At 38.9% G+C, this 72089-nt stretch overlaps 3 protein-coding genes across 3 annotated transcripts; 2 read left to right on the top strand and 1 right to left on the bottom strand.

The window, feature by feature from the left end:
- Positions 1–2118: 2118 nt before the first annotated feature.
- On the bottom strand, positions 2119–2712 carry LOC104106910 (uncharacterized). Its single transcript, XM_009615568.1, has one exon. It carries the CDS (start codon positions 2710–2712, stop codon positions 2119–2121), a length of 594 nt encoding a protein of 197 aa, XP_009613863.1.
- A 30637-nt stretch (positions 2713–33349) lies between these two features.
- Positions 33350–33883, top strand: LOC138906114 (uncharacterized). Its single transcript, XM_070194635.1, has one exon. It carries the CDS (start codon positions 33350–33352, stop codon positions 33881–33883), a length of 534 nt encoding a protein of 177 aa, XP_070050736.1.
- Positions 33884–42304: 8421 nt separating this feature from the next.
- Positions 42305–44928, top strand: LOC104106907 (elongation factor 1-alpha-like). The gene is made up of 3 exons (XM_009615566.4): positions 42305–42452; positions 43316–43790; positions 43870–44928. The coding sequence occupies exons 2-3, from the start codon at positions 43329–43331 to the stop codon at positions 44749–44751; spliced, it is 1344 nt and encodes a 447-aa protein (XP_009613861.1). The 5' UTR covers positions 42305–42452; positions 43316–43328; the 3' UTR covers positions 44752–44928.
- Positions 44929–72089: the final 27161 nt, after the last annotated feature.

Raw genomic sequence — 72089 nt, 5'->3', positions numbered from 1 at the left:
GACATATGTCTACAAGCCTCTAAGAGTACATAATTATCATAAAGGTCGGGACAGAGCTCCGCCATACTAAACCATACACATCTAAATCATATTGACCAAACAAGCAACTCCGGAGCAAATGGAGTGCACTAATATCTTCTATTGAGTTGATCGCCTACTTGGAGGACTCTCGACCTGTCTATCGAGACCTGCGGGCATGAAACGCAGCGTCCCCAGGCAAAAGGGACGTCAATACAAATAATGTACCGAGTATTTAAGGAATGATAATCAGTAAATAATAGACATGAAAAAAATATGGAGTAAAAGACTCGACATGTACGCTTGCATAACTCTGTGAATCATTTTATTTTTTTATAATGTCATGCATGTGCGTATAAATGTCATACCATGCATAGGTATATGTGTTCATAACATCATCAAACTTCTGAGGACATCCCATCATATCATCTCGGTCACTGTGGGCAAATCATCAACGTATACCAACTGATCAGGTGGTGATGCGTATATAACGTCGTAACCTTTTTCCATATTTCATATACATATAATATACATATATACACGTATATAACACCATCTGGTCATGGGTCAATGTATATGTATAAATGCATGAAATGCATAAGAAATACGTTAATAATATTTTCTCGGAATATCATAAAAATAATATGCCTTAAGAAATACGTTAATAAGATTTTCTCGGAATGTCATTAAAATAATATACTTGTCGGATAAATTTTATCAAATACGTATTTGTCTGAGACCCATGAACAGAAGATATAATAATAATTCACATGGGAAATCAAGAATATAGACACCCCTAATATTTTTATGAATAGAGTCATTTATGGAAATTGTGCATTTGCTCATTTCGTATAGATCATGCCAAAAGGAAAGAAGGGATAGCCTTAACATACCTGGAGTAAGGAAAATTCCGTATGATATTCTTGAAAAAGGTTACACCGTACTCCCTAGAATCGCAAAATCCCATTGCTATTATGCTAAGAAGTTTCGTATGAATCTCTTGCTGAAGCTCGTTACGTTACTATGAAGATAAATATCTCTCTTTTGTGAATTTTATCCAAATCTCACGATTTTTGTTGAATCAGAGAGGTATTTCATGGATTTTGTTGAAGTACTCATGTTGCCTTCTCCATATTTTTGTGAATTGAGTCTTTTATGGCTTTAACCAAGATTCCCTCTAAAGTGCCACCTAGCCTCACAAATAGTTAGTCACCTTAGGCTTTAATTAAAGCTTCCCACATGCTGCCACCTAGCCTCCCAAATAGTTAGCCACCTTAGGCTTAATTAAAGCTTCCCACGTTATTGGCTTTACTCAAAAGCCTTAATTAATTACCCACCAATCCTTAATTAACTAGTTAATCTCCTATTAATCAATAATTAACCAATTACCCACATAATTAAGAATTATCTTAAATTACTTAAAATACTACTCCTTTTTAATACACTTTATATATCATACTATCATGGCCATATGATATCTTATATGACACTAGTCTATAAATACTGGGTATTATATCTCGGATCGTATTTTATCCCAAATTATCAAACTTCGAGGAATTTTATTTTTTTCGATTTGCTTACCCTCTCTCCTTCATGAATATTCTCATCACTTGTTTGGAATAGAATAATACTTATAATCCCAAAATAATCTCGTTCTCGAGCTTACGTCGATTAACTTACGACGAAATATTGGCGTACAAAAAAAATACGGGATGTAATATCTTATTTTCGAACTCTCATCAATTTATTTATGGCGTGATTTCATATACGAAAATATGGGGTGTAATAAATATAAAATTGTATGATCAACAAGTTTACGTCGTGATATTCCAGAGTTAGCATATGGCTCATCAAAATTGGATATCAGAATATCATGCTTGATACAAAATGTAGATACCTTATCTTTAAGTGGATCCCATCCACTAGCTCTTAACTTTTGAAGCTTTTTTTTTGCTACTTCAACAAGTATCATGGCATTAGCAATATCCTGCTTCTTTTTCTGGAGCGATATGTTAAGATCATATGTGATTCTTAAAATATCTTCCATAAAATGCAATATGAAAGCAACCTTAAACTTCTGGAATCTTCTAAGATACCCTGCTACTTAGCTCTTCCATCTAAAGTATTTGCATTTTCAACAAAAGTATTAAGTACATCAATAATAGAGTCAAACAAAAGTATACAATTTTCAAACGGCTTATAGTAAGCTCCCCAACGAGTATCACCGGCTCTAATAAGACCAAGCTCTTGATTCGAGCCTCTGCCTGTTTCTAGCTCACCCATATCTAATGTCTCTTGGATTTTTTCTTGTTGAGATTCTAGAAGTTCATCCATACATTTAAAAGAAGCTTCCAATACATTCAAAATATTTGAAACTAATAACACAAGTTCTTCCACTTGAACACATATTTTTGAAACCACCACAAGAGTTAATTGAAGTTGGTGGGCAAAACAATGAATAGAATGAGCCAATTCACTTTCTTGTTTAATCAATATTTTAAGACCATTGATATCACCTTGCATATTTCTTGCCTCATCATAGCATTGTCCGCGTACAGAAGATAAACTTAATGAATAATGAGCAAGTATGTAAAAATTTGCTTTCTTCAGAGATAAAGCACTAGTATCAGGAACATGAACAAGTTCAATAAATACTTTTCCTTTTCTATCAACATATCTTAAAACAATAGCCATTTGATTTTTTCGTGACACGTTAGAAGATTCATAGACTAATAGAGAAAAGTAATCATCATTTAGATCCTCTATTATAGCCTTAATTATTTCTATTTTACATACGGTCACAATTTCTTTTTGAATGTATGGAGAAGTCATCTTATTATTTTGGAGCATTTTGCAACACAAAAGTCTTAATCTTTTCACATCTATCTCGGTATCATGAAAGAACTTCAAGAAAGTTACCCTGTTCAATGACGATTCACTTTCATCGTGACCACGGAGGGTCATTCCTTGATTCAAGAGAAGTCTTACCGCATCAATTGAAGCATTTAAGGGAAACCAATATTCAAGTTTTATTTTATCAGATTGCTTGTCAAATGCAGCATGACTGGACTATTATTGTTGCATTAGATCTTCATAATTTTTTTTGCTTGATTATGAACACTACTCGGCCCACCAATATGCTTTGAGAAACTGTCTTTGATCTTATGCCAATTTCTAAAATCCTTTACTTCAAAATATATCACATCCACCTTGATGAATATTATCACCTTTAAATAAATAACAAGGTAAATAATATGTTGCATCTGTACTCACACTATACTCCAACCAGTCACCATAATCATCAAACCATTTAGAAACAAAACAATGCTTTGATCATGAAAAGTCAAATTGAGGGAAGCCATGATTTCAAGGTTGAAAAGGATCAATTTCAAGGTATTCCGTCCTTATTTCATCACGATGGTTTGGATGATAATTCAAAATTGGAGTTCTTTCAGCTAGAGCACGATTTAGAGTATTTAAATTAAGTTTTTATCTCTTAGCAGAATGCAACGGTATTTATGATTTGTCTATAGTTTCTTCTCGATTAGGTTGATTTTGAGATGTCAAACTTGTTTTTGGTACTTTGCTAAAACAAAATTCTCAAGTCCATTGAAACTTCAAATTAAACTGAAATAATAGTCAAGTATGTCACACTTATTAGAAATAGGAAGAACATCTATTAAAAAGTACTTTAAGTACATACTGTAACACTATACAAGTCAAAAAAACTAAACTTGAAAATCAAAATCTGAAAATTCAAACTATGTCCCAAATTTGTATACACATCCACCTATTTATTTTTCCTTATTTTCTTATTTAAAGAATAAATATGTGTTCAGGAATTATGAATCGGGTTATCTAAGTATCAATTATTTTATTCTAGTTATAAATCATTTCAAAGATTTAGAAATATTTAGCAAATTTTTAATCTCTAAAGACTCAAACAATAAAATTCAGTTCACAAATTGAGCCAAAATAAAGAAAAAAAAGAGAGAAAGGCAGAAGAGATATAACCTGAAATTGAAGCAGATTCAGAGGTTAGAGTGCAAGTTTTCACGGTTTCACTGGCATCCGACAATGGTAACGCAACATGCTAGCATGGAGAGAAGAAAACGAGGATCTTTTGTTTCTACTCATTGTTTCCCCTTTTTCTATGTTGACAAAGTTAGGTTTAGGTCTTGTAGAGAGCTTTTAGGATTTTTTATTAAATAGATTTTAATTAAATAATGACTTTAGTATTTGTTTATTGAAAAATTAGAAAAGAAAAATAAAGTCAAAAGTTGGTTGGGATTTGGGTACAAAACACACTTCTACTCTACTTTTGAAAAAGAACGATGGATCTGAAAGTTATATAATGTTTCTTGAAAAATGATATTATATAATAAATGTGTTGTAACCATGCTTGCATTGAGATTCGAACATAGGATCAATAGTACATTTTGTACACCCTTCACCACTAGGCTACTTCACCTAGTTGTATCAAGGGTACATTTTGCACACCCTTCTATTTTACATACGGTCACAATATTTTTGCGAAAGGTGTTCGCCTGACCACCCTTGGAGCACTGTAGCTCCACCACTGATTGTAGTATATTGTATACCATTATAGTATACTATTGCAGAATATTGCACATTATTACAATATACCTTTGCAAAATATTGTACACTATCATAGTATATTGTTGTAGTATAGCTATATACTATTATAGTATATTGTATATCGTAGACATATATTGTTGGATTACTTGATTCTTCTTTGATTTTCATCTAAAATATTCGATCTCAATCACCTCAAATCATCTCCAAATGCGACTAAATTTAAGTATGAACTTATCAAAGGTACTATAAGCAATATTTTATAATACCCACCTTAAATCAAATAATAGATCTTTAAAATGAAATTTCAGATTCAAGAGCTTCAAGCTCAATAATGGTGGGTCTTCAAATACGCAAAAAAAAAAAAAAAAAACAGATTTGGGAAGCTTTCTTTAAGGTACTTTAAGTAGTTTGGGCTTAATAGGTAAATTATTTAGTTTTCTTATAATTGTTTGCCCATATGAACAAGAATCCTTCTCTAATTTCATTATAGACCGCGATATCGTGTTGTTTTGTCACGACCCAAATTCCATAATAGGTCACAATGGCGGCCAATGATGTGGTTCCAATTTAATTATCCCATTTAGCTTTTAAACTTAAAATTTTCATTAATTAAATAGGAACTAAACATGAAACTCATGGAAACATATGCACTACTTTACCAAAAATAACGGGTATGAATAGTACATAAAGTAATATGATAGTAACAACAAGTACAACTGTGAAAGTCCACTAGAAGCCCCCAAAACCCGATGTCACAAGTGCATGAGTAATCTAGGGAATATACAAAATTACTACAACTACTGTCTAAAATAAAATAGATAGAAATAATAAATAAGGTAGAGGAAGAATTCGTATGCTGCAGATCGAAGCAAGGCAAGCAGCTCACCACTAAGTTTTCGTGGAAATGCGGGCGCGACCACTGGAAGTACCTGTCTCCGTACATGCACAATCAGTACAGATGTGTAGCGTGAGTATGTAAATCAACGCGTATCTAGTAAGTATCTAGTCTAACCTCGAAGAAGCAGTAACGAGGGATCGACTTGACACTTACTAGTGGTCAAATAATAAAATACATAAAGTAGACATGTATGAAGTACAATAAGTAGCAACGAAACAGATAAACTTTAATAGTAAATTTCCAAACATGGATCAATATGAAATCACTAAAATGTCATAACCGGCCTAGGCACGAACTCAACTGATATCAATACCAAATCAAACCTCAAGTATTAAGCACGAGTCTGCCGAGGCGAACAACCTAATCCCATAGGAATAGCGATACACAGTATTGCCGAGGAGAACGACCTGATCCAATAAGAGTAGTGTTACCATATTGCCGAGGCGAACGACCCGATCCCATAAGAGTAATTTACAACACTGTCGAGGCGAACAGTCTGATCCTATTAGAATAATTTACAACACTGTTGCGACGAACGACCCAATCCCATTAGAATAAACAAACTATCTCACTCACGAAAATACATGTGAATTGGGAAGACACAGATCTACTGTTCATCAAATATTCCACAATTTCCAACGTAAGAGAATCAGTTAATATTTTATTCTAGCCTCAGTCTGAGTCATAAATTAAGGAAATCAAATATACATGGTCAATATTTTATTTTAGCCCCAGTCCCAGTCATAACTGCTAGGCTGGCCCCTCATGAACTGAACCCTGCCCCCAGACAGGGTGCCACAAAATCCGCCAAAATGCCGAGGACTCTTATCCCTCGGTACAAACTCTCTGATGTGGTTACGGATACGCTCGATCCTCCGAGCTATATCCAAAACCTTTAGGAATAAAGTTCCCATCTCGGCCTCGCGGGCCATAGAAACCTAAATCTCAGGGTGCAGACCTAAAATAAACCTCTGCACCCTCTTTGCATCCGTGGGGAGTATACTAGCCACATGACGAGACATGTCAGTGAATATCGCCTCATAGACAGCCACAGACATATGACCCTGTCGGAGCCGCTCGAACTGACCCTAAAGCTCTTCTCTCTCTGAAGGTGGAATATATTTCTCCAAGAAAAGATGTGTGAACTGGTCCCAAGTCAAGGAAGATGAACCTGTTGTCCTTCTTAGGAGGTATGCCTGCCACCATCTGCGGGCCTTGCTCTCTAGATGAAAGGTGGTGAAGTCCACCTCGTTGGACTTCAATACTCCCATATTACGCAGCCTCTCCTTGCAACAGTCAATGAAATTTTGTGGGTCTTGTGACCACTCACCACCAAAGACTGGAGGATGAATCCTAGTCCACCTGTCCAACCGCTTCTGCTCCTTAACGGTTGCAATCGGTCCGGTCTCTGGTCTAACTGTAGTAACTAGTTGAGCCCCACCCGCAGATAGTGCACCTGAGGTCTGATAAATGGCAGCAGCGTGCCCTAGAGCAAGAGTGGTAGGGGTCTCTGCTTGATCGCGTCCAATTGCATACCTCAAAAGAAGTATGAAACGATCGTTAGCAATTATAGAAACCCAACTAAGAGTCGGGATCAAATCAACAAGGAGCTAAGATGGGAGTTAGGGGGTATATATTTCAATGTGCGTGATTGAATTATCGAGGCTGCACTTCCACAAAAAGATTGGTTTTCTATTTCTAATTTTTACTCTATTGATTGCAAAATATCGAAAGAAAACTAGAGATAACTATTTTTGGGGTTTTTTCAAATTGATAAAAAGTCTAGGGTTGTGATCATTACCTAGGTGTTTGCCTAATGGGAAAAAGACTTTAATGTTTGTTCTGTTGACTGGGGTGTATTATAGCTATCAACTCTAAATTATCCACTCAATACCTCTCGGTCAAAAAGTAATTTTGCACAATTTGGCTTTCTCAAGACGAAATGGGTATCACACAAAACATTTGATAAAAGCTCAAGTCGGGTTATTACTATCTCTAGGTTGAATCCTTTAATTGGGTAAATCAATCTCTCAATTGACCTAATTCCTTATTAGCCAAATTATCCTAGATTATGTCTCTCTTTCTCAAGAGAAGACTAAGTCAAATAGGCATGAACTAATGTTTGCAACCATTAATTTCTCAAATTAAAGCATGAACTAAGCTAAATAATAAACACCCAATCATAAAAAAGTACTAAATTAAATACCCATAAGGTTGACATACTAGGGTTGGGCCACAACCCTAGTAAATATCTAGCTATTCATACTTTGATTTAAAAAAAATGAAGAAGAATGACTAATTAAACTCATAATGATAGCTTAAAATAATTTAATCTATTGTAAAATACACCAAAGCTAAGTAAACTTCCAAAAATGGTAAAGAAAAATGACTACAGTAATTGTTGATGTTCAAACTTGACCTAATTTCGTGAAACTCTTCTATTTATACAAGTCTGAAAATTTCGAATAAAAATACCCCAGGAGAGGTTCTGCGACCGCACAATTCCACGTGCGGTTCGCATATTTCTTCATCTTGATAGGAAGTGGAGTTCTGCGGCCGCACATTTTTAAACTGCGGCCACGAGGCAATCTTCTGCAGTCCACACAATTAGGTTTGCGGTCACAAGCCAATCTTCTGCGGTCCGTATAATTAGGTCTGCGACTGCACAATTCTTGTGCGGTCCGCAATTCACAGAGACTCAGGACTTGGAAATTTGCATACTCTCTAATCTTGAATCCTAGCCCAGCTTTTGCGACCACACAATTCATGTGCGGTCCGCAATTTGCACAAATGTCTGCTAAGTTTTCCTTCTTTGTTTGCGGTCGCAGGTGGAATTCTGTGGTCCGCAATTTCTTCTGCGGCAGCAGAATTCCTTCTGTGGACTGCACATTGTGTGCTTCTGTGCCCTTTGTTGCCTTGTGCTTGGACTACTCCTCTTTGAGTCAAATTTCATCTCGGGAGCCCAACTTCCAGCATTTCTGCAATTTTTGTACAATTTTATTAGTTCTGAGAGCATAATTCAATGCTTTTAGACCAAAACAAAAGTTAAAAAATGCTAATAAGTAGTCAAAATCTCCACTTATCAACTCCCCCAAACTTAAGTCTTTGCTTGTCCTCAAGCAAGTAAATTAATTTCCACCTCCAAAAGTTAAGGGTCATTTAAGCAAGTTGAAGGTGAGCCATCCACACATCAGTTGGGACCAACAATTACCCACACTACTTATGTATTATCAACAAGGCGACGAGTTAAACATTTATGCACATATAGTTCTAAAGGGACATTTGAGAATCAAAAGTTGATTTTACTCATCAAGGACTCTTTATCTATCATGTAGGTCATTGTGAATTCTAAACTCTTCCTCCTCTACTCTCCGTTTGCCTGGCTCACTTAAGAAATTTAGCAATCAATCCAAATATTTATGAAAGGTTCACTCATCTCTCTCAAGAAAATGTCGCAAGTAAGACTTCAAGTACTATAGGCTTGCCCCTCATGTAGATCTCCACTAATGTAAGCTCACTCGGCTCAAAATCAAGTAGGACTTCTTTCGGGATGTAATGAAGGCTTTTGTATTAGGGTTTGATACAATATGGGTAAGTGGTTACACCTTCCTTAAGCACTCCATCATTCATTTCTTGGCTCATACTTTGCCAATTCCTTGAGGCACTTTCTTTTCCTTGGGGGGCTAGAGAGACTTAACATCACTCTTTCTTGATCATTACATTCATATTTCTCCATGTTTGGGATCATTGCCTTTCTTTGAATCCCTTCAACTCTTCTACTTATTCATTTTGTTGCATTTTTTCTTTTTGTTCTCTTTTTCTTTGCCTTTTCTTCTCATCATTTCTTTTTCTCTTTTTGTGCCTTGATACCTTTTTCAATTTCCTCATCTCTCCCCCAAACTTACATTTTTAGCCATTTGATTCACATGAGTGTTTAGGAAAGCTCGGGTGCCAAGAAAGGGTCACAATAGAACGAGTAAAGGCTTGTAACATGGTTTTCAAATGAGAAAGGCTAAAGGCTTGAAGAGGTTGATTAGGGATGACATCATTGGTAGGCAATAGAAAACTCACACGGGTCAAGAAAAGCCTATAATCACTTCTCAACCCAAGCAAAACTTAGAATTTCGCCTTGAAACACATTTGGGGCAAGTTCTAGACCTTTCGCACGGGTACTTAGACTAACAATAAAGCAACTCACCTCTCACGCAACTGGATTGTTAAAGAGGACAGAGTTGAGGGCCTACAACGACCACATTCAAGTTTGAAAATCACTATGGTTCAATTAAACCGCTCGATGGTTTTTAAAGTCAACACAAGAGTCACAAAGTCACTAACTAGAGCTATTTCTTTCAAAAACCTTATTTTTAACCATAAGCACGTAGTTAAGTGTGTTGGTACCAAATGAAGCACGATTGACTCTTCGAGCATGACTCAATTAGGTCTTTTTATTCATTACTACTACTATTATTACCTAAATACAAAACAGACTCATTCCCTTAAGAAGGTTGTCACGCCATCCATCGTTGGGACGAGTCACCCGGTTCACACTATAACTACCTTTGGAAAGAACTGTGGCATTAAGAAAACCAAAGGCTTATTATCTACTGAAACATAAAAAGAAGCTACTAAATCAAAAAGAAGCTACTAATTCAAAAAGAAGCTACTAAATTAAACACTACCTAATAAGAAAACAATCATAAAAACTACAAAGCAAAAATTATCGAAAGCATAACTAATATACATAATGAGGGAGAAAGAGAAGATATATACATAATGAGAGAAGAACAAAAAGAAGAAAATAGTATCAAGTTATTACAAGCCAAATGTCTTAGAATCATCAAATAAGATCCACCCCCTAAATAAAAATAGGCATTGTCCCCAATGCTTAACAAAATAAGAGTTAAGGAAGGGAAAGAGTGAAGAAAACTACCTATGGCTCCTTGGACATCTCTGTGTCCCCAGCAATGTCACCGCCCTCAGTATCATCTAACTGGATCTTATCATCCTCAGCTCTAGGTATGACTAGGTTGGTGAACATTTGGCGTACTGTCTCAGCAGCAGAGTCTGGCTTCTCAGACTGGCCAGCTGGTGCCACCGGTGCTGATGGCGCTGCAGGATCTGGGTCTGAAGGGTGTGGGTCAATCAACATGTCAAACGGAATATCTTCGGCTGCAACAAGCTTTGTAACCTGTCTCCCGAGCTTGTCCACTGATTTCTTTCTAGCCTGGGACTTTATCATTTTCTTTACTTCTTTTCCCAGCTCTTCGATCACTGACCCGTGCTATACCAGGGTAGCCATGATAGTGTTCTAGTTCTCTAGGAGCTTCTTCAGTGTCTCCTCAATGGTCGGGGGAATCTGAGGTGCCTGAACTAAAGACTGTGCTGCAACAGTACTGGATATGTCAGACAGATTTACAATGGTTGTCTCATCCAGTTGTTGAGGGTCGCTAATATCTGGGAGACTTGCAGCGCAGAAAGTGGAGCAGTAGGCATGAGCACCGGCTTCAAAGCCGAAGTGGAGACTGTGTCAGGAGATGAAGAAGGTACCATGGATAATAGTGGAGGCATAACTGCGGCACTAGAGAAAGGCTCGACCAAAGTAGCTGGGACATCAACTCCCTCTGTAACTACCACAACTGGATCATCAGACTGGCATGTGGTGATAGATGGTCGACCCTTTTTCTTCGGGTTGCTAGAATCCATAAGTGAGTACCAGGAGAAAGGCTTCTTCGGCCTCACCTTTGTATAAAAGCCCTCGGCTACACCCATACATCCGTGAGATACTCTGTGATGGTGTTGGGATACGGGTAGGAAGAATCATCCTGTCGGGCGATCACAGAGATGTTGGCCGACATCACGACACCCACATTGATGGGGTACCCGACCATGATAGAAGCAACTAGAACCGCCCTAGGAATCAGGAGATAGGTCTTATTCTGGATCGGGTCCCGTCTACTGTAGACAAAGGTTTGCCACCCCTTTGCCTCAAAGCTCAAAGTGCTCATGTGAATAGGAACCCCTGCTGTGATCCATGGCAGCGGTGGCCCAGGTCCCCAGGAGCTGCTAGAATCTCTGCTAACCATGGCCGGGCCTCATCTCCCATTGCATACTTCTCTAAATATTCTGTCGGCTCAACATCTTCGAAACCCAAATACGTGTTGAGAGTAGCTTGATCAAATCTCACTTTAAGGTTACGCACTTTGGTTACCTTTGTCCCCTTCTTAATATACTTCACATTGGCGTAGAATTCCTGGACAAGATGTTCCTTGGCATCCACCACGCTCTGGGTGAACCACATCCACCCCTTGCATTCCTTGAACTGTCTTAGCACTGCTGGGTTGTATTTCTCCAAATCCTTCAACTAAAATTGCCGCTCAAGAGTAAGCTACCTCACTGTCCTTTCAAGGTCGGTAACTGTAGCATCTCACCCTCTATCACCATCGGGGTTGTCCTAAATTGATGTCTTCGGTACCTCAGGGACAAGTGTAGTGGAAGGCTCAGAATCCTGACTAGCACTTTTCGAACCCTCGGAAGTGCTCTGTGATGATGACGGCTCATCCCTCAGTTGAAATCTCCCTAACGGCCTGGACTATACTACCGGTTGTTCCTGAACAGAGGCTGAGTTGCCCTTTGATATGTCCCTAGACGGGGCGTATGAACTTGTCTCAGAGAGATCTGCACCTCTCTCTCTCCCAGCTGCTGTCTTTTTTCTGATTTCTTGTTGTTGGGCACTAGGTAAGGGTCTCTTGCCTCGTCCTAATTTCTGTACCAAGCAAAGGCGATTGTTAGTTGCAATTTAAGTTCAAACATACAATGAGATATTTAAGGACACACCAGAAGACACAGTGAGGAACACAGTTGAAACCTGCTTGTAGGATAGGAATCTGCGGTCCGCACATTTTTCCTTGCTGCCGCAGATTGGGCCTTGCGGACAGCATAATTCTCTCTTGCGGCCGCAGATGTGAAGTATGGTCCCCACATTTTTCATTGCAGCCGCAACTCATAAACCAAAAATATGCCAACTCTCTGATGACAGAGAATTGACTGATGAGCGGCCGCAACCTCTTTTCTGCGGATCACACATTTTGTCTTGCGATCGCACATTGGATCACAAATATGCATACTTCTCTGAAGACAATGAAATAGTTGTTTTGCGGTCACAATGGAATTTTTGCGGTCTGCACAATTTTCCTTGCGGCCGCCGACCCATTCATTCCTAGAGTTACCCTAGACTCAACTTCTGCGGACCGCACAATGTCTTGTGCAGCCGCAGATTTCAAACAATTACGAACATGTCAGTACTTTCTTCTAGTGCTTGCAATTTTTATTTTTATTTTTGCACAAATTGTGACATAGAAACAACGTACAAGCATGAAAACACGTTTTCCCATCCCCAATAAGCAAGTATTAGATAACCCACTACATATTTACCCCCACACGGTTGTACAGTTAAATTCTATAGACAAATGACCTAAAATTTGACTAAAAATCTAAAAGTTAAAAGAAAAAGATTAACAAGATTGTGAAGCATACCAAATGAGTGTGTGTGATGAGTGATTGATCAAAGATGTTGTATGAATGCACAGGTAGACTCAGCAAGAAACTTCAAAAGAGTATGTGATTTTTTTTTTGCTCAGAGAGGGAAAAGGGTAACAGTAACCCTATCCCCTATTTATACGTATCGATTCTCTAAGGGAAAGAAGAGTGAGTGCGGCCGCAAAATTTCAATTGCGGACCGCACTCTATTACCTGGTAAGCTTAAACATCATTTTGTCTATGGTCCGCAGATTTTTGTGTGCGATCACAGATCCCTTATTGCGAACTGCAGATTTTCTATTGCGGCCGCAGATCGACCATTTTTCTGACATACCAACTTCAGAGAGTTATCATTTTCCATCTTCCAGTTGTGCGATCCGCAAGTTAATTATGCGACCGCAGGGCACTTTTGCTGTAGCAACCATAATTATGTGGTCCGCATAATGCAACTATGGTTCGCAATTCTTTCAACACTTAACCAGATTTCTATCCACAATTCCTATAAAGTATACTCATCCCTGCAGCACACTTCAAATCAAGTTAGCACAGAAATAACACCTAACTACAAAAGAAGAAAAGAAACGAAAAAAAAACATGGGTTGCCTCCCAAGAAGTGCCTGATTTAACGTCGCGGCACGACGCAAAATACCATTAGTTGAAATGAATCACTGCCACGACGTGGCCATCTCCAACTTTTCCCAAATAGTGCTTCACCCGGTGACCATTAACTCGGAATACCTCATTATTTTTGTTCTTTAAGTCCAATGCACAAAAGGTGTCACACCCACAATTTCAAAAGGACCACTCCATTTAGACTTTATCTTTCCGAGAAACATCATCAACCTCGAGTTGAACAACAATACGAGATCGCCCACCTTGAACTCTTTGTTCCATATGTATTTGTCATGAAGATATTTCATCTTTTCTTTTTACAAGGACAAACTTGCATAAGCATAATACCAGAACTCATACAATTCATTCAAATGTGCAACCCTCAAGTTAGCGGCTACATCCCAATCAAGATTCAAATTCTTTAGAGCCCACATGGCTTTGTGCTCAAGTTCCACCGGAAGATGACAAGCTTTGTCGAACACCAACTGGAATGGAGACATTCTGATAGGAGTTTTGTAAGTCATTCGATAAGCCCATAATGCATCATTAAGCTTCTTGGACCAATCCGCCCGGTTAGCATTCACTGTTTTAGACAAAATACTCTTTCTCTCCTAGTTGGAGACTTCGACTTGACCGCTTGCTTGTGGATGATAAGGAGACGTAACTTTATGAGTAACACCATACTTGCTAAGTAAAGTGTCGAAAGCCTTGTTGCAAAAATGCGACCCCCATCGCTTATGATAGCCTGCGGAGTATTAAACCTTGTGAAAATATTCTTCAAAATCGCCACCACACTTCTCGCCTCATCGCTGGGTAGAGCAATGGCCTCAACCCATTTAGACACATAATCAACCGCAACAAGATGTAGGTGTTTCCACAAGAACTCACAAAAGGACCCATGAAGTCAATACCCCACACATCAAAGATATCAATCTCCAAAATGGTAGTGAGAGGCATTTCATTTTTCTTCGAGATTCCACCGGCCCGTTGACATTCATCACATCTTTTGACTTTATCACTTGCATCCTTGTAAAGAGTGTGCCAATAAAAACTGCAACTTAGCACTTTGGCCATCGTTCTTGCTCCACCATGGTGACCACCATCTGGCGAAGAATGACAAGCCCCAAGAATTTCACCTTGTTCTTCTTCCGGTACACATCTTCTAATCACCCCATCTTTGCAAATCCAGAAAAGGTATGGTTCATCCCAATAATAATCTTGACAATCCCGTTTAAGGTTCTTCCTTTGGTTTGAAGAGAACTCATCCGGGATGATTCCATATACAAGGAAATTTGCTAGATCCACAAAACATGGCACCTCCTTCATTGAAATAGCCAAGAGTTGATCATCAGGGAAGGAGTTATTGATTTCAAGGCCATCATGCGGCCTCCCCTCCTCCTCCAAACGAGACAAGTGGTCTGCCACTTGATTTTCACTCCCTTTTCTATCTTGGATGTCAATATCAAACTCTTGCAACAAAAGCACCCATCTCATCAACCGAGCTTTGAAATATTTCTTGCTCATAAGATAATAAAGTGTCGCATGATCCGTGTGAACAATAACTTTCGCACCCATCAAGTACGGGCTGAACTTCTCAATTGCAAACACAATGGCAAGAAGCTCTTTCTCCGTAATGGTATAGTTGACTTGTATACCATTCATGATCTTACTAGCATAGTAGACCGGATGAAAAATCTTGTTGATATGTTGCCCCAAAACAGCCACAACCACTACGCCACTAGCATCACACATGAGTTTAAAGGGGACACTCAAATTTAGAGCGGTGATAATGGGAGTGGTTGTCAACTTGAACTTTAACAATTCAAAGGCTCTCATGCAATCATCATTGAAGTTAAACTTAGCATCTTTCTCAAGAAGATTGCACAACATGTTCACCACCTTAGAGAAATCTTTGATGAAACGCCGGTAAAACCCCGCGTGGCCTAAGAAACTCTGTACACCTTTCACCGAAGTTAGCGGTGGAAGTTTAGAAATCACTTCAATCTTTGCTTTGTAAACTTCAATTTCATTCTTTGAGATGTTGTGGCCAAGGACAATGCCTTCCTCGACCATAAAATGACACTTCTCCCAATTGAGCACCAAATTGCCAACACTTTATCTAAATTAGCAAGACAATCATCAAAGGAATACCCAACCACCGAGAAGTTTTCCATGAAAACTTCAAGGTAGTCCTCCACCATGTTTGTGAAGATAGACATCATACACCTTTGAAAAGTCGTCGGTGTGTTGCACAAACCAAATGGCATCCGCTTGAAGGTGAAAGTAGCATAGGGACATATAAATGTTATTTTCTATTGATCCTTTGGAGCAATAAGGATTTGATTGTAGCCCGAATACCCATCAAGAAAGCAACAGAAAGCACGACCGGCCAACTTATCAAGCATTTGGTCTAGGAAGGGAAGTGAAAAATGATCCTTCCTTGTGACTTTGTTGAGCTTGCGATAGTTCATACACACTCTCCAACCGGTCACTGTTCTTGTAGAAATCAACTCATTCTTATCATTGGTGACCACCGTCATACCCCCCTTCTTTGGGACACATTGAATCGGAGAAGTTCACGAACTATCGAAAATGGGGTAGACAACCCCGGCATCCAACCACTTGATAATCTTCTTTTTGACAACTTTTTGCATAGCCTCATTGAGTCTCCTTTGATGTTCAATAGATGGTTTGGCACCTTCCTCCAAGTTGATCTTATGCATGTAAAATGCGGGGCTTATCTCTCCAATATCCACCAATGTCCACCCAATAACCTTCTTCCTCTTTTGTAGCACCGCCAATGTCGAATCACCTGCACGTTAGTCAAACAAGAGGAAAGAATAACCGGTAAAGTAGAACAAGGGCCAAAAAATTCATACCGAAGATGTGAAGGCAATGGCTTCAACTCCAAGGTAGGAAGCTCTTCAATGGAAGGCTTTGTAGGAGGAGTTTTTCTATTTTCAAGATCCAAAGATAGTTTATGGGGTGCGTAATTGTACGACCCCATTCCTTGCAAAGAGTTCACACATTCCATGAAGCCATCCATCCCGTCATCATCAAAGTTGAGCAAGACGGCCTCCAACATATCACCAACATTGATTGCGGCACTTGTATCATCAACAATAACATTGGTCACTGAGTCAACAAAAGAACACACCTCATTGCTATTTGGTTGTCGTATGGATTTACACACATGGAAAATCACTTTTTCATCACCCACTCGGAAGGTGAGTTCACCACCTTCAACATAACAAAGAGCCTTCCCCATAGCAAGGAAAGGTATTCCAAGAATAATCTACACCTTATAATCAACTTCACAATCTAGAATGACAAAATCCGCCAGAAGAATGAATTTATCAACATAAACCAAGACATCTTCAATCACTCCCAAAGGTCGCTTCATGGTATGATCGGCCATATGCAATATCATAGAGGTGGGTCTTGGTTGCCCAATTCCCAGGGTCTTGAAAATCGAATATATCATCAAATTGATACTTTCACCAAGATCACAAAGAGCTTTAGCAAACTCGGCACTTCCAATTATACAAGAAATTGTGAAAGCACCGGGATCTTCCAATTTAAGAGCCATTGAGTGCATAATTGCACTCACTTGATGAGTGACCTTGATAGTTTCAAAATTCATTGACCGCTTCTTTGTCACAAGATCCTTCATAAACTTTGCATAACCGGGCATTTGTTCCAAAGCTTCAACTAATGGCACATTAATTGAGAGACTCTTCATCATTTGAATGAGCTTTTTAAATTGATTCTCACCATTTTGTTTGGCAAGTCTTTGAGGATATGGAGGTAGAGGCTTAGGCAATGATGCCTTAGCCTTTTGCATTACCGGTTCTGGTATGTCAATAGCGTGATTCCTAGACGGGTCCACCTCCTATTGAGTCTCTTCCACACTATCATCAATATTAATCCGAACTTCATCATTTGTTTGCACCACATTATTCGGGACCTCTTCTCCTTGTACCACTTGCTCATCATCCACAAGTTGCTTTTGACTTGAGGTGGGTGCATTCTCACCTTTTCCACTTCTTGTAGTAATGACCATGGAATGCCCCGTGTTGTTCCCACCCTTTGGGTTCACCACCATGTCACTTGGTAGTGCCCCATTAGGACGAGAATTTAGAGCTTGAAAGATTTACCCCATTTGAACTTCTAAGTTGCGGATCGATGTATTGTGTGAGGCAAGTTGGGCATCCGAATCGGCATTCTTTTCCATCATTTGCTTGAACATGTTCTCAATACGCCCCATCTCATTGGTTGAATAACTAGGACCATGGGAAGGATAAGGAGGCGAGTTGTTCAGTTGTTGATGCATCGGGGGCCTTTGAAAACCCGACCCCCGATTGCCTTGATTATTGTTCCATCCACCTTGATTGTTACCCCCCCCCCAATTTTCTTGATTATTGTTATTCCAATTCCCTTGATTGTTTCCACCATTCCAATTTCCTTGGTTGTTAGAATTCTAATTTCCTTGATTGTTTTGAGGTCGCCATTGTTGTTGGTTTGGGCCTTGGAAATTATTTTGTTGCCCTTGAAAGTTGTTCACATATTGTACCTCCTCTTCTTGGTCATTGTAAGAGTCATCTTGATCAAAACTACTATCCTCTTACACAAAATTAACGACCCGATGTTTCACTTGTGGACCCTTTGTTCTTCTTTTGTTCATCATCATGTTCACTCCCTTTATGGCATTGACTTGCTTAGGATTTTTTACTTGTTGAAGTTGAGCCTTTGCTAGTTAATTCATGGTGGTGGTTAATTCGGCAATGGCTTGCCCATGGTCATGCAACTCTTTGTGAAGGCGGATCATATTGGGATCACCTTATGGAACATTAGCCCGGGATTGCCATGTCGATGATGTTTCCACCATTTCATCTAAAATCTCACACGCCTCCGCATAAGGCGTAGTCATGAAATTCCCACCGGGAAGTTGATTCACTACACATTGGTTAGTTGTGTTGATCCCACGATAGAAAGTTTGTTGAATCATGTTCTCCGTCATCTCGTTGTTAGGACATTCCTTAACCATTGTATGATAGCATTTCCATATCTCGTGTAGTGGTTCATTTGGCTCTTGCTTAAATGTAAAAATCTCATCCCGAAGTGTAGCCATGCACCCCGGAGAGAAGAATTTAGAAATAAACTTTTCCGACGACTTATCGCAAGTGTGAACGGAATGGTTCGGCAAACGTTCAAACCAATCTAAAGCTTTCCCCCATAGAGAGAAGGGAAAAAGCCTTAGCCTAAATGCATCCTCGGAGACATTTGTTTGTTTGCTCCCCCAACAAGTTTCCACAAACCCCTTCAAATGTTTGTATGTATTTTGACTTGGAGCACCGGTGAAGAAGCCTCGTTGCTCTAGCAAAGCGATCATCACATTGGTGATTTGAAAGTTGTCCGCCCTAATACGGGGAGAGACTATTGCACTTGCATATCCTTCATTGGATAACACCCGGTGTGGAGATGCTCGTGGTAGAGGTGGGGGTGGAACGAGCACATTGTCATGAGGCACTCGGCCTCTTCTATTGGCTTGAGGTTCAAGAGAAACCTCATCCACTTTGTCATCCTCAATGTCCACATCACCAAAGCAATATTTTCGAGCTCATTGTTTGCCATGGTTGTACCTGCGATTTCTTAAACAAGTTAGTAACACCGAAGGAAAAGAAGATATTCTAAAAACACACCCAAATATATAGCTAACACCGTTTTTAACTCCCTGGTAACGGCGCCAAAAATTGATCTCGTCCAATTGCACACCTCAAAAGAAGTATGAAACGGTCGTTTGCAATTATAGAAACTCAACTAACTAAGAGTCGGGGTCGAATCCACAGGGAGCTAAGATGGGAGTTAGGGGGTATATATTTCAATGTGCATGATTGAATTATCCAGATTGCACTTCCACAAAAAGATTGGCTTTTTATTTCTAATTTTTACTCTATTGATTGCAAAATATCTAAAGAAAACTAGAGATAACTATTTTTGGGGTTTTTCTAAATTGATAAAAAACCTAGGGATGTGACCATTACCTAGGTGTTTGCCTAATAGGAAAAAGACTTTAATGCTTGTTCTGTTGACTGGGGTGTATTATAGCTATCAACTCTAAATTACCTACTCAATACCTATCGGTCAGAGGGTGGTTTTGCCCAATTTGGATTTCTCAAGACCAAATGTGTATCACACAAAACAGTTGATAAAAGCGTAATTCTAGCTACTCAATTGACCCAATTGACCCAATTCCTTGTTAGCCAAGTTATCATAGACTAGGTAAATCAATCTCTCAATTGACCCAATCATTGTTAGCCAAGTTATCCAAGATTAGGTCTCTCTTTCTCAAGAAGAGACTAAGTCAAATAGGCATGAATTAATATTTGAAATCATTAATTCCTCAAATTAAAGCATGAACTAAGCTAAATAATAAGCACCCAATCATAAACAAACACTAAATTAAATACCCATAAGGTTGACACACTAGGGTTGGGTTACAACCCTAGTAAATATCTAGCTACTCATACTTTGATTTGAAGAAAATGAAGAATAATGACTAATTAAATTCATAATGATAGCTTAAAATGATTTAATCTATTGTAAAATACACCAAAGCTAAGTAAACTTCCAAAAATGGCAAAGAAAAATGACTACAGTAATTGTTGATGTTCAAACTTGACCTAATTTCGTGAAACTCTTCTATTTATATAAGTCTGAAAATTTCGGACTAAAATGCCCCTCGGAAGGTTCTGCGACCGCACAATTCCACGTGCGGTCCGCAGATTTCTTTATCTTGATAGGAAGTGAAGTTTTGCAGCCGCACATTTTTGAACTGCGGCCGCGAGACAATCTTTTGCAGTACACACAATTAGGTATGCGGTCACAAGCCAATCTTATGCGGTCCGCAAAATTAGGTTTGCGGTCGTAAGGTACTTCTTCTACGGCCGCACAATTCTTGTGCGGTCCGCAATTCACAGAGATTCGGGACTTGAAAATTTACATACTCTCTGATCTTTAATCCTAGCCCAGCTTTTGCGGCCGCACAATTCATGTGCGGTCCGCAATTTGCACAAATGTCTGCTCAGTTTTCCCTCTTTGTTTGCGACCGCAGTGGAGTTTGCAGTCTGCAATTTCTTCTGCGGCCGCATAATTCCTTCTGCGGACCGCACATTGTGTGCTTATGTGCCCTTTGTTTCCTTGTGCTTGGACTACTCCTCTTTGAGTCGGATTTCATCTCGGGAGCCCAACTTCCAGCATTCCTGCAATTTTGTACAATTTTATTATTTCTGGGAGCATAATTCAATGCGTTTAGACTAAAACAAAAGTTAAAAGACGCTAATAAGTAGTCAAAATCCCCACTTATCACTGCTCCCCCACCCGCCTGAGATATGGCTGGATCTGCTGGAAATAGCCTAGTCTGGGTCATAGAATCCATGAACTGCAGCATACGGCCCATGACCTCTTGAAAGCCCGGTGTGGTCATGAAACCTGTTGCAGCCGGCTCAGCTGCAGGTACCTCATCCTGGTCCTCATTCATAGGATCCTCCACCGGATCCACTGGTGGTACTTATGGAGCAACTGTAGGACGTTCTCATCCTCTAACAGAAGTTGTGGGAGCAACCCATCTGCTGTCGGGTACTGCCGTAGCGCGCGTTCTCACCATCTGTGAGAGAATAAGAGAAAGATACTTAGCACAACATCAACTGCACGATAGGATATGAAGAAAGAGGAGTTTCCAAATACCCTATAGCCTCTCGAAGATAAGTACGAACGTCTCCGCAAGACTCTACTAGGCCTACTCATCACTCGTGAGACCTAAGTGAACCTAGTGCTCTGATACTAAAACTGTCATGACCCAAATCCCATAATAGATTGCGATGGCGCCCAACGATGTGGTTAGGTAAGCCAATAGTGAACCTTCAATTTAATTATCTCATTTAGCCTTTAAACTTAGAATTTTCATTAATTAAATAGGAACTAAACATGAAACTCATGAAAACATATGCACTGGCTTTACCAAAAATAATGGGTACGAATAGTACATAAAGTAATATGATAGTAACAACAAGTACAACTGTGAAAGTCCACTAGAAGCCCCCAAAATCCGGTGTCACAAGTGCATGAGCAATCTAGGCAATATACAAAACTACTACAACTACTGTCTGAAATAAAATACACAAAACAATAAATAAGGTAGAGGGAGTATCTGTATGCTGCAGATCGAAGCAAGGCAAGCAGCTTACCACTAAGTCTCCGTGGAAATGCGTCTGCGCGCCCATGTGATCACTGGCAGTACCTGCCTCCGTACCTGCACAATCAGTACAGAAGTGTAGCGTGAGTACATAAATCAACGCGTACCTAGTAAGTATCTAGTCTAACCGCGAAGAAGTAGTGACGAGGGATCAACTTGACACTTACTAGTGGTCAAATAATAAAATACATAAAGTAGACATGTATGAAGTACAACAAGTAGCAATGAAACATATAAACTTTAATAGTAAATATCCAAACATGGATCAATATGAAATCACTAAAATGTCATAACCGGCCTTGAAGGCACGAACTTAGTTGATATCAGTACTGAATTAATTCTCAAGTATTAAGCATGAGTCTGTCAAGGCGAACGACTTGATCTCATAAGAGTAATTTAAAATACTGCCGAGGTGAACGACCTGATCCCATAAGAGTAGTGTTACCATACTGTCGAGGCGAACGACCCGATCTCATAAGAGTAATTTACAATACTGCCGAGACGAACGACCCGATTCCATTCGAATAATTTACAACAATGTCGAGGTGATGTGAATCTAAGTTTACCCAGACATAACATGAATATAGCTACGTACGGACTCTCGTCACCTCGTGCGTACGTAGCTCCCACAACAAGTAGCACATAACAATTAATACACATAAGGGAATAATTCCCTCTTACAAGGTTAGGCAAGACACTTACCTCACTTCCAAGCTCACTACTCGGCTCTAAGACCTCATTAGTTGACCCCAAATGATGCTGAGTGATCCGAAACTTGTCAAAAGCCATATAAACTAATCAATATATACTCAAAAGCTCATAATTTAACTATTAAAGTGATTTTCCAACCAAATTCAGAATGTCCATAAAAGTCACTCGTGGGCCCACATGCCCGGATTACGAAAATTTTGGAAGATAAATATTACCCATGATGTTACAAACTCAAATATGTAATTTATTCTCAATTCCATTATCAATTTTGTGGTCAAATCCTATTTTTACCAAACCTTAGGTTTCCAAAACAATCCCACAATTTCCACTTATTTCCATGTTAAATCTATCCATAATCCATGTATTTAACTCAAAAGTAGATAGAATTCACTTACCTTGTGTTACTTGATGAAACTAGCCTCAAAATATCTCCCTAAATTCGGCCAACTCAAGTGGAAATAAGAGAAAGAGAGCTAAGTCCTGCATTAAATTCAAGTCTACCTAGGCCCGTCCTTCTTCGTGATCGCGGAAAAGGCCTCGGGATTGCGAAGGCCAAGCTAGCTCAACCCAGCTCCTACCTCTATGCATTCGCGACCTAAGTCTTGCATTTGCGATGACCAATAGCCCATGCCCTTCGCGTTTGCGGTCCTCCAGCTGCGTTCGTGAAAGCCAACTGTAGCACCCCGAAAAATTTCGAATTACTTAAGCGCTATTAAGAAAGTTGACGTGTGCTAATTATATTCTTTTGTGTGCAGACGAGGACTATTAATATAATGGATATCAATTGGATATGATAATAAGTGTACCAGGCATATTATAAGGGATGTGTGGTATAAAGAGAGGCCTAAGTCTAAGTCAAGTTGGAAAATTACATGATAAACTAAAGTTCCAAATGAGTACGCACAAGACCAAAATTTGGACGATCATATGTACATATATAAGGAGTAATGTGATTAACAGCCTATCAAATGAAAGATCTTCGAGCCTAGTTTCTAACTCTTCAAACCGTTCGTCATTTAGACACTCATACAAGAAGTTATGACCAAATTACCAAACGCTGGCAGAATGTGACACTACCACGGCGCCCCATGCGACGCGCGTGTGGGGATTTCCAGAACACTTTTCAAAATCATTTCTGGGCATATTTGTCACTGCCGCGCCGTGTCCCGCGCCGCCCCATGCGGTGCGGCTGTGCAATTTCTGGGGTTTTTTACAACCCGACCCCATTTTAATAAATAGCCATTGGGGCTATTTGGGATAATTTTCTGGTGAGTCTAGAGAGATGTGAGATCATTTTAGAGAGAGAATGAGAAAACCTAACCTCCCAATCATCCAGTCTTGCACCAATCTTCAAGAATCAAGTAAGTCAATCACTAGATTATCCTTCATCCTAGTAAGTCCTACTTTTAAGCTTTCATACAAGAGGTTATGAGTTCAAATATATTGTGGGGTTGAAAATAGGCCATGCATGTGACACAAAGTTGTAGTATGTGGGGTTAATGAACCATTTTGGGTAGTTTCTTGTTGAAATTGGTTGAGGAATGAAAGGATCTCCATTGTAGAGCCTTGTGGTCTACTTCGCATGTTAGGTGTTTGACAAAATTCCTAAGAGAGTTACATCATGGAAATCCTTCTAATTATTAACCGATTTTCACTATCTTCTTATAGATTGTTATTGCTAAAAGTGTTGGGGCATTGTAGTAACTTAAGAAAAGCTCGGACGAGGTATGTTGGCTAAACTTTCTCTCTTAGAATCGAATTCCATAATGTTCCCGTAAGTTCAAGTATGGTTGGCTCAAGATTTCTAATTTTTATATTCCGGGTTATCTCCTATAAATTTGACTATTCCGAATGAGCCTTATGTCGAAAGATATATGTTCAAAGTATGGTTTGCGTATTAAAATATTATGACTTTGAGTCGTGTTTTAAATGAAAACTAGTATACCAATTGGGTGAGAAAAACTCAATGTGCTTAAGACTCTAAATTGTTCATATGTATACCTAAAGTCTTGATTGAAAATGTCTTGTGGTTGATAATCTATAAAGATGCTTGAAGATGAAAGGCCAAATAGGTGTACGGTCCCTTAAACTTGGCTCCAGTTTCCATTTTGACACCTTAACTTAGCTATTTTCCTATTGAACACTTTAACTGTACTTTGGACTCTACCATTTAAACACAATGCATGACCAGGCTGTAAAAACTTAAGCGCGTGTTTTTAAACGCTTCCCACATGGAATAACATACCAATAATAGTCTGACACGTGTTTATTTATCCAGGTCGGATAAAAAATCCCATTTTTACCTTACCCACATACCTCGCCTCACTTAATCGATCTTCCACCCAAAATCCCCTTTGTTTAGCCTAATAAACCCTAATAAAGTACATTGAGACGGATTCCCGGTGGAATCTTCATTGATTTTGAGTTAGATTCAACTGTCCGTCAGCTATTTGGCCATTATATTACTAATACGGGTAATCGTTTGCTTCTTTTGACTGTGGTGGTGAGTGAAGTTGGTCGTAACTGGCTGGTCGTGACTAGAGTTGGTCGTGACTGAAGTTTCGAGGGTCTAGACATGTCTGTAGACGAATATATTCTTGTCGATTTCACCATGGTGGACATATTGTCAAGGGATCATGTCCCGAGATATGTAGGAGAGAGGGGTGAGGATGGTCACATGATAGACAAGGACCACTTTTCTCTTTTTGAGCTTATGTCCTATATAAAGGATATGGGTTATGCTGAGGTAGAGGGTTTTTATTTAATTAATCCTAAATCTAATGACTTTGTCTTGATTGAAAATGATGAACAACTGTATAATATAGTTTGTCACCTTAATCATCTTGATCATTTAGATTTGTATATTAAGCATGTAGTTAATGAGCCTGTGTTGCTTGATGAGACTGTCCCATGTGGCCTTTTATGTGGGCCAGAAGTTGTTGAACCAAGTGAAAATACATTAAATAAAGAGGCTAGGGCAACATCTATTGTTCCAGAGGATATAAATGTCCAAGAAAGTGCTGCAGATAACATATCTGTGCCTCAGGAAAATCTAGCTGATGTTGGGGTTGCAGGTGAGAATTTACAAGGGGCTGAAGAAACAACAAACATAGATGCTAGTTTGGCATTAGATCTGTCAAGTAGTGAGTCTGAATTAGATAACATTCCTGATGAAGATGATAGTGATGTGAGTGAAGAGCTCACTTCATTAAGGCATGAAAGAAGAAAGAAGAAAAAACAGAAAAAACAAAGAAAGAAACCTACTCCAACTGAAGAGATTATTCTGGGAGAAGCTAGAATAGATAAAGGCTTTGAGGATATTGGCAGACCATCTAAGGAGGACAGGTTTGCTGGAAAATTAGGAGGGGATGAAGACTACTACACCAGTTCTGATATTGGAAGTGATGATAGCACAAATGAGTTAGATGTTTTAGCTGAAAGGGGTATTGACTTACCTCCTAGAAGGAGAAGTAAAAAGGTAAGGTTTGACCCTGACTGTTACCTTGCTATTTTTGAGCTTGGTATGGTATTTGAAAATGCTGTATAGTTTAAAAAAGTAGTAGCCTCATATGCTGTGGAGAACAAAGTACAACTAACAATTAGGCCTAATGAAAAGGATAGGGTTAGAGTTAATTGTAAAAGAGTCAAGTGTAACTGGGAATTGTATGCAAGCAAAAGGTAAAGTTACAATCAACTTTTAATTTTTCTTTTTTCTGCTTTATATATGCTGTCCACTAACAGTTATTACTATTTTTTGTAGGGACTAGTACCAACTATAAGGGAATTACTACCAATGGCAGAACACAGAATGTGTGCTAGACACATTTGGTCTAACTGGTCCAAGAACTGGAGAGGTGAATAAAGGAGAAAACAATTTTGGAGATGTGCCAAAGCATCTTATGAAGTAAATTTCAAGGAAGAACTGGAAGCAATGAATAAGCTTGGTTATAAGATATGTGAAGACTTGTTGAAGTATGATAAAGAGTATTGGTGTATGGCATACTTTAGAGAAGATTCAAAGTGTGATGTCATTGAGAATAACATGTGTGAAACATTCAATTCTTGGATAGTAGGTCCTAGGCACAAGTCTGTTATAACTATGTTGTAAGAAATTAGACATAAAATCATGAATAAGACCATTGAAATGAGGAAGTTTGCTGAGACTTAGGTTACTGACATTGCACCAATGGCTAGGATGATACTGGAAGAGAACAAAGCCCTTTCTAGGAGGTGTAATGTTATGTGGAATGCAGAACATGGGTTTGAAGTTGATGAAGGTGTGTACAGATTCATTGTTGATTTTAGGACCATGACATGTACTTGTAGATCATGGATGTTGAGGGGCATTCCATGTCAACATGCAGTATGTGCATTCTATGATAGAGAAATGGACCCAGATGATTATGTTGCCCACTAATATAGGAAGGAAACTTTCCTTAAAGCTTACCAGCATTTCATTCAACCAATTCCCAACATGAAGATGTGGTCGGATTCAACAAATCCATCTATAGAGCCTCCAGAACCTAAACCTATGCCAGGTAGACCAAAGAGATGTAGGAGAAAAGCCAAGGATGAACCAAGAAGAAAGCATGGTAAACTATCAAAGAAAGGGGTAAAGATGACTTGTTCAAACTTCCAACAAATAGGATACAACAAATCTGGATGCAGGAAAGGGGTAAGTTCTGATATTTGTAATTATGTCTTTTACATTCTTTTTTGCAATTCTGATATTCTTTTCTTTTACTTCTGTCAGCATGTTCCAATAAGTGCTACTCAACAAAGTCAAAATATGCCACCACCTCCACCAAGATCATCTCAGAAAATACCATCTCAACAAAGTAATCCATCCTCTATATGTGAGGATACAAGTGTTGTCAAAAGACAAAGCAACAACCAATCAACTGGGCTTGGTAGAGGAAGAGGAAGAGGAAGATGCCATGGACTAGGTAGGGGAAAAGGAAGAGGAACTACACTAGGAGAAGGCTCGGCTAATGCAGCAACCATTGGACATAAAAGGCCAAGGCATACTGGTTTTGGGATTTTCACTGACACTATGACTGGAACTACTATCCTGAATGTAAGGGTGTATAGTTTATTATAATGCAGTTTTGTGGGCTGGAATTGTTCTGTTTTTTCCTAATTCATCGTATTTTACAGCTTGGTATATCATCTGAGAGAGTCATATCAGCTGGGGCATTCAAGGATATATATGCAACTAACATAGACATTAAATTTAAGCCCCTCGGATTGAAGTTTAAAGGAAGAAATGCAGTGACAAGGTCACAACTTCACCAAATGAGTGCAGCAAGGAAAAAAGGTTCTTCAAGTCAAACAAGTTTAGCTGCATCTACACTGTGAAGTAGACCGGTTTTTATTTATGTTATCTAAGATGTCACTACCAGTTTTTTGTTTGGGCAGTTATGCTCTATTAGAGTTTACTATTTTGGGCAGTTATATGTTTGGAAAAACAATGCTTTGTTTTTTGTAATTTGTAGACCAAAACAATGCTCTATTTTTGAGCTTGGATATAATGCTAGTCCATCACATTATGCAATGGAATGTTTAGGCAGTTATGTTTTCAATTCATGAATATGAATTTGCATTTCATTCATAACACATTAGGGAAGTGCAACTGAACTTAAATTTGCATTAAAAATTGGTCATTTCCATTTCATTCATAACAAGATAGTGTACATTAACAAAAGGCCAAATTCCTAGTACCTACTTCCAACATACTACATTTTTCTTGAACTAATAGCAGCAACTACAATACTATTAGCACCAGCATATCATAAAAATACTACATTGTTCTTCAAACCACCAGCATCACCAAAGCCAAATCCATAGAAACAGCACCACCACCACAATAAATAACCACTTCAACCGTGCAACTATTTTCTCAGTTCTTTCGATTCTCTTCAACAGACACTGTATAACCCTCTTAGCTTGATCAGGCATTTCATCATCATGCCATCTGAAATATTTGTAGCCACCTCGACCCTACAAAATTCAAAAAGAAATGCGGCCAAAAAAATTTAAAACAGATTTCTTTATTAAGAAATTCAAGGGTCTAACAAAAACAATACGATCGACTTACCAATTTACAACCATAAAATCGACGATCTGGGTTTGCATATGACCATGATATAGTCAGTGGCGTATTAAATCTACAGTGGCAAATTTCCATTCCATTGCGAGAAGTTATTGATTTTTGAGACATGGAACTGATAAACGAGAAAGATGAGGAAGAAATCAGATCAAGATTCAAGCTTGGGCACCTAAGCTTCAATAGAAGGGTAAAATAGCGAATTTTCAAGGGAAGAAGATGAAAGAGGAATTAGGGCATTCTTGAAAGAAAAAATGGGAAAATCGGGTGTTTTAAAGTGGGTCTAACGGGTGGGTTTTATTTTTACCGTTGGAATATCCATATAAGCAAATATTAATAACATTCACGCGCTTATCATGTGTGGACATAACGCTCCTTTGGCCGTACATGCATTGTGTTTAAATGGTATACACCAAAATAGAATTAAAGTGTTCATTATGAAAAGCACTAAATTAAGGTGTCAAAATGGAAACTGGAGCCAAGTTTAAGGGGTCGTCTATATATTTGCCCAAGATGAAATAAGTGAATTGGGGATATAGAGTGTGGCCAACGTACCAAGAATTTAAGTTATAATTGTGGCTAGTGGTGCCAATGAAATGAGCCTTGACTCAACTGTTTAAAAATGATTTCGAAAATAGAATTGCCTAAAAGCTTTTGTACTCAATTAATGCCTATAAGTGGCCGTTTTAACTAATGCTTTGCTTTATAAATATATCCAGTGTGGCTCGAGTTCTCACATACTCGGGTGTTGAAATTGTATATTGTCATTTCTGGAAAAGAGTATTGCAAGAATAAATGGTGTATTGATTGTTTATGATTTTGATGTGTGTTTCTATTGCTGGTCGGTATGCCCCATTCATTGGGAAGAAACCTTTTTGTGTTTAAAGTTTCCATTACTAATAAATTTGAGGTATATGATTGTTGAAATATTCTATATATTAATATTTGATGGTGATCTTTGAAATTGAAAGATGTGAAAGTGCGGAACATGAAATACGGCCACCGTGCCAGGAATAAAGAATCTTGTGAATGGCCAAATGAGCCAAAGAAATATTATTGTTGTGAGTGACTAGAAATACTAGTGAGCATTTATACAATGTGAAAGAGGTTGAGGTGAGTACAATTGTATTTATATTACCTTTGTGTGCAAATTAATTAATAAAAATATTTTTGGGAGTATCATTAGCAAAACCGAGGAAGGGTGGGTCATAAGTCCCACACCTGAAACTACACGTGCCGATGTAGGGGTGGATTGTGATATTTCCCCTTATTTGGGATGAAATTGAAATATTGATGAAATTGTGATTATTTTCCTTAATTGGGATGAAACTGGTAATAGCTATGAATTGGAAAAGTCAACCCACACGACATATGTGGGAAGGCGGCCTAGCTGATCGGGTGGAGATCGGACGCCATGTTGCGTACATGGTGGTACTACTCTTGGTAACAACTTTCTTTCGCATCACATATCAAACCACATTGTTCGTGGGGAGATAGCCTAGCCGATCGGGCATGATCGGACTCCGTGCTAACAAAGACGGTGGTATATCGGTGCTAATGATCTCCTAACCAAAAATATATATTATTTTCGTATTTTGAAAATTGTTATGTTTCAATTGGGCATTTGGATATAGTTGATTGTGACTTGTTGTTTCTATGGATTTCCTTTTCTTATATGGTCATTCTATTTTGAAAAAGGACTTTTAGTTTTACATACTAGTACTATTCGACAGTAATAACGTCCCTTTTGCTGGGGGCACTGCATCTTTAATGGATGCAGGTGATTTCACAGCAGACGATAATGATCTGTGATAGCGGTACACTCTCTTCAGCTGACTTGGTGAACCCCCTTCATTTCGGGGTCATGTATCTTTTGTTTCTCATGTACTGTGTTTTGAGGTATAGTCGGGGCCTTGTTGCCGGTATTTTCATATTACTCTTCAGTTGTACTTAGAGGCTCTGTAGATAGGTTGCGAGTGGTATTTGATGTTGAGAATTGAATTATAATTGTTGGTATTTGTCAACATGACTTTCATTAAATTCGTATTGCCTTCTTTTTGTTTCATCATGTGTTTACTCCTAGTTGCCTTTACTTCTTAAATCTCCATTGTTAGCTTATATTATTGAATTGTTTACTTGCCATTTACTTCCTTGTTTTCCCATATTTAGACTACGCTATACTCTGTGTAGTTTCTTTTCTCCTAGTAGGTGTCTTGACCTGGCCTCGTCACTACTCTATCGAGGTTAGGCTTGATATTTACTAGGTACTGTTGTGGTGTACTCATACTCTGCTTCTGCATATTTTGTGCAGATTCAGGTACATCTGCCCCGTGCTGGAAGCCAGTGATTGATTATTTACTTTTGGAGACTTCAAGATATACCCGCCCGACGTTCGCAGGCCCCGAAGTCACCTTATGCTTTTAGATATCTACTGTTTATTTCTTGTCCTAAAACAGTATTGTAGTCCGAGACTATTAGTACATTCTTGTAGAGCTTATGACTCGGTTCCACCATGTTTTGGGGAGTTGTTCACAGTTGTACTGTTGAGTTTTATTATGATAGTTTAATGGTTAAATTGAGGTTTTATTATTATTTCTGTTGTTTCTCAATGTATGTTAGGCTTACCTAGTCTTAAAGACTAAGTGTCATCACGATATCCTAAGGTGGGAGATTGAGGTCCTGACAAGTTGGTATCAGAGCTCTAGGTTTATAGGTGTTACGAGTTACGAGTCATAAGCAAGCTTATTAGAGTCTTGTGGATCGGTACGGAGACGTTTGTACTTATTTTCGAGACGCTACAAAACTGCTAGGAAATTCCACTTCTTTGATTCCTTATCGTGCGAATTTGTTGATTTCGAAATCTGAGTCTTTGTCTTTCTATTCTCTCATATGTGGTGAGGACACGCACTGCTGGATACGATGATCAGACACACGCGCCCCCTGCTAGAGCCGTGCGAGAACGTGGTCGGGGTAGAGGCCAAGGAGGGGCACATGGTGCAGCCAGAGCACCTGCCCGAGTAGCAACTGAGGAGCCACCACTAGCTCCGGTTGGGGGACAGGCACCCGAGACGCCTGTTGTTGCCCCTGGACTTCAGGAGACTATAGCATAGTTCTTGAGCATGTTGTGCACTCTAGCTCAGGCGGGATTGATTCCCCTTGCACCAGCCACATATCAGGTTGGAGGAGGAGCTCAGACTCCCGCGGCCTGCACTCCAGAGCAGCGGGTCCACATTGATCAGGTCTTGGGTGTCATGCCAGCATAACCAGTTATTCTAGTTCAGCCTGAGGTTAGGCCAACGGCTTCTGAGGAGGAGCAAATGAGGTTTGAGAGGTTCAAGAAGTATGATCCTCCTACTTTTAGTAGCGCAACTACCGAAGAACTGTAGGGTTTTCTAGAGAAATGCGACCGTATTCTCCACACCATGGGTATTGTGGAGGTGAACAGAGTCGCTTTTACCATATTTCAGCTCTCAGAAGCAGCGTATCAGTAGTGGAAGGGTTAGGAGGAGGGTAGACTAGCTGATGCATCCCAACTCACTTGGGCTCAATTTTCAAAGATATTTTTGAGAGAGTTTGTTCCTAGACCCTTCAGGATGAATGGCGCACAAAGTTTCAACAGCTGCGCCAGGGGACTATGACAATGTCAGAGTATGCTATCAGATTCAGTAAGTTATCCCGACATATACCTACTTTGGTTTCTACAGTCAGAGAGCGAGTCTACAGATTCATCGAGGGCTTAACTATGGTATTAGATTCAGCATAGATTGAGAGTTGGAGATGGATACTCCGTCTCAATAGGTAGTAGAGATTGCGTGGATGTTGGAGGATATGAGGGGCCGTGAGAGAGAGGACGAGGAAGCCAAAAGGCCTCGAGACTTGTGAGGATATAGTGGTGCACGTGCTCCAGTTGCAGCTCATCATGGCAGAGGCTATGTGAGCCGCCCAGTTCATGCAGCACTTTCAGTTACTAGCGGTGCTCCTGCTATTCTGAGTCCCACGTTGCCCATTTTGCTCAGCCATTTCTAGTGCACCTCCTACATGGGGTGCCTTTAGTGGTCAGTCTAGCTTGACCAGGCCAGGGTCAGTTTCAGCAGCCATTCCTACCGAGAGCTTATTTTGATTGTGGGGATACTAGACATATGGTGAGGGACTACCCCAGACCCAGGAGGGGTACAACTCCACAGACTACACATGCTCCACGTATTCCACAGGGTCCACAGACTTCACAAGCCATAGTTGCTGCTCCAATTGCCACTCCACCCGCCCAACTAGCTAGATGTGGAGGCAAGCGGGTAGAGGTTGCCATAGAGGGGGAGGCCAGGCCAGATTCTATGCTTTTTCGGGTAGGGCGAAGACGGTCGTATCAGACGCAATTATCACAGATATTGTTCCAGTTTGTCACAGAGATGCATCGGTATTATTTGATCCAGGCTCTACTTATTCATATGTGTCATCTTACTTTGCCTCGTATTTGGATATATCTCATGATTCTTTGAGTTTTCCTGTATATGTGTCCACACATGTGGGAGATTTTATTATTGTGGACCGTGTTTACCGGTCATGTTTAGTTGTTATTGGTGGTTTTGAGACCAGAGTTGATCTAATATTACTCAATATGGTAGGCTTTGATGGGATCTTGGGCATGAATTGGTTGTCACCCCATCATGCTATTTTGGATTGTCACGCCAAGACTGTGACATTGGCTATGCCAAGTTTGTCGCGGTTGGAGTGGAGGGGTACATTGGATTACATTCCTAGTAAAGTTGTGTCCTTTCTGAAGGCGCAACGGATGGTTGAGAAAGGGTGTGATGCATATCTAGCCTTTGTGAGGGATGTCAATACTGACACTCCCACCGTTGAGTCAGTTCCGATAGTGAGAGACTTCCCAGACGTATTCCCAACGGATCTTCCAGGCATGCCCCCCGATAGAGATATCGATTTTGGTATTGGCCTGGTGCCTGTCACTCAACCCATTTCTATTCCACCATATCGTATGGCACCAGTGGAGTTGAAGGAGTTAAATGAACAACTGCAAAAGTTGCTTGATAAGGGTTTCATCCAGCTTGGTGTGTCACCTTGGGGTGCTCCGATTCTGTTTGTAAAGAAGAAGAATGCTCGATGCGGATGCGTATTGATTATAGGCAGTTGAACAAGGTTACAGGGAAGAATAAGTACCCATTACCTAGCATTGATGACTTATTTGACCAGCTTCAGGGTGCTAGAGTGTTCTCGAAGATTGATTTAAGGTCAGGGTATCATCAGCTGAATATTCAGGATTCGAATATGCAGAAGATTTCCTTCAGGACTCGATATGGTCACTATGAGTTTCTAGTGATGTCATTTGGGTTGACCAACACCCCAGCAACATTTATACACCTGATAAACATCGTATTCCAACCATATCTTGACTCATTTTCCATTGTGTTTATCGATGACATTTTGGTGTACTCCCGCATTCGGGAGGATCATGAGCATCAACTGAGGATCGTGCCCCAAATCTTGAGGGAGAAGAAGTTGTATGCAAAATTCTCTTAAGTGTGAATTATGGCTTGATTCGGTGGCATTTTTGGGTCATGTGGTATCTAGTGAGGGAATCAAAGTAGATCACAAGAAGATTGGGGCAGTTTAGAGTTGGCCTAGACTGTCTTCAGCTACTGAGATTCGGAGTTTCCTTGGTTTGGCCAAATATTATCATTGTTTGGTAGAGGGTTTCTTATCCACTATCGCATCTTTGACTAGACTGAGCCAGAAAGGTGCTCCTTTCAGATGGTCTAAGGAGTTTGAGGCGAACTTTCAAAAGCTCAAGATTACATTGACTACAGTACTAATGTTGGTGTTGCCTACGGGTTCAGGGTCTTACACTATGTATTATGATGCATCGCGTGTTGGGCTTGGCGCAGTGTTGATGCAAGACGGTAGGGTGATTGCCTATGCGTCTTGGCATTTGAAGGTACATGAGAAGAATTATCTGGTCCATGACTTGGAATTGGTATCTATTGTTCATGCATTAAAGATTTGGAGGTATTATCTATACGATGTCCCATGCGAGGTCTATACCGACCACCGGAGTCTCCAACATCTATTCAAGCAGAAAGATCTTAATTTGCGACAGTTGAGGTGGTTAGAGTTGCTGAAAGAATATGATATCACTATTTTGACTCATCCTGGGAAGGACAATGTCACGACCCAAAATTCAACTAGTCGTGGTGGCACCTAACCCTACAAGCTAGGTAAGCCAATTAACAACTATCCAATTTAATGAGATTTATAAAGACAGATGAATGATAAAATAACTGAACCTTTATACATTTCCCAAGGAATGGTAGTACAAATTATGAGCTTTTAAGATTTAGAATTTACAAAGCTGGTATGAAATAAAGTACATCATCTGTTTGAAATATACATGAACAAATTAAAATTCTAAAGCTACAAAGATCAAGAGGCAGCTATGACCGGGAGGCAGGTACATCTTCAAATCCAGCTCCTGCCGTACACAGCAACGTTATCATCCAACATCTGCACGCAAGGTGCAGAAGTATAGTATGAGTAAAACTGACCTCATGTACTCAATAAGTAACAAACCTAACCTTAGGTTAAAAGTAGTGACAATATGGAACAAAGGTCAGAGTCTAACACCAATAGCCAACAACAGTTCGTAACAACATAATAAAAGTGATAAAAGAAATAAGAGATATAATGCTCAGCTCGTTCACAGTTCCGAAAAATAGGCATGCTTTTCAAGTATATCAGTGAAAACCAAAATCTTTTACCGAAATCACCAAAATATGAGTAAGTTTGTAAAATTGTGATTTTTTCCAAAACTTTCAATAAGTAAATGTTTCATTTTCAAATGGCATGGGGAAAATACATCTCTATGCCTATATGTCAATGTGTATGTGAAGTCATGAATGACGCAATACTGTACATCATGAGGAAAATGCATCTCTATACCTGTATGTCAAGTGTGCATGTTGAATGCAATGCAACTCGGTGATAAAACCATATGCATACTCTCAGAGTACTCAATCTCACTATCTCATACTTTTCACTCATCACGCTCAATCGCTCAACACACTCAGTCACTCAGCACTGAACATGGCAGATCCAGGCCTCACTACTCTCAGTCACTCAGCACTGTACATGGTAGATCCAGCATAAATGAATCAATAGTACCTGCGCTCACTGTGGGTGTGCAGACTCCGGAGGGGCAGATCCTGCCCAAGCGCTATAATAAGACAATCATGGCATGAATAAATAAAATATGTTGCGACGTGCAGCCCGATCTCATCATGAATCAATAATACAGGGCAGATCCAACCCAAGAATATAAATCCTGCTACGACGTGCAACCCGATCCCATCAATACCACTCATAATTCGGCCCTCATGTCCCAACTCAATCATCAATCTCTCCAGTCTCTCGGGCTCACAATGTCATGAAAATCAGCCCAAAATGATGATATGATGTATCAATAAATAGCAACAGAGACTGAGATATGATATGCAAATGAACGAGTATGACTGAGTATGTAACTGCAATTTAAGCAAATAAATCACACCAGATATGACCTCAGTGGGTCCCGACAGAATAAGCATATAGCCTAAACATGATTTCTAACATGGATCATAACTCAATTACTTTAGCACGTAGAGATTTCATGGATAAAAACAAGATTAGGTAACTACATAGTACTACAGAATCAATTGAGTCATAATTCACACGGTGCATGCCCACACGCCTGTCACCTAGCATGTGCGTCACCTCAACACCAAATACATATCACGTGTATTTAGGGGTTCATACCCTCAACACCAAGTTTAGAAGTGTTACTTACTTCGAACAAGCCAAATCCAATACCGAACAAGCCAAACGATACTCCAACATGCCATCCCGCGCCTACCGACCTCCGAACGGCTCGAAACTAGCCAAAACCAACTCAAATACATCAAATAATGCCTAAGGAAAAAATTCAAATGATAAAGGTCAAATCTTTAATCAAAAGCCCAAAGTCAACCAAAAAGTCAAACCTGGGCTTGCACCTCGGAACCCAACAAAACTCACAAAATCCGACAAGCCATTCAATTACGAGTCCAACCATACTAGTTTCACTCAAATCCAACTCCGAATCGATGTTCAAAACTCAAAAATTCACTTTATGAATTTAGACAACCCCCCCCCCCCCCCCCCCCAATTTTCTCTTTAAAATTCATAATTCAACTACCAAAAATGAAGATTACCAAAAACGAAGATTAATTCAATTACCATAATCACAAACGAGTCAAGAATGCTTACCCCAATCCATGTGGTGAATTTCCTCTCCCAAGCCGCCCAAACCGAGCTCAAAAAATCCTAAAATAGGTAAAAAATATCGAACCCTCAAACTTAAAGCATTCTGCCCAGCATTGTTCGTATTTGCGGATAGTAGGTCGCTTCTGCGACGTTCACTTATGTGGAAAAATTCTTCGCTTATGCGAAATCAGCTTGTCCTAGTACCCCTCTCACCTGCGATAAAACAATTCCGCTCTTGCGAAGCTCGTCGCGTCTGCGCTCCAATTCATCGCACATGCGGTGTCACAGGTGCGCCAATCTTCTCGCTGCTGCGACCACAGTGCCAGCCCTCCAGTTCCGCTTCTATGCCTCATTCCTCATACCCGCGACTCTCACACCTGCGCCCAGTAGTTTGCAGGTGCAACCACACCAGACTTTGCCCAGATCCAGCCTCCTTCACCAAATGCAACATACGACAAAAATGATATGAACCTCGTCCGAAACTCATTCGAGCCCCTTGGGACCCCGTCCAAATATTCCAACAAGTCCCATGAAATAACACGGACCTACTCGAGGCCTCAAATCACGCATAATAATATCGAAATGGTGAATCGCACCTCAAATCGAACTCAATGAACTTTTAAACTTTCGATTTCCAAAACTCGTGCCGAACCGTAACAAATCAACTCGAAATGAACCCAAATTTTGCACGCAAGAGTCAAATGACATAACGAAGATATTCCAATTCCCATAACCACAATCCGAACTCGATGTCCTCAAAGTCAACTCTCGGTCAAACTTATAAACTTGCCAAACCTAAATTTTTAACTTTCGCCAATTAGCGCCGAAACCTTCTAGAAATATCCAAATACAAATCCGGGCATACGCCCAAGTTCAAAATCACCATCCAGACCTAACAAAATCATCAAATCTCCAATTCGAGGTCAAATACTAAAAATTCAAACTTGGTCAACTCTTCTAACTTTAAAGCTTAAATCATGAAATTCATTCTTCCAAATCAACTCTGAATAACCTAAAAACTAAACTCGGTGATTCACACAAGTCATAGTACATCATACGGAGCTACTCATACCCCCAAACTACCGAACAAAGTGCGAATGCTCAAAAAGACTGGTCGGGTCGTTACAACTAATGTGGTGGCCGATGCCTTGAGTAGAAAGGCGGAGAGTTTGGGCAGTTTGTCATATTACCTGCAGCTGAGAGGCCCCTAGTCATGGATGTTCAGGCTTTGGCCTATCAATTTGTTAGATAGGATATTTCGGAGCCTAGTCAGGTTCTTGCTTGCGTGGTTTCTCGGTCTTCCTTAAGGACACGGTACATCATGACGATGCCAATGTGGTTTCTATTGGAGATGACGGGGTGTTGCGGATGCATGGCCGGTTATGTGTGCCCAATGTGTATAGGTTGTATGAGTTAATTCTTGAGGAGGCCCATAGTTCGCGGTACTCCATTCATCCGGGTGCCGCTAAGATGTATTAGGATTTGAGACAACATTATTGGTGGAGGAGAGTCAAGAAAGATATAGTGGCGTATGTGGCTTGGTGCCTGAACTGTCAGCAGGTGAAGTACGAGCAATAGAGGTTGGGCGGTTTGTTTCAGAGAGTTGAGATTCCCGAGTGGAAGTGGGAGCATGTTACCACGGATTTCGTTGTTGGGCTCCCACAGACTTTGAAGAAATTTGACGCATCATGGGTGATTGTGGACATGTTGACCAAGTCGGCTCATTTTATTCCAGTGGTGACTATCTATTCTTCTGAGCAGTTGGCTCTGATCTATATTCGTGAGATTGTTCGTCTCCACGGTGTGCCGATGTCCATTATCTTCGATCGAGGCATGCAGTTCGCATCGCATTTCTGGAGGGCCGTGCAACACAAGTTAGGCACCCGGGTTGAGTTGAGTACATCATTTTACCCCCAGACGGACGGGCAATCCGAGCACACCATTCAGATCTTAGAGAATATGCTTTGTGCTTGTGTTATGGATTTTTAGGGTTCTTGGGATCAGTTCTTGTCGCTTTGCAGAGTTCGCCTACAACAACAACTACCAATAGAGCATTCAAATGGCTCCTTATGAGGCCTTATATGGGAGACAATGCCATTCTCCAATTGGTTGGTTTGAGCCGGGAGAGGCTAGGCTGTTGGACACTGATTTGATTTGGGATGCCTTTGATAAAGTCAAGTTGATTCAGGATCGGCTTCGTACAACTCAGTCTAGACAGAAGAATTACGCTGATCGGAGGCCTCGTGATGTAGCATTTATGATAGGAGGGAGAGTTTTGTTGCGGATTTCACCCATGAAGGGTGTGATGAGGTTCGGGAAGAAGGGCAAGTTGAGCCCTAAGTATATTGGCTCTTTTGAGATCCTTGAGAGAGTTGGTGAGGTGGCCTAAATACATATGTTTTGTAAGAGCATCATGGAATGCATGTTTGATAAAATAAATTAATATTTATAAATATAATATCATAACATTATTCAAATATTTGACAAAACTAATCTATCAATTTTAATTTAAAAAAATGAACAACAAGCAATGTGAATTAACAAAATATAACACAATTTTAAAATCCAAAAAAAAAAGTCTAACATATGTCAAAAACCGCAATAATAAAAATAAGTTCCAATACAACTTAAGATTAGGAAACATAATAAGTTTATAACCTCATTCAACAACGAATTTGTACTTTAAGGACATCACTCATTATATGGCAAGTTTATTAATGACTCATTATTTCTAATATTAGGGGGTGTAGTTTCAAAAACTAGAACAATAACGCAGTTACGCAGAATAAAAAAATAAAATAAATTAGAAATAAAATATACGAGCAATTACATGAAATCGCAAGAAGTAAAGGTAGAGAAATAAAAGATAAATAATGTACAAAGAAAAATATATTTTAAAATTTAAAAATAAAAATAAAATAAAAAATAAAAATAAAAACAAAAAGAAAAAAAATAAAAAGTGTCTGCGTAATTGCACAGTGTAATTACCACGCCGACCAAGTAATGCCAGACAAACACGTCAAATTATAAAATTACACCCAGTTACATCAAAATTCAATTTTTAGATGGCTTTCCAAACAAGCTCTTAAGGTTTCATATTACAATTTAGATGTGCTTTACAAACTCAAACACTATATGATGTAGGCAACTTGATACTCCTTAAGTCCATTCACTAAGCAGAATGATGGGTTGGTTGAATTCTTGAAAAGATGCTTAATTCTGATTTAAAGCTCTACCATTTGAGGACGAACTAATAACTGAAATCTTCCTTGATCCAATTATGTTGGGTCTTTAACTTTTCCAGAAGCTACTACTTTTCATCCTCTTTGTTCCTTTGCTCTTTTCATTTGCCATAAATGAATCCAAGTTGCTTACTCTTTGTTATATTTGATTTCATTCTTACGTAAGATTTTCATAGCATACTTTTTAACTTAGTGTGTAAGCTAAAGTTTTTGATGTCCGCACTGTTTTTTCTACGCTTCCAGATGTAGCGAAAGGTATATGGGCAAAGGGTCATTCCGAAATTAAAAAAAATATCAGCTTGGATAAGGAGAGAAACAAGCGAATACCAACCTGGTAGTTTAATTTTATTCATATTTCATATATATCCCATTGAGTAAAATATATTATCTGGTGTTGAGATAAACAAGCCATACTAATACTTGAAATAGGTTGCTTAAACATAGGTTCTTTCTTAGTGTGCTTGTTTTCTTTTAGTAATATTTTATTTTATGGTACTTTACAGTATGACTAAAGAATTGAGAAGGTAATTTTTATTTTCATCAAGCATTAAATATATATTTTCCTTATAAGAAAGTTTCTTTTGTAGTTTAAGGCTAAGCAAATAACCTATAAAATTAGTTATCTCTAAAATTCAGGGCTTTTCACAAAATAAATGTGTCTTTCCTACCCCTTTTATTTACTTTTTGTATACATTTTGGCAGAACTCAAAATCTAACAAATGTTGCCCTGATAATTAGAGAAAAGATAAGTATATTTACGTAAAGGCCAAATACCTGTGCGGCCCATTAAACTTGGCTCCAGTTTTCATTTTGACACTTCAACTAAGGTCAGTACCTATTGAGCACTCCAACTTATTTGAAAGTGTGCCTATTAAACACAAAGTATGCCATGGCAGAAACAAGTATTTCTCACTTTCTCAAAGCGAGTGAACTCATACCAAACCATATTTTTTTCTTTTTTTAATTATTTAAAAATACATTTTTAACCCGAAATGACCTCACCAACTCCACGACATAACACTGTGAGCCACCGGTAGCGTGAACCCAAAACGCCATAACCACCAGCTTCAATGTCTCTATCTTTCCTTACAAAAATCACAACTATCTTAAACAACACAAAACACATACAACTGCACCACCAGCTTCACCAAAACTCGACAATCGTCTCACCTCACCTTCACCCAAAAATCTCATGCACAGAGAAAATTACCATTAACACAGAATAAAAACCTCCCTTTCAGATTCTTCAATTTCGTTAAACATAAATAGAGGAATCAAAAGTACACACAACTATTTAAACAATTCACATTCTTCCCCTCAATAAAAGTCATTGGAACTTGAATTTTTCTTAAATTTCAATCAAAAAATAAGATTTTGAATTTTTGTTAACAAAAAAAACTTAAATCATAAAATAATTAAAACCCATAAAGGAAAAAAAAAAAGAAAAAAAAAAGAGAGGAAACCCCAAGAAATTTAAGAAAAGCTTAGGGATATCCATTTACGTTCTCAAAAGGAAAGGGAACTATAGATTTGGGGAAAACATCAGTATATTCGTGTGAGTCCTCTTATCTTTCTGCCTCGTCCAAGTATCAAATTCAGCATAATTTTTGGTGAAGAAAATGTTGATGGTAGCTACGGTCGAAAGTGATTGAGTAGTTTTTATCTGTACACAGATGATGATTGCCTAACAATGAATGGTGAGTGAGGAGGAACTGGGAAGATGAGGGCGGAGAGACGATAGAACTACTTAGGTGGGGGAAGGGATTTTATGTGGAAATAAAATTTCTTTTTTTCTTAAGATTATTTGGACCCAAATGCGACGCGTCTTTGTCTCATTCGTCACTTTGCCACCGTATCCGCGTGTGACTAACACACACTTTATTTTTTTGACTGGCAGTAAGTGAGGTATTTAATAAATACACTTTTAAATAAGTTGGAGTGTTCAATAGGTACCGGCCTTAGTTAAAGTGTCAAAATGGAAACTGGAGTCAAGTTTAAGGGGCCGGACAAGTTGGCCTTAGTTAAATCTAATTCAGTGGGGGCCCAAGAAGCCCAACCCGGGTACGGTTTCTGAGCTTTAAAAACATCACTCGGTGCATTTCTAAAACCCTAACGCTTCGCTTCATTTATTCTGCGCAGCCAGGGTTTTAGCGAAGCTCTCTCGTCTTTTCCTTTCGTCTTTTTAAGGTTAGTTCTGTTCTATTTTTCTGCCTATTATTTATATATATTCATACAAATCAATTGTATTCTAGTTGGTGTTTTGTCAGTGATTTGTTGAAAAACACAATCTAATTACCTTGTGAATTGATTTTACTTGAGTTTGAATTATGAGATTTATTTGTTTTTATTTACGAATTAATTGATATCATAACTTTTTCTTCCCTTTTTTAATCTCGTCTATGTGGTATTGTCCTTTTGTTTTTGTATATTAGATTTCAACTGTTCTACTAATTGGTTACAGCCTATACGATTTATTTTTTTTATTTGTTAATTCGATTTGATTTGCTACACTTAGATTTTGATCTATTGATGGTTTTTTTTAAAATGGATTTTTATGATATGTACACTTGAAGTCAATTGAATAATGAATCTACGACTATTAGAAACTCTATAGACTCTGGTATGTTTGGTATGATAGAAAATGTTTTCCTTTTTATTCCGTGTTTGATTTGTAACTGAACTTTTTGCTAAGAATTTGTGAAAGATTGATAGTATCGTTTTGATGAAAATTTATAGATGTCCAGATTGATGATAATGGCTGATTGTTGAAAAGGAAAATGAATTCTGTCTGTGGAAGTTACATTCCTGGAACATCTTTTCCTTGGAAATGTTTTTGGTTAATCAAACACCAAAAGATAAATTTCTTCGTAGTCCCTCATTCCACCCCCAAAATTTACGTATTACATGGTCTAGAGTTAAGTTTCACATATTTCAAAGAGAACCATTAGACAAGAGTCTAATTGAAAGTTTGTTTCTTTGTAGAAATTATTTTGGTTTCAATGACTATCAAAATTTAATTCTTGGTTTTCTGTTCTTGTGATGATCTTCAGTTTTTAAGGAATCATGGGTAAAGAGAAGGTTCACATCAACATTGTGGTCATTGGCCACGTCGACTCTGGAAAGTCGACCACCACTGGCCATTTGATCTACAAGCTTGGTGGTATTGACAAGCGTGTTATTGAGAGGTTCGAGAAGGAAGCTGCTGAGATGAACAAGAGGTCATTCAAGTATGCCTGGGTGCTTGACAAGCTTAAGGCTGAACGTGAGCGTGGTATCACCATTGATATTGCCTTGTGGAAGTTTGAGACCACTAAGTACTACTGCACTGTGATTGATGCCCCCGGACACAGGGACTTTATCAAGAACATGATCACTGGTACTTCCCAGGCTGATTGTGCTGTTCTTATTATTGACTCTACCACTGGTGGTTTTGAAGCTGGTATTTCCAAGGATGGTCAGACCCGTGAGCACGCATTGCTTGCTTTCACCCTTGGTGTCAAGCAAATGATTTGCTGCTGCAACAAGGTTTACTTTTTTCGATAGCTTATAATTAGTTATTATTTTAAACATTTCATGCCATGCTAATTCTGTTATTTTTTGGCAGATGGATGCTACCACCCCAAAGTACTCCAAGGCTAGGTATGATGAAATTGTGAAGGAAGTTTCTTCCTACCTCAAGAAGGTTGGTTACAACCCTGACAAGATTCCCTTTGTTCCCATCTCTGGTTTCGAGGGGGACAATATGATTGAGAGGTCTACCAACCTTGACTGGTACAAGGGGCCAACCCTCCTTGAGGCTCTTGACCAGATTAATGAGCCCAAGAGGCCCACAGACAAACCCCTACGTCTTCCACTTCAGGACGTTTACAAGATTGGTGGTATTGGTACCGTCCCTGTTGGTCGTGTTGAAACAGGTGTCCTCAAGCCTGGTATGCTCGTGACCTTTGGGCCTACTGGTCTGACAACTGAAGTCAAGTCTGTAGAGATGCACCATGAAGCTCTCCAAGAGGCACTCCCTGGTGACAATGTTGGGTTCAATGTTAAGAATGTTGCTGTTAAGGATCTCAAGCGTGGTTATGTTGCCTCAAACTCCAAGGATGACCCAGCCAAAGGGGCTGCCAGTTTCACCTCCCAGGTCATCATCATGAACCATCCTGGTCAGATCGGAAATGGATATGCACCAGTTCTCGACTGCCACACTTCCCACATTGCTGTCAAGTTCGCTGAGATCTTGACCAAGATTGACAGACGTTCTGGTAAGGAACTTGAGAAGGAGCCTAAGTTCTTGAAGAATGGTGATGCTGGTATGGTTAAGATGATTCCTACCAAGCCTATGGTTGTTGAGACCTTCTCCGAGTACCCACCATTGGGTCGTTTCGCTGTGAGGGACATGCGTCAGACTGTTGCTGTTGGTGTCATCAAGAATGTCGACAAGAAGGACCCAACCGGTGCCAAGGTCACCAAAGCTGCTCAGAAGAAGAAGTGAGGTTGTGCTTTTGATGGGATTCTGTTTGGATGAACTAGTTTTGTTTATTTGCTTCAGTTTTTTCCAATTTTGTTTTGGACATTTAACCAGTGCTGGATATGGCTCAAGAAGCTATTGTCATGGTTCTCTAGCCTCTTTTGAGGATAGTGGAGTAATTTTGAGCAGCTTTTCTTCGTATTCCTGTTCCCTTCTCATATTTCGTTTAGCAACATGTCACTTTTGGCTGTTCTCAATCTTATTTAATAGTAGGGCCTTCGTGTGTCTGTCATTTGTTAGCAGCAGCTTATTTATCTTAATGTTGCTGATATAGTATTAAGATTGTGAGCTTATTATGATTCTCCTAAATTGCCATAGGAGAATCATAATTGTTTTTGCATTAGATTCAACTTTGTTGGACTGTTTTTCCGAGTAGAATTGTCCCATACTATGATGGATTATTACCTAATCATTCTCCTTGGCAAATACTTCCAGTTTTTTTAACCTTTGTCAAAGGAAGTAGTTGTTAATGTTTCGTTCTGTCTTTCTTTTCTTTGTAGGGTTTATCGTTTGTTGTTTACAAAGTGAATTTTGTTCAATAATTTGCCAAGGACAAAATTATTTTTTTTGTTAAGAAAATTTACTGGAAGTTGAACTATTTAGTGATAATATGTGAAGTTTGTTTTAAGTGCGACCTTTTTTGACAGAACAGTTTTAAGTGATAAGACTTGCATACTAGAATATAAATAGTCGTGAATTCTTGCTTCGTCATAAATTTAAAAACTTTGAGGATAAGATAGTTGAACAATGCTCATACTGAGGCACAGTGGGAGCCATAGTTGGATTGAGAGTTTTTTTTTGTAGATAGTTGCATTTTCTTGATTGATCAAAAAAGGACACACAAAAGGTTTATTGAGCGAAAGAGGGGAAAATTCAAGAATTTTCATTGATCTGGTTGGAAATTTGCAGGCTGTGATAGAGAAGGATGGAGATTAGACAAGAGGGGAAGTATAGCTTTAAAAGCAGATGTTACTACCTTTCCTTTTCTTTGGATTGGATAAAGGGGTGGGGCAACACGTCCTTTTCATTGGTTTTAACTTTGTCATTTTTACCAAATTATTTCCAAAATGATCCTATTCTACCCTTATATTTTACTATAAGAAGTTTCAAGTGTGTCAAGCATAGAGTAGATAGGGATGGCAATGGGGCGGGTGCGGGTTTGTACGCGGGGCGGGTTAAAATAAAATAAATTTAATTTTTTGCGGGTGCGGTGCGGGGGTTAGCTAGTTATCTGAAGAATTAAATAACAGAAAAAAACTGATGATAACACATTACTAATTCGTTTTAGGGCGTTCATATTTAATTCTAAAAAATATAGTCATGACTTTTCGCATATGATAATTAACAAACTCATTTTTTTTTATTGGCTTAACACACTAATTAGTTTTTGAATTACCTTAGGAGTTCAATAGGTTATATTATCAAAGCTAAAAGTTGGTTCCCAGATTAATTATATTTGTGTCTAAGTTAATATGGTTAAACAAAATATAGAGTAATGTAGAGTTTTTGTTTTATGGTCATTTAAAAATATATTTCTAACTTTAAAAAATAATCAAGGGAACATAAATTTTAATCAACGTATATGGCAGTTATTTCATCGTACATAAAAACAAACTATAGAGTAATGTTCCATCGTTTGGCATGGGCGGAGTCCATCCAGATTGAACGAAATGCACAATGAAGAAATATGGCAGTTTTTCATCTCTTATGCATAACAAGTTTTATTTTTTGTTAATGTCTCTGGTTAGAGCTGAATTTGTATGGTTACTGTTAAAGAATCTAAATTTAAATGGTTATTGTTTAACTTATGTATGCTTATAATTGATGAGCAAAAATAAAAATAAGACAAATTGCAAAGAAGAAAAAAATTTGCGGGCGGTGCGGGGCGGGTGGATGCGGGTGTGGTGCAGGGCGTGTGGATGCGGATTAAAAGAGCTATGCAGGGCGGGGCGGGGCGGGTTGAGATTTTGCGGGTTAAGATAGAACCCGCCCCGCACCCGTCCGCCCGCACCGCTTGCCATCACTAAGAGTAGCATGAAAAACTGATATTTAACAAGTGTTACGGTTTTAACGTGGTCATTCAACTTATAGAAATATCCCACCAAAGTCATTTTTATTTGATTTGGGACAACAAAGTCACCCAACTATTACTTTTTTACTCAAAAAATAAAGAACACTCATTTAGCATGTTATGACATAGTAAAAAATATTTAATGATAAAATTCATTTAACCCATGTCCCTTAGATCCATTTATCCCACCCGATAAGAAAACAAGTCTACTTTGAAATATAATACCCTCTCTTTTACTTTCCCTCATGTCCACTCTATGAATTTTAAAATATCTCTTGTGATCATGATTTTTAATATGGGACTTTTAAGTTTAAAATACTAAGAATATAAAAACTATGCAGGGATAAGTATTTTTCGAATTGCTATGCCTGATAATTAACTAGTTATCCAATTAACGATTCAGTTATTGCATGTATCTATCACAACGAAAAGATTCATATATTGGCATTTTGATGTATACAAATAAATTTTCTACTTTCCCTCATGTTACTCTTTCTTTTTCACCTTAAAAAACACAAACGTAGAGATTGAATTCAGATTAATAATTTTTTCGAGTGTACATGCATATATCCTGTTGTGCAAAATTGTGTATTGGGGGACAAAATATTCGGAAAAAATATGCCCGGTCGATGAATTTTAAAATGTCTCTTCCTTGTAAATTTTTTTCACTTAACCATGCTTAACGAATAGAGTATGTATTATAATTTAATTTGGGACTTTTAAGTTTCAAATACTAGGTTTAGATGACCCGTTTTCTCATCGGGTGGAATAAATGGATACAAGGGACCTAGGTTAAATGAGTTTTATCATTATAAATAAAAATATGACATGGCATACCAAATAAGTGTTCTTTATTTTCTAAGTGAAAAAGTAATAGTTTGGTGACTTTGTAGTCCTAAACCAAACAAAAAATGTCTTTGGTGGAATATTCACATAAGTTGAATGACCATCTAGAGAATTAATTCCAGTGGAAATGACACTAGTTAGTGACTTTAAAGCATTTTGTTTAAAATATATCCACAGTTTATAATGTATTTAAATATTAGCCAATTTCGCTCAAATTTCAGGACACCGTGTCCTAGAGTTTAAACCTCAAAGTTCAAACTTCAGGACATCGTGTCCTAAAGCTCGAAAATGTGTCCAAAAGTTCGAATTTTATTTCCTGAATTTTAAATTAGTAGTTCAGAAATTCAGGACACTTAATCCTGAATTTCAAATTAGCAACTCAAAAAATTCAGGATACTTAGCCCTAAATTTGGGTGAATTGCCTAATCTTCAAATACATTATAAATTGTGGATATATTTTAAATAGCGGGCTTAAAAGTGACTATTACTGTACTTCGTGGCTTTAACCTTAATCACTAAACTAGCGTTTGGACATAAATTTGATTGAAACTTGGAAAAAGAGTTTTTGAAGTTGTGTTGAAAAATAATTTTTGAAAGTTGAGTTGTGTTTGGACATGCATTTTATTTGGAAAAAAAATTAAAATTTTGTGAGTGGAAGAAAAACTTCCACCCAAAAACTGCCATAAACCAGTTTTTGGGAACTTGAAAAAAAAAAAATTCAAATTTTTTTCAAAAACTGATCATATTCCATGCAATGTTTTCAATAAAATAAAATAAAATAAAAATAGCCAAAATATATAGCCAAACGAGTGCTAAGAATATGGTGTTTTAACTGTTGTTTTTGAAAAGTTTCTCGAGTTCTTTGGAGAAGTTAATGTTTGAACACTTTAAAAGCATAAGATTACGTTATATATCATTGAAAATTTACCTGTAATTGTATGTTAGTTATCATTCTTATCAGGTTACCAATTAGAGCTTATTATAGAAATTTAAATATAATTATTTGGTAAAATAATATAATTGTATAAATGCATTTGTATCGTCAGTATATAAAACTTAAACTCAAAAAACAAGCGTCTCAAGACGTTAAGCACATTTTAGAACATTTTGTCTTGAAGCCAGAGTAACTCAGGATTTAGAGCCCGTTTGGATTAGCTGATTGTAAATAGCTGATAAGCTTGTAGTACTGAAAAGTTTTTTTAAATGCTGAAACTGATTTTTAAAATAAGCATTTACGTGTTTGGATAGAAGTGCTGAAACTGATAATAAGCAGTTGATGTGTTTGATTAAAAAATGCTGATAAGCTATTCTTTTGTTAAAATGACTAAAATACCCTTGAATCTTTTTCAAAAGATTATAAATTAAAAATTTCTTTGTAAAGAAAAGAATTAACAACGAATATGGAATGAAGAAAAAGTTAAGAAATTTATTTTGGGAAAAGTATTTTGTGAATTAGAAAATATTATTAAGGATAAACTAGTAAAAGTGTTGGTCAAACTAAAAGTGCTTATAAGTTGAAAAGCCATAAGTTGGGGGTGACCGACTTATGACTTATGGCTAATTTTAGCTTATAAGCACTTGGCTTATAAGTACTTTGAGTGTTTACCAAACGCGTAGATAAGCCAAAAGGTGCTTATAAACCAATTTGACCAGCTTATAAGCTTAGCCAAACACCCTCAATCCGATAAAAACGTGTTATCACAAGTTTTGAGAGAGAGATTGTAAATTTGAAAGTTTAATGTGCAATAGACCTAAGTTTTACAAGATCTGATATTTAGCTTTTTGTTTGAGAGCTCAATGGTCACTGCCTTAGTACAATGCAATATCAAATGTGAAAATGTAGTCCGAGCCTTAGTTTTTTTTTTTTTCAAAAAGGAAAAACCTTTAATTCTCAAAAAGGATTATAAAAGGGGAAAAGAGAGAATAGTCGAATATACCCATTTACTATGAGAAAGTGATCAATATTACCCTCCGTTATATTATCCGTGCAAATATACCCCCAACGTTATACAAGTGGCTCAAATATATCCCTCTTACATTAGTATTGTCCAAGTTGGACATCCAATCTCAAGTGCCATTGAATTCTGGTGAAATAAACGCCACGTGACATTTTTTTAAATTTTATTTTTGCTTTTTCTGAGCCGAAGTAAGATTCAAAACTTCAGTTTTATGCCCATAATTTGACCAAGGATTCAAATTATTTTGCTTTATAAGATTTTTCAGAAGTGAGAGGTATCATTTACTTACTGCCCAGGTGAAAAAAGAAGTCTATGAAAAGATATATTTATAGTTGCCACCGTGGGAATGAATTATTGTTTTCTTTCCCATATGAAGGTCGAGGGTGAGGCATCAACTGATAATGGCTTTCACACTTTATATAGATCCTTAAAGCTGTGTTAGACATATAGAAGTCATTTCTTTTATGCACTTCCTATAATAAAAACCCAAAATAGCGTTCTATGGTCAGTTAATAACTAACTAATCAGATTAACTCTTTGGAGGATTCAATGTCCTCCTTTCTTTTCTTTTCTTTTCTAGTTAAAGTACTAGTACTAAATCATCTTCCTTTTCACAGTGCCCTTTTACAAAGGAAATATGGTCTCCATAGTTGTTGAAATTACTGCCTCAACAGCCGGAAATTTTGCATAACTGCTGAAGTTTAAAATCTGCTCAAAGCAAAGAAGTTGTTGAGATAAATAAGCCTATAACTGTTGTTAGCAGAATCTTATCTTTCTGTTGCTATTTGTTAGGATATAGCTGTTACGGATAATCTGCAGCTGATTTTTCTGCTTTTCTTTAGAGCTTTTCAGTTAAAAATTCTTGTATAAATATGGCTTTGATTATTGAATAAATATCATGAGCAGTATATTCATATCTCATTTCCATCTTGAGGTACTTTTGAGCAGAGAGTGAACCAAATACCAATTCTTCCACCCAAAGCACATCACAATACATTCTTTAAACTTTTATCTTAAATAGTTTATAGAAAATGGATTCTGAATCGAGCTTCTTATTTCCAGCAGTCTTCAATGGTGAGAATTATCAAGCTTGGGCAATTAGAATGACAGTTCATCTTGAAACACTGGATCTCTGGGAAGCAGTAGAAGAGGACTACGAAGTACCTCCTCTTGGAAATAATCCAACAATTAATCAGATAAAAATTCACAAGGAGAAAAAGACAAGGAAAGCCAAAGCCAAAGCATATATTTTCTCTACAGTATCACCTTCAATTCTCACCAGAATTATGCAAATGCAGTCTGCAACAACAATTTGTGAGTATCTCAAAGAAGAATACAAAGGAAATGAAAGAGTGCAGAATATGCAAGTGATGAATCTAATTCGAGAATTTGAAATGAAGAAAATAAAAGAATCAGAAACTATAAAGGATTATTCAGACCAACTGCTCGACATAGCCAACAAGGTGAGATTGTTTGGTAAGGAATTTAATGATAAAAGAATTGTTCAAAAAATTCTTGTAACACTGCTTGAGAAATATGAAGCCACGATCTCTTCTTTAGAGAATTCCAAAGATCTGTCAAGTATCACCTTGGCAGAACTTGTTAAAGCTTTGCACGCATTGGAGCAAAGGAGAATCATGAGGAAGGAAAGTTCTGTCGAAGGAGATTTTCAAGCTAAATCAATGATTCAAACAAAGGCAGAAAGAAGAACAAGAAGCAAAGGCAAAGCAATAACAATAACAATCAGGGAGGATCTCATCCACCCCGCCCTCATTGTAAAAAGACAAATCATCTTTAACAAAAATGTTGGTGGAGACCAGATATCAAGTACAACAAATATGGTCAACTAGGCCATGTTGAGAGGGTATACAAGTCACAACCACAACATGAGGAAGCCAAGGCCGCTGCAAATCAACATCAAGAAGAACAGTTATTTGTAGCAACTTGTTTTGCTAGCAACAACAGTTCTGAAAGTTGGTTAATTGATAGCGGATGCACAAATAATATGACCAATGATCAAGAGCTATTTCGAGAGCTAGATCGTTGTCATTGGCAAAGTCAGGATTGGAAATGGAGAATTACTCGATGCGAAAGGCAGAGAAACCGTCGCAATTGAAAGCCTTACAAGTTTGAAACTTACAACTGATGTTCTTTTTGTTCCCGATCTTGATCGAAACCTCTTAAGTGTTGGGCACCTACTTGAAAATGGTTTCAAGTTGTTGTTTGAAGATAAAACGTGTTTGATCAAGGATGCTGATAACAAGGAGTTGTTCAAGGTCAAGATGAGAGGAAAAAGCTTTTCCTTGAACCTGCTGGAGGAGGAACAAGCTGCAGTTGTCCAGTTAGCCAATAACTCGGAACTATGGCACAAAAGACTTGGACATTTCCATCATGATGCAATACTTTTCATGAAAGAAAATCACCTAGCAGAAGGCCTTCCTAACATTGAGAAAAATCTACCTGCTTGTGAAGCTTGCCAGTATGGAAAACAAACTAGGCTTCCTTTTCAGAAGTCATCTTGGAGGGCAAAACAGAAGCTGTAACTTATTCACACAGATGTAGGTGGACCTCAAAAAATACCATCTTTGAAGGGCAGTAAGTACTACATTGCCTTTATTGATGATTGCACCAGATATTGTTGGATCTATTTTTTGAATTTTAAATCTGAAGTTGCTGGTGTATTTTGGAAATATAAGGCTTTGGTGGAAAATCAGAGTGGCTGCAAAATTCAGATGGTAAGAACAGATAATGGAATTGAGTATACTTCGGAAAATTTTAACAAGTTTTGTGATGAAGTAGGAATTGAGCATCAGCTAACGACACCATACACTCCTCAAGAAAATAGAGTAGTAGAGAGGAAAAATAGGACCTTAATGGAAATGACAAGGTATTTACTCCATGAAAAAGGGTTACCTAAGCAATTTTGGGCAGAAGCTGCAAATACTGCAGTATTTTTGCTAAACAGATTGCCAACCAAAGCTTTGCAGAAGAAGATTCCCTTTGAGGCTTGGTTTGGTTACAAACCTATGCTAACAAATCTGAAAGTTTTTTGTTGTCTTTGTTTCTCTTATGTACCTCAGGTGAAAAGAGATAAGCTAGATAAAAAGGCTGAACTTGGAATTTTTGTAGGATACAACAGCATCTCAAAATCTTACCGAATCTATCAACCTCAAAATGACAAAGTCGTTGTTAGCAAGGATGTCAAGTTCTTGGAGAATGACACCTGGAACTGGAAAGATGGTGAAAAAAAGAAAAATCTAGAGTTTCTAGATGAAGATGTTGATGATGTACCTGTCCGAGGTACAAGACCACTTTCTGATATATATCAAAGGTGTAATGTTGCTATTTTAGAACCTGCAGGATTTCCAGAAGCTGCCAAAGATGAGAAATGGAGGACTGCAATGCAGGATGAGCTGAAAATGATAGAAAAGAACAACACATGTGAGCTAGTTGATAGACCATCACACAAGAAAGCTATTGGAGTCAAGTGGGTTTATAGAGCCAAGCTCAACCCTGATGGTTCCATAAAAAAATACAAGGCCAGACTAGTTGTGAAAGAGTATGCGCAAATGTTTGGAGTGGATTTGTCAGAAACTTTCGCTCCTGTTGCTCGCTTGGATACAGTGAGAATGCTACTAGCTTTATTAACTCAACATAGATGGAAGATCCACCAACTTGATGTGAAATCTGCTTTCCTCAATGGTCACCTTGAAGAAGAAATCTTTGTAGAACAACCTGAAGGTTTTTCTGGAAAGGTAAAGAAAACAAGGTATATCTAATTAAAGAAGGCGTTATATGGTTTGAAGCAAGCTCCTAGAGCTTGGTATAGTAGGATTGATGCTCATCTTCTCAGTTTAGGCTTTCAGAAAAGTTTGAGTGAGTCCACACTGTATATCAGGAAGAAAGAAACATATTTAACTATTATATCTCTATTTGTTGATGATTTATTAGTAGCAGTTCAAACTTAATCAGTCAGTTTAAGATTAAAATAAAGGAGGTCTTTGAGATGACATACTTTGGTGAGATGTTCTACTTTCTTGGGATGGAAGTTCAGCAAAAACAAAATTAGATTTTTATATGCAAGCAGAAATATGCCAAAGAAATTCTGAAAAAGTTCAAAATGGAGGATTACAAGCCTATGACAACTCCTATAAATCAAAAGGAGAAGTTTTGCAAAGAAGATAGAGCTGAAAATATTGATGAAGGACTTTATAGGAGCTTGATAGGTTACCTGATGTACTTGACTGCAACGAGGCCATATATTGTTCATTCTGTGAGTTTACTTTCGAGATATATGCACTGTGCCAGTGAAATTCATTTTCAAGCAGCTAAACGTATTATTAGATATGTCAAAGGTACTGTTAAATTTAGCATCATGTTCAAAAGAGCCTTAGACTTTCAGTTTCATGGATATTCTGATAGCGATTGGGCAGGCTGCTTAGATGATATGAGAAGCACTTCAGGTTATTGTTTCAGTTTTGGTTCTGGTGCATTCTCTTAGTGTTCAAAGAAGCAAGATGTAGTTGCTCAATCTACACCTGAACTAGAGTATGTTGCAGCTGCATCAGCTGTGAATCAAGCTCTTTGGGTTAGGAAACTGCTGGCAGATCTGTACATGGAGCAAAATAAGAGCACTGAAATCTTTGTTGATAATCAAGTTGCAATTTCTATTGTAAGTAATCTTGCGTTCCATGGGAAGACAAAACATTTCAAGATCAAACTTTATTTCTTAAGAGAAGTGCAAAAGAATGGAGATGTAGCTTTAGTATATTGCAAAAGCGAATTTCAGATCGCTAATATTTTAACTAAGGCTCTACCTAGATCCAGATTTGAATTTCTTAGAGAAAAAGTTGGTGTTGGTGCTCTTGAGTCAAGGAGTGTTGAAATTACCGCCTCAACATCTGAAAATTTTGCATAACTGCAGAAGTTTAAAATCTGCTCAAAGCAAGGAAGTTGTTGAGATAAATAAGCCTATAACTGTTAGCAGAATTTTATCTTTCTGTTGCTATTTGTTAGGATATAGCTGTTAGGGATAATCTGCAGCTGATTGTTCTGCTTTTCTTTAGAGATTTTTACTTATAAATTCTTGTATAAATATGGCTTTGATTATTGAATAAAATATCATGAGTAGTATATTCAAATCTCATTTATTCCTTTACTTATATATTTCTTTACATTCCAACAATAGTCCACTTCATATTGTATAAGGGTAAAATCGGAGCTAATGAGCACCCCGATTTTTCGGTGGGGCAAACGATGCAAGGACGTAATTATAAACAATCAAAATCGAAGCTGGGAGCCTCTCGTATTGAGGCCCGAACAAAACACCTACCTTCGGAGCCATCAAGGCCATGCCCCCAGGATCCGATTCGTGCTCCAACACCTCGAAAAGCATTACCAGACGTCCGCACATGATTAACAAAAGGGTCGTGATATCCGTGCCCAATTGGATATCACGACGTGGATCTCGGCCCGTATCGGCAACAAATAAGTGATTACTGAAAAGGAAGAATTTTACCTTTCTTAGAATTGTACTTATGGTAAAACTCCCCTACTATATAAAGGGAAAGTTTATTATTCAATAACCACACTGTAACAAGCAGATCATGGGATTATACATTTATTTTCTTTATTTCTTTATATATATATATATATATATATATTTGCTCTGAATCGAAGGCAGACTAATTGTTAAGCTCACAACTGAGCCCGAACTCAATACTACAACTGGTTTGGCTGTTAATTTTATCTTTAATTTGCTTATCTAACGTTATTGATCACTTGTATTAAATAAGTCCACGTATTCATAAAATGGCATTTAAATTTAATTGTTATCCATTCTTTTAGGGTAAACAGTTTGGCACCCACCGTGGGGCTAAGGATAATAGTGGTATTTTGATAAAAATTTTCATAACACACTCTATTTTACGCTTGTTCTTTGATATTTTAATTTCAGATCTACCTAAGAATGTCAAACTCTAAGTCTGCTCACTTGAACGTTGATGCTGAGTCTGGCCAGCATGGCAAAAATAATAATATAGTACCTACCAACGAGGTGCCCCCTGCTGATCCCAACGGAGTCCCGGTTGCGGACTCGATCGATGCCAACTCACATGTGGCCATTGATGCCAACCTAACGACCGACCCTAAGAACAACGTTCGCGGATGAGCCCGACCAACGACTAGAGGTACGCCCGGAGGTGAAGGCGATATGCTCAATCTGGGGTGATCTTCGAAATGTTACATACCCAACAGGCGACGATAACACATCTGGACAATCAAAGTCACGCCCCCAGCAGAGTTGAGCTCGAACCATCCCGGGAAAATACCCGAAGAAATGAGCAAGTCACAGAAAGGCCGGGCGAAGCTGAGCCTGGGACTAACCCCAAAAAAATAAGAATGCTTGAGGAACTGACAAAGCGAGTGGAATCGGGGGAGAAGATAATTGAGGCCAACGATAAAAAAGTGGAGACCTATAACTCTAGAGTTGATTAAATTCTAGGAGCGCCCCCGATATTGAAAGGCCTGGACTCCAAGAAATTTGTCCAAAAGCCTTTTCCTCCGAGCGCGGCACCGAAGCCAATCCCGAAGAAGTTTTGTATGTCCGATATTCTGAAGTACAATGAAACCACGGATCCAAACGAGCACGTGACCTCCTATACGTGTGCCATCAAGGGAAACGACATAGAAGATGACGAGATCGGATCAGTTTTATTAAAACAGTTCGGAGAAACCCTGTCAAAGGGAGCGATGATATGGTATCACAACTTACCCCCAAATTCTATTAATTCGTTTGCTATGCTTGCACATGCCTTTGTGAAAGCGCATGCCGGGGCCATCAAGGTCGAGACCAGAAAATTGGACCTTTTCAATGTAAAACAAAGAGATAACGAAATGCTCATAGAATTCGTATCGAGGTTTCAAATGGAACAAATAGACTTGCCTCCGATTGCAGATGATAGGCATTCACTCAAGGACTTAACCCCCGAATCTCCTTGGCTTCGCAGCAGCTAAAACAAAATTTGATAGAGTACCCGGCGGTAACTTGGGCCGACATCCATAACAGGTACAGTAAAAAATCAGAGTCGAGGACGATTAGCTGGGCCCCCCCAGGTCCGTTTATCCCATCAGAACTAATGATAGGTCTAAGAGAGTCGTCGACCATGAACCAAGATAGAACTGAGACCGGTATCAACCGTATAGCGGAGATCGAAGGAGTAACAGATCTGGGTGTAGCCCTACAAGAAACAAGAAGATGAGCGATCGAGGGCATTATAGCCGGGGGACTCTTGAACAAAAACGGATTCGATAGGCCATTCGGAGCCAGTGAGGCACTAAGGTTATCGGAATATAACTTCAATGTCAATATGTCGATACTGCTAGCATCGTATCTGCCATCGGACGCATCAAAGATACCAAGTGGCCTCGACCATTACAGTCCAACCCTACTAGAGAGACCCTAACTTGATGTGTAAGTATCATGGCACTCATGTCCATAGAATCGAGGATTGCCGACAATTAAGAGAAGAAGTAGCCCGGTTATTCAATAACTGGCATCTCCAGGAATTTCTGAGTGATCGAGCCAAAAATCACTTCAGGAACAGGGACTCCAACAAATAGACCGAACAAGAGGAACCTCAACACGTTGTCAATATGATCATTGGAGGAGTCGACGCCCCCAGAGACCAATGCTAAAGCGCACTAAGGTGTCAATCACAAGGGAAAAATGAACCCGAGATTATATCCCAGAGGGAACTATTTTGTTCAAGGCTGAGGACGCCGAAGGCATCATACAAGCACGTAATGATGCACTGGTAATATCTGTACTTATAAATAAATCTTGAGTTAAACATGTGTTGATTGATCCAGGCAGCTCAGCCAATATCATCAGATCGAGGGTCATAGAGCAGTTGGGTCTACAAGAACAAATAGTGCTAGCAGTCCGGGTGTTGAACGGATTTAACATGGCATGTGAAACTACTAAAAGGGAGATAATCCTACCGGTGAACACTGATGGGACCATTCATGAAACACAATTTTATGTGATCGAATGGGATATGAGATATAATGCTCTATTCAGAAGACCATGGGTTCCATACACCGGGAGGGATCAAGAAAGTATATGGAGAGTAGCTGACCGCAAAGGACATGTTCGCAGTCGATGAAGTACTCCCAGTACCCGCCGTTTCGGCATCAAAAAGTGGGGAGCCGGCCAGAAAGGCCGAAGTTAAATAGCAATCACCGATGCCGATCCCGGTCGGACCAGAGGGATGAGAAGCCGATGAGGAAGATGATTACGATGTTCCTAGATCGTTCATAGCTCCTGATGATACCGATGCCACCAAATCTACGGTCGAAGAACTGGAGCAGGTTATATTTATAGAACACCTGCAGAATCGAAAAGTATACCTTGGCACGGGGTTGACCCCCAAGCTCAGGAAAGAACTCATTAGTTTCCTTACAACTAACATATCTTGTTTTGCCTGGTCCCATCTTTATATTACAGGGACCCCGCTGGAGATAACCACTCACAATATGAGTTTGGATCTAAAGTTCCACCCGGTTAAACAGAAGATGAAGCCTTAGTCTAAAGTCAAGAATGCCTTCATCAAAGATGACGTATCTAAACTCCTTAAAATAGGTTCCATTCGGGAAGTTAAATACCCGGACTGGTTAGCTAACGTAGTGGCAATTCCTAAAAAGGGAAATAAATTAAGAATGTGCATAGATTACAAAGACTAGAATAAGGCATGACGTAAGGACTCTTTTCCTTTTCCTAACATCGATCGCGTGATCGATGCGACGGCCGGGCACGAGATACTCATCTTTCTCGACGCCTATTCCGGGTACAACCAAATCCGGATGGACCTGAGCGATCAAGAAAAAACTTCCGTCATCACTAAATTTGGCACCTATTATTATAATGTAATGTCGTTCGGACTAAAGAATGCCAGTGCCACTTATTAACTCCTCGTAAATCGGATGTTCGAAGAACATATAGAAAAATCAATGGAAGTTTATATTGACGACATGTTAGTTAAGTCCCTGGGAGCAGATGACCATTTGAAACATTTGCAGGAAACTTTTGACATACTGAAGAGATACAATATGAACCTGAACCCCGAGAAATGCGCATTCAGGGTCAGATTTGGAAAATTCCTTGGGTTCATGGTGTCCAACCGAGGGATCGATATCAATCATGATAAAATCAAAGCTATAGAAGACATCACCATGGTTGATAGTGTCAATGCCGTTCAAAGACTAACCGGGCGCATCGCCGCCCTGGGCCGATTCATATCGAGATCCTATGATAAAAGCCATCGGTTCTTCTCTCTATTAAAGAAGAATAATAACTTTTCTTGGACCCCGGAGTGCCAACAAGCTTTGGAAGAACTCAAACGATACCTTTCGAGTCCACCCCTTCTCCATACTCCGAAGGCAGATGAGCAGTTGTACCTTTACTTAGCGATATCCTAGGTGGCAGTAAGTGGGGTCTTAGTTCGAGAAGAGGAAGGTACGCAATTTATGATTTACTATGTTAGTAGAACTCTAGGCGAGGCTGAAACGAGGTATCCTCACTTGGGACAATTGGGGCTCGCTTTGATGGAAATATACTTTCAATGCCACCCCATATGTGTCGTAACCTCTTATCCACTAAAGAGTGTTATATACAAACCTGAGCTCTTGGGCCGGTTGGACAAATGGGCCGTAGAAATTAGTGGGTACAGTATCGAATACCGACCCCGAACCGCCATCAAATCATAAATTTTGGCAGACTTCGTGGCTGACTTTACACCGGCCTTACTACCCAAAGGCAAAAAGGAATTGTTGTTAACCTCGGGGACTTCCTTTGGAATCTAGACCCTCTTTACGGACGGTGCTTGGAACGTAAAGAGTCTGGACTTGGCATCATATTAAAGTTGCCTACTGGTAACGTAGTTAGACAGTCTATTAGAACCATGAAATTGACTAACAATGAGGCTGAGTATGAGGCCATGATTGCAGGTCTCGAATTGGCTAAAATCCTTGGGCCGAGGTGGTCAAAGCTAAGTGCGATTTCCTCCTTGTACTAAATCAATTCAATGGGACGTTCGAAGTAAAAAGGAACGAATGCGAAGGTATTCATACAAATTACAGGTAATACTGCATCGATTCAAGGAATGGACCTTACAGCATGTGCCCCGAGATCAAAATAGTGAGGCCGATGCTCTGGTTAACTTGGGGCCATTAGTCGATGTCGATGAATTTGACTCAGGAACAGTCGTGCAACTCATGAAATCGGCAGTAGAAGAGGGCCATGCAGAAATAAACTCAACAATTTTAACTTGGGATTGGAAGAACAAATACATATACTATTTGAAGACTCAGAAATTGCCCTCGAATCCTAAAGAATCAAGAGCTCTGCGCACGAAGGCGGCCAGGTTCAGCCTGTCCGAAGGGACTCTATTCAGAAAAAAATTAGACGGCCTACTCGCCATATGCTTGGGACTGGGAGAAACCTTATATGTCTTGAAAGAAGTTCACGAAGGCACCTGCAGAAACCATTCAGGTGCGGAATATTTGGTACAGAAGATAATCAAGGCTGACTATTACTAGATCGACATGGAGAAAGATGCAAAGGACTTTGTACAAATATGTGACGGCTGTCAAAGACATGCATCGATGATTCATCAACTCGGAGAGATACTCTATTCGGTTTTGTCTCCATGGTCGTTCAAGAAATAGGGAATGGACATCATCCGTCCCCTGCCATGGGCACCTGGTAAGGCTCAATTCATAATGTTTATGATCGATTATTTTTCTATATGGGTCGAAGCTCAAGCATTCGAGAAAGTCCAAGAAAAAAAGTCATTAACTTCATTTGGGACCACGTAATATGTCGATTCGGGATACCGACCGAGATCTTGTGTGATAATGGGAAGCAATTCATCGGTAGCAAGGTGAACAAGTTTTTCGAAGACCATAAGATTAAAAAGATACTATCAACACCCTATCACCCTAGTAGGAATAGACAAGTAGAGTCTACAAACAAGATTATACTCCAAAACATGTAAAAGATGTTAACCGATGCCAAAGGGAAATAGAAGGAAATTCTGCCCGAAGTCTTATGGGCATACCGTACAATTTCGAAATCTAGTACCAGGGCCACCCTGTTTTTATTGGTTTACGATGCCAAAGCCCTAATACCAGTCAGAGTGGGAGATCCGAGCCTCAGGTTTCTATATACGACCAAAGAATCGAACGGTGAGGCCATGAGCACGAGCCTGGGAATATTGGATGAAAGGCGTGAGGCCGCCCTAGTTCGGTTGGCCGCCCAAAAATGATGGATAGAAAGATATTACAACCGTAGGGCCAACCTCCAATATTTCAAGATCGGGGACTTAATATTAAGAGAAGTAACTATGTATACCTAAAACCCGAATGAGGGGAAGTTGGGACCGAATTGGGAAGGACCATATCGAGTCATCGGAATTACCGACAAAGGCTCGTACAAACTCAAAGTAGGAAACGACGCATAACTACCGAACAACTGGAAGGTGATGTACCTAAAGCTGTACTACTGCTAAGGTATGATCTCATTTACTTTTTTATAATATTATGAATCGGGCTAACACTTGCAGGCAACAACCAAAAGAGAATGTGACTACTAGGTCTGAAAGCATACGTTGCACTCTTTTTTCCTTGAACCGGTTTTGTTCCAAATAGATTTTCTGGCAAGGTTTTTAATGACGCAATAGTAAATCATGCTAAAATAGATTCGAAGACTGGTTCTAAATAGGAGTCAATGGTCGCATTAACAGTATCATAGCCCTCTCAAGATTGACCTCGATTACTGGGGGATATCACCCTCGAGTTAAGGTTCTTAGCAAGGAAAGAAGGAAACTTTGTACTTGAACAACTTAGGCTCGGTGGTTAAGATTTATTGTAAGGGCCAAACGGTCAAGTGAACTGTGCCCATATAGGCCACCTTATCCATAATACAAGCTTTTACACATTTTCGGTCAAGTACTTTACACACCGAAATGAAAGAAAGTTTCCACCTTGCTATTACGTATTTTTGCCTCTTAAAACTTAGAGCCTAAGGTCTACCCCCTATTCGGGGACTATCGAGCCTAAGGGCTACCCCTATTCGGGGACTATCGAGCCTAATGGCTACCCCTACTTGGGGATTATCGTCCGAAATAAGTTCGGGCAACTCGGGCTACCAAATCTCGGTAGAATAAAATCTATTAGGTAGTGCCTAAACACAAAAGGCTACGGTCACCCTAAAATACGGCTCGGAGATGTCCAAAGCTCGTAATCAAAGCATAAGGCCTTCATAAAAATTCAAAACATGCTAAAATGTTACCCTCGGCAAACGCATCGTCTAAAATCACTTAAGAATCTTAGGAAAACTTCCGGTGAGTCGGAGTTTTCAAAGCCTCGAGCAAATAAAGTTTCATCGAAGTCAGGCTCTGCTCAGACCTCCAAAAAATGAATGACTTATTACTACATTTGATTCTATGCTAAGGCATTAGGAATATTTGCAAGAATAGAAATTTTGAAAAAATGCTAAAAAAGTAGAGACTCGAAATTTCCAGAAAGGGAAATTTTATATATTCCGAAATGTATTTACAAAGGCCTAACAAAAGCGGCCTCAAAATAAACAAAAAATATACACAAGACAAAAATTTAAAAAGTTCTAAGGCATTCATGCCTGATCTTCACCGGGGCCCGATTGATCGCGAGAACCGTCGGAGCCTTCGGATCCCTCGGAGCCTTCTGTACCTCTGGGCTTGGAAAGTTTCTTCACCTTAGCCTCAAGCCTTTTTGCGTCCTCGATCTCGGCCGACAGGTCGAAGCCTTGGGTATGGATCTCTTTGAGGGTCTTCCTTCGAGATAGCTGCCTCATATATTTGGCGTTGGTCTTCAGGCGGGCCTCGACTGCTTGGACATCGGCCTTGTACTGGGCCATCATATCTTCGGCATCGACGGAGGTTGTGTCCAACTTGGACTTTATTACTTTGTATTCTCTTCCGAGGGCGTCCTGCTCTGCTAGAGTCGAGCTCAGTTATGCTCGGAGATCATCGTTCAGTTAGGATCGCTTGTCGGTTTTCTCATTCGCCACCCGAAGTTGAACCTCTACCGATGCCAGCTTTGCCTGGGCGGTTTCCTTCTCCAAACCAGTCGGTCCATTTTGCTTTTCCACCTATCAGCCATGGTTTGGACCTCGTTCATTTCAACTCGGAGTTGGTCGATCATGTCGATCTTCTGCTGTACCTGCGAGGTTTTGTCGTTAGTCACCATGACTAGTTCCTCGTTTCTAAACACAAATACCTTTACCTTTTTGACCAGGTCGGCATGTTCCTTCCTTAGGGTCGAATCTTCCTTCTGAGCCCTATCCAGCTCGACCCGGAGGTCCTTGATGGCCCTATCTTGTTGCTCGCTGAGGAGCTTGTACATATCCATTTTTTTAGCCTGCTTCTTAAGCTCGAGCTCGAGCTTATTGACCTTGACACGGTACCGGAAGAAGCTCTCATGATGAAGTACCGAGGCCTGCAAAACAGCGAAAGTCGTGAGAGATATCAAAACCTAAGTAAAATTCAAAATACGTAATGATGCCTTACCCGGTTAGCGCCTGCTGTGCCTAATTGAAAAGACACGGCACGTCCACCTCGTTCATATTTACCTAGTTCTCCTCGGTCATCAGGCATCGGAGGTAGATAATTATGCCCACCAGAGCAGATAGAACCCGGGCATCCTCCGGGACAGTAAGAATAACCGCTCTCCTGCGACCAGGGTCCACACTCGGAGCGGGAAACTGATTAACCAGCTTTGGGCTCGAATTTAGCCCACCGGCTTTTGAAGATACATCCTTCTTCAGGACTTCCAGGTCGCCCAACCCAAAAAAATCTTCCAAACTAGACGAATCCACACCGTTAAAGAAGGAATAAAGGGGGTCGTCCGCCCCGTGACTCCTTCACTTGATTTTTCTTTTCCTGCATGGGCCTCCTCGAGCATGGATTCGGTGTAAGAGGGCTTCCCCATGATTTCCATTACACCGGTATCTTCCTTCGGTGCAAAACCGACATCTTGATGGGTCTCATCCACCATCTCTATCTCAACCCCTTGAGTTAAAGGGAGGTCGATCTCATGGCCAGCCCCCTCGGGTGTGGCCTGCTCCACGAGAGGGGTCGATCCGCGAGCAACAAAAATATCATCTTCTTCAGACTCATCCCGGCAGTCGAGAGCTGGAGCTCTTCTTGGGCGTACGAGTCACCTCGGAGCTCGGGAAGCTCGAAGCCTTTCCTTTCTTCTTCTTTTCCCCTCCAGCCCCGGGCTGCCCCGAAATGGAGGGGTCAACGGACAAGGACACGTCATCGCCCTCTTCCAAAGGTCTAAGTTCGGTGGTCTTAGGAAAACCTACAATAGAAAGAAGAAAGGTCCGTATGATGTGAGTTAAGAGCAAGATAATAACTATTCGAGGAAGAACCTTACCATGAGAACGGACCTCCAATCGGCCCTTCGAAATCTTGCACTATGAGCGCTCAAAGTATGACATGTGCTTACATATGATTTTGGTCCACTCCTTGAGCCGGGGGACATCATTTGGAACCCCGGAAACAGCTGCACCACCACAAATGCGAATGGTGAGAAAGGAAATGAAGAAAAATTGACACTTAAGGAAAGGCTACACTTACGAGATGCATTCCACTTCTCGGGGAATGGCATGAACTCGGGAGGGATCAAGTCTTCAGTCTTCATTCGAAGAGAAACGTCCCTGCCAGCCTCGGTTTCGATCTTCGTCAATACTCAAAAAGGGGGCCTTGCTGGTCCGTCGAGTAAGCTTGATTAGTCCCCCTCGGAAAATTTGGGGACTCTATAGACGGAGCAAGTGGTCGAGGGTAAACTGACGAGACTCGGTGTTATTCACAAAATAACAGTGGAGGATGACGATCCTTCAAAGAAACGGGTAAATTTGTCCCAGGCATACCTCGTATCTCTTGTAAAAATCTAAAACGCCTGGGTCTACTGGGCCTAGTGTGAAAGGGTAAGTGTAAAAAGTTAAATACCCATCCATGTGGGTAGTAATAGCATCCTCGGATCTGGGGACTACTATGTCCTTGCTTTCTCATTTACAGTCCTCTAGGACCACGGGAAGGACATCTTCGGTAACGGAGCATATAGACCTCGATGCTTCTTCACCCTGATCCTGTTTGGATGAGGGTTTCTCGACCTTGAAGTCGTCCGTGGTAGCCACTTTGGGAGCGGTCGTCTCAAGGACAACTATTTCGGGAGTAACCGCCTCGGTACCTGCGGGCGATTGGTAGGGCTGCTTATCGGGCGGATTGGACGATTATTTACTCTTAACGGTTTGGCTTATCGGTTATCGGCTTTTAAATGTATTAATCCGCTAGCCACCCGATAAGATATCGGGCGGATTGGTATCGGTGTAGCTCTTATCGGGCGATTTATCGGATTGTTTGCTGACCGCTGTGACTCAAAATAAAATTCCTATGCTCAGCAAACTACATTCCAGTCTATAGAATATGGCACCTAAGAAGAGAGATAAATAGAAAAAATATAGAACTACATTCCAGCGTATTTTCCAGTAGAATCATCTCTGGGGATGAGCCTATTAACAACTTATAACTATCAGAAGAAATAGAAGAGAACACTAGGTATAACACACGACATCAAAATTATCTAATAGTAACTAACTGGAATAGTAAATTATAACTAAATATCTAATAGTAAATTAGTAATAGATAGAGTACTGGAAGTGGAAGAAGGGTTTTTGATTATCTAATATATATATGGATAAAAATAAATTTTACACACACACACACACACACACACATATATATATATATATACACACACTTAACGGGTTAACGGATTATCCGTTAAGAAAATTGAATAATTCGCCCCAAACCGATAAGCTGTTAATAAAAAAAATTTAATCTGTTCCCCGTCCGTTAAACCGTTAAACCGATACCAATAAGCTATTAAGCTTCGGTTTCGGTTCGGTTTTCGATTTTGGTTCGGTTTTGAACACCCCTAGCGATTGGGTAGATGAATAGACATCTTGTTGAGGAACTGATTTAGACGTTTTAGCCATTGCTATCTGGAAAATTTTGAAAATTTAAAGAAAAAATACGAAGGTTTGAAAGAACAAGTTTGAAGGCTGAAGAACAAAGTATGAACATTTGAAGAAAATCTCGGTAAGAACCTAAGAACAACTATGAGAATTTGAAGATCAAGGATAAAGATATGAAGGTTTGAAGGATGTTGGTGATAGCTAGGGAATTTGAAGGTAGTAGCATGACCGGAAAGTGAAAAAAGAACAGGGGATATAAGATTTTATAGGGGAAATTTGCGACGCTTCGCATTCGGAGGCAACCAGCCGATGGTTGACACGTGTCCGAAGTCAGAACGACACGACTGGTGGAAAATTTTGATCGTTGTTTCTGTCGTAACGTACGGAGGAAGGAACCGGAGAACATCTATCGTTTCGAAAAATCTACTCTTTGAGAAACGGGGGGACTATCTGTATACGGGTAAAACCGGGGCTAATGAGCACCTCGATTTCACAGTGGGACAAACGAAGCAAGGATGTAATTACAAGGAATCGAAATCGAAGTTGGGAGCCTCTCGTATCAAGGCCCGAACAAAATACCTACCCTCGGAGCCATCGAGACCATGCCTTCCTGGATCCGGTTCGAGCTCCAAGACCTCGGAAGGCATTGCCAGACGTCCGCACATGATTAACAAAGGGCCGTGATATCCGTACCCAACCGGCTATCACGACGTGGATCTCGGCCCGTATCGGCAGCAGATCAATGATTAGCGAAAAGGAAATTTTTTACCTTTCTTAGAATTGTACTTAAGGTAAAACTCCTCTACTATATAAAGGAGAATTTCATTATTCAATAAACACGCAGTAACAGACACATCAAGGCAATATATATTTATTTTTTCTGTTTCTAAGGTATTCAAAAGTTCTTATTATATATATATATAGGCTCCGAATCGAAGGCAGACTAATTGTTAAGCTCACAATCGAGCTCGAACTCAATACTACAACTGGTCTGGCTATTTATTTTATCTTTAATTTGCTTATCTAACATTATTGATCACTTGAATTGAATTAGTTCACGTATCCTTAAAATCGCGTATAAATTCAATTGTTATCCATTCTTTTAGGTTAAACACATATAATTATGGAAAGATTTATGTGAGAAATCATAGTAAATACATTACTGGTTGATATCCAATCTCGTGGCAAATCGCTTCAACTTTGGTTTTGTTTTAGAATTAAAATTTTGTTGTAATTTTTCCTTGGTAATGAGTAAATGTACCGCTTCTAGTGTGAGAAATCATAGTAAAGATTTTTTGTGGGTTGATATGTTATCACTCCAGAACCTACAATTGGTAGGTCAAGTTCCTCTGTTTAAGTGATTTGAGTTGAAGTTTTTAGGCTAGTGGGGGTCCTTAAATTCTTATAATCTTTGAACTCGATGCTCTTAAGCTTATGTTGGTACGTACCATTTCAGATGAGAGGTGTAGGGAGAGAAGATGCTAGGGGTGGGAGAAGAAGTGGAAGGGAGGGGTAAAATGGGTTGGGAGGGTGAGGTGGCATGTCACATGGTGTTCATCTCATCATAATTCAGTGTCACGTGGGATTGAGTATTCACATTGGACAATTTTAACGGATAATGGGTATATTTGAGTCAATTATATAACGTCGGGGTATATTTGCACCAATAGTACAATGGAGGGTAAGGGCGTTCATGGTTCGGTTTGGATCGGTTTTCCCTAAAAAGAACCAAACCAAGTAAGTTAGTTCTTCAAATATTGGAACCAAACCAAACCAATTAAATCGATTTTTTACTGATTCGGTTTTTGTCGATTTTTCGTTTTTTTCGATTATTTATCAGATTTTTTTCTTAAATATGAGATATACACTATCAAACACATATTTCGCCTACTACATTTTCAACGTAACATTATCAAACCAATTGCTCTTTGAGAAATCTATCATTTACCAAGATATATTGATGATAATTGAATCAAATAGTGATGAATAATTTAATTACTCAATTAAAAATTGATTATTTTAACAAAAAATAAATTCTTGTACTAAGCAAAAGAAAACTACCATTCAAACTAGACCGTAAAAGTAAAGAATTAGATTATTATAATAGCAAAGAACTGGACTAAAAATACAAACGACTAATTATACCATAAAATTTTAGAAACTTTATATATATGTGTGTGTGTGTAAACAATAATTTAAATAGCTACTTCTATAGTCGGTTCGGTTAGGTTTTTTTCAATTATTTTTTTATTTAAACTAAAATCAAACCAAATTTTATCGGTTTTTAAAACTCAAAACTAAAATCAAACCAAACCTAAAAAGTATCGATTTTTTTAATTGGTTTAGTTCGATTTTCGATTTTGTTCGATTTTTCGGATTTTTACGAACACCCCTAATGGAGTTACTATTGATCCTTATATTCTTGAAAAATATCTGCATCAAATAACTTTATGCCGACAAAGCATAGTTTATAAAGGGATGGCCTTTTTTCTGTAAGTTCAACAATGATGGTCCATGGTACGGAAGCCAATTGGCCCCACAAACCACCCACCCAAACCGTGCACACACACCGAAAAATAAAAATATTCTAACTCTTTTTTGCAGTCGTATTTTTTTGAAAAGCGGTATTCTTTTTATTACCGAAAAGCAACATAGCTAAGGTCTAATAACCTACAACTTGAAGTAGGTAGTGGCGAAAACTAAGTAGGCGTTTGGACATGCTTTCCAAAATTCTTTTTGGAATTTGAAATTTCACTAAAATTTTAATTGAAAATGAAGTTGTGTTTGATTATCATTTTTGCAACCTATTTGGATGTCTTTTTTTTTTTTTTAAATCATAAAATATGATTTATACCCACAACTTATAAAAAATATCAAGACCATCCCAATTTGATTATCCTCCTTGAAATAAACAATCAAAATACTATTGTTTAACTGTTATCATATTCTGCTTTACTGCAATACACAGAAAATGCAAAATCAATATCACATTTTCTAATTCTACTAATACACAGAGAAGGAATTTAAGTCAAAAACAACATAAATATGAACAACTGATGGGGTTATTTTATAAATTTTAAAAATATAGGGTAAAATTATAACACTAAAAACTAGCAAATTTCCGGAATCAGTTTTTCAAATTTGAAAATGAATTTTCAACTGAAATTAGAAAATTTGGTAAGAATGGGATAGCCAAACATTGTTTTCAAAAAAAAATTGGAAAAAAGGAAAAACTTTGTATGTCTAGACGGGCAAGATTTTTACAAGAAGGTTCAATATCTAATACTAGTATGTTATAGATTTAAAAACAAATTAATTTTTACAACAAGCGCCTATCCTTGTCATTTTTTAAATTTTCTTATTCTGGTGCAATTACCTTAATAAAGATATTATCTTTCTTGTGTAATATATACATAAAAAATATAATTTTCTAGTGAAAATATTAATTTTGCTTGTGTTGTTATAATATAGGTGTGATTCCTTATTTAAAATGCTAATTACGTGTGTTTCTTTAAATCTAGGATGTAATTTTTATATTATTAAATAAAAATATATATTAAGTTGACCCGAATTAACTAAAAACATATCGAATAACCGTTCCGAACAAATTTTATATTAGCCATTACAAGGTATATATTAAAAACAATTATGCCATCTGTCACCTTACAATGGTGAAGAATATAATTGGTGACATATGTATGGGTCAAAATCTGCCCTAGAATATTTAAGATAAGATAACACTAAAGAAAGAGTCCTCGAGCCATCGTTAGTCGAGGTCGATCAGGAAGCAGCAAGACTCGTGGTCGAGATATCAACAATGGTCGAGGTCGAACATCAACAAAAGCTATGAAATAGCAGGCGAAGACGCAACGCCTAGTGCCTCCCCTAAGCAAGATGGGTCGTCGCCTCCCACTGCAACATCACAAAATCTCTTGGTAAGGGAGCCTCCACATCCGTGGGAGAGGAGACGCCCTAGCTGTAAAAAAGCTCCTCGAAGCATGGCTAACTGACACGCTAACCAGCGTAGTCAACAATCCCGCCCTAGACACGGCTACAGAAAACGCAAGGACTTGTATTATACAACCAACAGACGAGCAGTGCAACCAACTCCCTCTTCCTCCAACGACATGTATTACTCACAATGTCATTAATAGTGTATGTGATAACGCCCTCGCAACCATTTTGAAAAGGATGGAGGAAATGGAGAATGAGAATAAGGCACTCCGAGATCAAATGAAAGAACACCAGGAAAGGGTCGATAAAATACCGGGCGCCCCCAAGCTGTTTCCAAAGAGGGATGTTGGTCGGTTCGTCGAACAACCGTACAGTGATGACGCAGTCCCACATGCTATACCAAAAGCCTTTAAAATTCCACCTCACCTCAGGATATATGACGGCACAACCGACCATGAAGATCATGTGACTCATTACGTCACCGTCGTAAAAGGCAACAACCTCGCCGAGGACGAGGTGTCTTCCATTTTGCTGAAAAAGTTCGGCGAAACCCTCATTAGAGAAGCGTTAATATGGTATTTGCAGCTACTAGCACACTCCATTGAAACCTTTGAAGAAATGACTGACATGTTCGTAACGGCCCACGCTAGAGCCAAAAAGGCTGAGGCAAGAGTGAACAATATATTTGCCATCAAACAATCTCTGGGAGAAGTATTGAGGGACTTCCTCACCGGTTTAACTAAGTAAGGATGACTTTACCAAACGTGTCCGAAGGGATAGCGGTCGCAGCCTTTCAAAACAGGTCGAGCAGGGATGGTTCAAGAGCAACGAGGAAACTGTTAAGCCGGTTGATGAAGTACCCTCCAACCAGTTGGGGTGAAATCCACAATGCTTATTATGCCGAAGTCTGTGCAGACGAAGACGAACTCAACAGGCCAATTCATTGGCTAACCTCAGTACAAGCGAAGTCAAGAAAGGATTGAATAGAGCATCGTAACTGAGAAATTGATTCATCTTTACCTGGCACCATAATCGAATCGGCAGATTCAACCAAAAGACGCGCGCGAAATGAATCAACGCATCGAGAAAATGCGTCATAATGACGCATGACGTCACCTTGATTCATGGACAACACAACTCTAGAGTTTGCAGCTCACAAAGGGCCACGTTGCTAGCTCGCCCCAATAATCATGACCCGATCGGCTCGTCCAATCATTTCGACTGCAATAAACGGAATCTGCTCATCAAGCCTGCGTGAGGACGACCTCAATAAGTGGAGGGACTAACTGTATGGGTCAAAATCTATCATAAAATATTTAAGATAAGATAACACTAAAGAAAGAGTCCTCGAGCCATCGTTAGTCGAGGTCGACCAGGAAGCAGCGAGACTCGTGGTCGAGATGTCAACAATGGTCGAGGTCGAGCACCGTTGATGAAGCTGTAATGACTAGTTTTTGAAATAGGATATTAAAGAGAATATTCTAGTGGATATTCTCTGCGCTTCTACTATTAGGATTTACTAAGAAAATGTCTCATATAAATAAAAAAAAAAGACAATGATATGGGGCATGTGACATTCATTTATAAGAGTAGACTTTTGACAAAAGATTCTCCCTCTTTCTCTTACTAAGATACAAATATTATCTTTTCATCAAAATTCTCATTCATATTATTCCATACTTTTCCATCAGATCCGAGAATATTTCGAACATTTTAAGATTTGTCTGTCACTCATCATTGTTAGAAGGAACAACCATCTAGTTCATCATTTATTGGGTGAATTACCCCTCCTATTTACTTAAATGTTATTTATTGTTATTCATTGCTATTAAATGCTACATTATTGCTCATACTTTTTGAAATAGTTATTGCACGCTGATGTCATTCTTCCACAGATTATTTTCGGAATTCGCATTTAAAAATATTATTATTAAGCAGGTTATTTGTCCTACTATGAGAGAAGTCAAACTGCCCATTTAAAGGCCTGACAGACCTATGAAAGAAAAGCCAGACGCTACGGTTTGGACATAAATACACTAACTGGAGTATATATATTTAGGTATTATCAAATATTAAGTAGGGGTTTGGACATAAAAATTATAATATTTAAAAATAAATATTTGAAGTTAAGTTGAAAAATGGTATATGAAACTTGAAATTATGTTTGAACATGTATTTCACTTGAAAAAATATTACAGTTTTATGAGTGAGGGAAAACAAATTCTGAAAATTTTGAAAATGTGGTTTTCTGAAAAATTCATTTTTAATTTTTTTTCAAAAACTTGCAAAATTTCATTGACAAACCCATTTTTAAAAAATTATTAAAAAAAAGGAATTATTTCTTTTTTGGACTAACGGGGCCTAAGATTTACTATGTCAACACTTGTCACGC

This window comes from Nicotiana tomentosiformis, chromosome 2, assembly GCF_000390325.3.
Source record: "Nicotiana tomentosiformis chromosome 2, ASM39032v3, whole genome shotgun sequence".
Classification (NCBI taxonomy): Eukaryota; Viridiplantae; Streptophyta; class Magnoliopsida; order Solanales; family Solanaceae; genus Nicotiana; species Nicotiana tomentosiformis.
This window is presented reverse-complemented; position numbering and strand designations above follow the sequence as displayed.

Bases quoted from the DNA above. Each gene is read 5' to 3' on its own strand.
- LOC104106910 (XM_009615568.1), bottom strand. From the start codon at position 2,712: ATGGCTATTGTTTTAAGATATGTTGATAGAAAAGGAAAAGTATTTATT.
- LOC138906114 (XM_070194635.1), top strand. From the start codon at position 33,350: ATGGTAGGCTTTGATGGGATCTTGGGCATGAATTGGTTGTCACCCCAT.
- LOC104106907 (XM_009615566.4), top strand. From the start codon at position 43,329: ATGGGTAAAGAGAAGGTTCACATCAACATTGTGGTCATTGGCCACGTC. The intron at 43,791-43,869 runs GTTTACTTTTTT...ATTTTTTGGCAG, and splicing joins TGATTTGCTGCTGCAACAAG to ATGGATGCTACCACCCCAAA.